This window comes from Nyctibius grandis, chromosome 19 (genome assembly GCF_013368605.1).
Source record: "Nyctibius grandis isolate bNycGra1 chromosome 19, bNycGra1.pri, whole genome shotgun sequence".
Taxonomy (NCBI): Eukaryota; Metazoa; Chordata; class Aves; order Nyctibiiformes; family Nyctibiidae; genus Nyctibius; species Nyctibius grandis.
This window is the reverse complement of record NC_090676.1, coordinates 8528808-8589755: the sequence shown is the minus strand read 5'-3', so window position 1 is coordinate 8589755 and position 60948 is coordinate 8528808. Positions and strand designations below refer to the sequence as shown.

General features: G+C 43.4%; 1 protein-coding gene across 3 annotated transcripts; it reads left to right on the top strand.

The window, feature by feature from the left end:
- Positions 1-3186: 3186 nt before the first annotated feature.
- Positions 3187-8452, top strand: CEBPB (CCAAT enhancer binding protein beta). Of its 3 annotated transcripts, none has more exons than XM_068416329.1 (3): positions 3187-4510; positions 5511-5600; positions 7520-8452. In XM_068416329.1, the coding sequence occupies exon 1, from the start codon at positions 3439-3441 to the stop codon at positions 4423-4425; it is 987 nt and encodes a 328-aa protein (XP_068272430.1). In that variant the 5' UTR covers positions 3187-3438; the 3' UTR covers positions 4426-4510; positions 5511-5600; positions 7520-8452. The 3 variants fall into 3 exon arrangements, with proteins under 3 accessions (XP_068272430.1, XP_068272429.1, XP_068272428.1); XM_068416328.1 differs by having other exon boundaries at positions 7003-8452; XM_068416327.1 differs by having other exon boundaries at positions 5511-8452.
- The last annotated feature ends 52496 nt before the right edge of the window (positions 8453-60948 follow it).

Here is a 60948-nt window from a genome sequence, read left to right as displayed (position 1 = left end):
AACTAATAGCATCTCCCCAAAGCTGGTGTCCTTCCAGGGACAGCTGCTGTAGACCTGGAGCACATGAACTGGAGAGCTTGCAAGAAATCCTGGAAAAGATGACAATTTCCAGGAAGAAAATGCCTCTGTAATGCTTTATTGTAGGTTTGAGCCTGGAGCTGGAAAGTTGTGGCTTCTACAGTACAAAAGGGAAATTGGAGAGCAGAATTTAATTCATGACAGAAATGAAGAGTGAGGATGAGATTCCTGCCTCCACCTTTTCACTGTTCTGGGATCCTTCTGTTACCCTCCCAGTATCTATATTGTTCCACACGTGAATGTAGAGGAATCTGGATTCTATTGCATCAGAAATTTTTTTTCTGCTCAAAAATGTTGATGTTCTTACTAAGCAATTTGTAAGTTATGCTGTCTCCTTCCTCAGCTGACTAGTTCTGGAAAAAAGAAATGAAATCGCTAGAAAGAAGGTGCTTTTTAGAGAAGTGCTGCCTTTCTTCTGAAAATTGCTGTTGTGAGACACACTGCAGAAGGGCTGCTGCCGTTGGGTGTTTCACAGAGCGAGACCAGTGCCTGGATCTCTTCCCCACGAGTGCCTGCATCTCTTTTCCTATCTAAAGCATCTCTCTGAGGAGGTTTTCCAGGACAATTATTAGCAGCCTCTGCACATCTGTCCAGGCCAAGCCATGGCACTCGCAGGGACAGAGCTCGGTGTGCCCAGACCTCCACCCAACCCTCTGTGGTGCGAGCCTTGCTCTGCACCTGTTCCCATTTCAAAAACCCCATTTCTGGCCCTGCATTTGTTATGACAAGTGCAGAAACCATTTAAAAGAGACTAGAGTTAGCTCCAAACCTGCTTGCCGAATGCTAGGGTAAAGTGGTTAGTCCCGCCAACAAGGTTCCCATGAGAAGCTGAGAACGGACGTTGGCTCCATGAGAGTGGATGTTGGGATTTGAGGTGAGCTGGAGGAAGTTTAAAGAGATCCAGGTACAGCAGGGAGGTGAGGGGGGAGAAGGGAAGGAGGGGACAAGCTGGGCATCCAACCTCAATTACCACCCCAGCTGACGTGTGATCTTGGTGACTACGGGATTAGTCAGCACTGGCCTGGAAAGGAGCTGTGGGCCACACCATCCCTGATATAATCTGTTTCACATGACAGTTGCACAGACGTTTTATTTGGTTAGGGAAGATCAGCCGGGGCAGGAGCACAACTTTCTGCTGCAGAGCAGCAGAGAATAGGGCAGAAATTTGAAGAAAGCAAATTTAGATCTCCAAAAATATCTTGAAAAATCACCCAGGAAATTTACCAACCAGTTCTAGTGTTCAATTTTAGCCAACGGCCCTGGCAAGCTGGAGACCTGTCAGGGTAATGCCAAGAAAGACCAACCATGCATTTCAGCAGGCCACCACGGCAGGAAACCTTCTGCTTGTGGGTCCCTGAGACGTTTTGGAGGTAGGAAGCACACGAGACCGATTTTCAGAGTTCAGTTGCAAGGGCCAGTTAGGGCAGCCACTGGATGTAACTGCCAGATCAGAATGCAGGATAAAGACGCAGAATGAGGGAGTAAACAGCCAGAAGAACAAGCCCTGGCTCACTGCAACTTGCCAGTATTTGCACCCAATACAGATGTTTGTATTTATGAAGGTATGGGCTCCAACTACAACCTCCAGACCCAGCTCTCTGGCCAGGCCCAGCTCCAATTTAATCTCTGGTGCATTCACCAAAGATTAACTTGGTAGATAAAGATGGAACTAGAAATATTTGAAGCCTGAAAACCTGTTAGGGTACTTTTGTTAGGGAAAGAAAAAAATCCTTTTAAAAGTTGAGAAGAGAAAGCAAATGAAAAAAAAAATAAAAGAAAGAAAAAATCCGATGATCCACTGGCTGATTCTTGAATTCTTCCTCTTTTCAAAGTCCTGAGGTTTGAACATTATGAACAGTTGACTGTTTGAATCGTATAATGCAATACCTGTTCCTCTGGCTTAACGTTACAATATTTCCCACACCGCAGGATTGCTTCACATTATTCTAAGAGGCAGTGTCATTTTCCCTGCAGTGCTAGGTCTTCTTTACTGAGGCGAAGGACACTCCTACTTCCTTTAATTATATGTTTTGTTTTAAATTAATGTCCTTTATTCTGGGGATGAATCACCAGCTTGTAGACAGGTAAATGTGGGAGTAAGAGAGTGAAAATATAAGTTTGATTCCCAAGGTGGGTGTCTTTAATTAAAACGGACATCAAGATTCAGTCTTCCTTCCCAAACTCACCCCGTGATTCTAAAAACATTTGGATTCCACGTTTCTACGCACGTACCTCACTTTCCTTCCAAACCATGTTACGTACGGTCCCCTTTGGCTTCAGCGCACTGATTGCCTATCGCTTGTGTACCCTGACAGTTGCACCATAGCACGTAAAGTAAATACACCAAGACAAACTTTAAGGCCACCATCCCTGCATGAAGAGCTGCGGAGGGGAGCTCTGGGCTTGCTCGACTCTCTGGCTGCCCGCAGCCATGAGAAGGAAGCCCGGAGCAGCGCCGTGCCCTGCTCCAGCTCCCCTCGGGTCTCTGCTCACTGCTGTAAAGCGGCTCTGTGCACGTCCGTATGGACAGTCCTGCCTGCCAGTGGGGTTTACTTAAGCAAGCACTGGACGCAGAATAACGGGATCTGTCTTCTATTTGCAGCTTTTCCCCTGCCTTGGCAAAAGGACTTGGAAAAATCCCTCCTGCCTCGATTTCCCCACGGGTGAAACGGGGCCCAGGCGGGATCTGCGCCCACCTGCACTGTCAGCCCCGAGCACCAAACCCCACGCAGGTGCGAATGACGGAGCCCACGCTGGCACGGGGGCAGCAGCAGCGCCCCGGCACACGCGTGTCCCCGCAGCCCCCCGGGGGCGGAGCGGTGCCCGCTGCCATCCCTGCCGGACCCCCCCGGCCAGCCCCGACCCTCCCTCACCTGCGGGGCCCCGCAGCCCGCTCCCCTGCCCGGCAAAGCCCCGGTTTTCTGGCGGCCGGCCCGGCGGGGCACCGCACCGGCACACCCGCCGCGGGTGCCTCCTCCGGGGCCGGGGCCAGCAGCTCCCGAGCGTGCAGAGTGGCAGGCGGCCAGGCGGTGACGCGGCTGTTGCTATGGGATCCACCGCCCCTATAAATAACTGAGGAAAGGAACTTTCCTAAGTCAGAGACTTTAGGACACGGGACCCAGAACCAGATGGTCCGGAGGAGAGGCGCCAGCTCCCGCCGCAGCACCCGGAGCGGTGAAGCCCCGCCGCCCCGCAGGAACTGATCCAGCCCGGCTTGGGCAGCGCAGCCGGGGGCCGTGCCCAGCGCCAGAGACTGAGGCAGGGTCCGGAGCCCCCCCACCCCGACGGCGGCAGCTCGATCCTCTGCCGGGGGGGCCCCCCCTGCGTCGTCTTCTCCTCCCCGCATCCCCCTTTGCTTTCATGCAACGCCTGGTGGCCTGGGACGCAGCATGCCTCCCCATCCAGCCGCCCGCCTTTAAATCCATGGAAGTGGCTAATTTCTATTACGAGGCGGACTGTCTGGCTGCTCTCAACAAGCTGCACCCGCGGGCGGCCGGGGGCCGCTCCATGACCGAGCTCACCGTCGGGGACCACGAGAGAGCCATCGACTTCAGCCCCTACCTGGACCCCTTAGCATCCCAGCCGCCGGCGCAGCCGCCGCCTCCCGCAGCAGCACCAGGGGGCAACTTTGAGCCTCCCTGCAGCAGCGGCGGCGGCCAAGATTTCCTTTCCGATCTCTTCGCCGAGGACTATAAAGGCAGCGGCGGGAGCAAGAAGCCCGACTACACCTACATCAGCCTCGCCCGGCACAGCCACCCCTGCGCCAGCCAGAGCCACAAGCCGGGGGGGCTGCCGGGCTGCTTCCCGCCCCAGATCGTGGAAACCAAAGTGGAGCCGGTCTTCGAGACCCTGGACTCTTGCAAAGGGCCCCGTAAGGAAGAAGGGGGAGCCGGGCCGGGACCGGGGGGCATGTCCTCACCCTACGGCAGCACCGTGCGCTCCTACCTGGGCTACCAGTCGGTGCCGAGCGGCAGCAGCGGGAACCTGTCCACCTCGTCCTCCTCCAGCCCCCCCGGCACCCCCAACCCCTCCGAGTCCTCCAAGTCCGCCGCCGCTGGCGGGGGCTACTCCGCCCCCCCGGCGGGCAAGAACAAGCCCAAGAAGTGCGTGGACAAGCACAGCGACGAGTACAAGCTCCGCCGGGAGAGGAACAACATCGCGGTGCGCAAGAGCCGCGACAAAGCGAAAATGCGCAACCTGGAGACGCAGCACAAAGTCTTGGAACTGACGGCCGAGAACGAGCGGCTGCAGAAGAAGGTGGAGCAGCTCTCCCGGGAGCTGAGCACCCTCAGGAACTTGTTCAAACAGCTGCCCGAGCCCCTGCTCGCCTCCTCGCCTCGCTGCTGACCCCCGGCCGGGCGGCGGGGCGAGCGGAGCCGGCCCTGCTCCGCGCTGCCCTCGGGCCGGGGCGAGGGGAGAGCCCGGGGCGCGGGTTGGTTTTGTTTTGGTTTTAAGTTTTTATTTTTGGTTTGTTTTTTTTGTTTTTGTTTTTTTTTTTGGTCTTTATTTACATGGCGGATGGCCCCGCCGCGGCGCGGGGACCTCAGCGGGGGCCGGGGGCTGTCAGCGGGGCGGCGCGGGGGCCCGCGCGGGGGGGTCGGGGGGGGCCGGCGGCCCCGGCCCCGGGCGGGCTCTGCAGGCTGCTGGGCGCTGGGGTTATTTAAAAGAGCGAGAGGAGAGCAAGGGCAAAGTGATGCAATCCTTTAAGCATGGCTGGGAATGCTGTGTACATGATGCAATCTCGTGTAACTGTCAGTCATGAATTGAGTAATCTGTTAAAGATGTTCCTACAGGTTTTTTTATTATAAAGAATAATCTATTTCTATAAGAAAATACATATGTATATTTTGGGATCTATGCATTCTTGCTACATTTGAAGCATTAATGAACAATTTTAATAAACTTTATGACTAGGTTAAAAAAAGTAGCTTGTTTTATTTTGAAGGCACATTTAAAGGTAGATTAAACACAGGGTTGAAATTCTGTCTGAATCTGGCTCAATGCTCTGATCAGGGATCAGGATTTTTATTGGGCTTTTGACTTTCTCTGTGACTCAGAGAAAGGAAAAAAAAATCACAAAAATAAAAACCCCAAGAGAAACCCAGCAAAGAGCAGAGCTGGAAGCTTTAGCCAGTTCTTGTTGCCTCATTTTATTTCCTCTAATCACTTGCTTTAGCTGCTGCTTGGGTGTTGTTTGGGGAGGAGGTGTTTGTGTTGGGGTTTTTTTTGCACTTCTTGCTGTTCTGAACGTGTAGAGCGAGATGTGCTATCCAAACCATGACCAATCTTTGGCAAAGTAACACCAATTATGAAGTGGGAGGGAGGAAGAAAAAGGAAGGGAGGAAGCTTGAAATGAGTTTTTGTTTGTTTGGTTTTGTCTTTACAGAGTTTCTATTCTCTAAGTTATGATTCAGCATTTCTTATGTTTGTAGTTTACAGGAATAAACATGAGAAAGTAGCATTTCTGTTGGATGTCGGTAATTTCGGTCATTGCTCAGGAAGCTCTCATGAAACCCGGCCAGGTGAGAGGCATATTAACAACAACTTTTATCTTTTCTCTTGAGACATTTTTCTAACAACTGTAGACAGAGTTTCTCTGATGAGAGGGGTTTGTTTCTGTGTGCATGTGTGTTTGCTGGGGGCAAGCGACAGAGAAGGGGGGGGTGGCAGAGGAGGAGGAAGTTTGCAGCAGACCATCATTTTATGTCAAAGAGAACTAAGGCTCTGCCTGCCCATGGCACAAGCCGGCCTTGCAGGGCTCGCAGGCTGTGTTCCTTCCCCGCTGGCTGCTGCTGTGTCGAGGGCTGTAAGAAGTTAACAGTCTCAGGCTGGTTACGGGGAGGGAGTTGGGCAAATGATCGGGTCTTACTCAGCATTTTCCATTTTCCTGTTCAGCCAAATTTAAGCATTAAGTTTTTAGATCCAGATTCCCAGTGCCCCAGAAAATAAATTCCTTAATCGTCTATGCTGTGTTTGACAGCTGAACACAGAAGGGGTTTTCACTGTAATGACAGTGGACTTGAATTTGCCGCTATACATTCCAATACAAACAGATCGCAGAAGGACAGATCTTCAATTTGTTGCTTATTTCTGGTGTTTCTTTAAGCAAAGCATGTTTTCTCCTGGAAGAACTGTTTACTTTTTTTTGACACTTGCGATCATAGCCTCCCGCGGCTGAATCTCCCAGAGCTCTCACTGAAATTCCCTGCTCCGGCAGTGCCTCTGTAGCTCCTGCTAGGAGCTGTGCCATAGTAAGCAGTGAAGTGTTAGTCCTGATACAGATTTCTCCCGTTCGCTTTTTATTTTGTACAGTGCAGTTAAGTTGTTTTTATGAGACCCTAAGAATAGATTTTCTTGGGTGAGCTAGCTCCTGCACCAGCATGACTCAAGTTCTTGCACGCAAGATAGACGTTAGATCTTGTCTTGACTGTCCCTCGTGACGATGATTACTCCAGCCTCCTGTGGCTGTTTATTCTACTATTCTTCTAGTTACGAAACTTATCCACATCGTTAGATCCTATTTTCTTGTTCTGCTGTAGGCCATGTAATGTTACCCAAACTTTCAAGCAGTGCTCCCAGTCAGAACTGGGTGCTGCTGAGGGTGGAATTGCTGGAGGACTGAAGATGTCCTCAGATACATTTCTTTGTTTCTTTCTTTCTAAATGACAAAGCTTCCAACAGAAGTTCAGTTTGTGGGGGCTGGAAGGCAGGGTAGATTGAAAGATAAGATGTACTAAAGGTATTTATATTTGTTTAAATAATAGTCCAGTTTTGGAGATAGAGCTCTATCGGGCATGAATGAGCTAATCCCCCGTCCTTAAACTTTGCCTGCCACAGTTCAGGAGAGCCAGGGCGGTGTTGCTGCAATTTAAAGAATGATGTTTAAATTACTGCTGTATTCCAGTGTATCTATCTCTTAATTAGGATTACAGATTTCTCATTCAGGAGGAAACATGCAGCAATGAGTTTTTGTCAGAAAGATGCAATTACAGACAGGAAAATCGAGGACATGGATGTACCAATTTTACACTAGTCTCAGAAGGAATCCGTGAAAGAGTTGAAAAAAGAATTCCTGAATGCTTCATTCTTAGTCTTGTACTACCTACATAACTTACATTTTAGGAGCTTTGTAACGCTATTAAATGCATGGAGGTCATGAAATACCCTGCTTTATAAACAAGCGTATGAAAAAGCCCCTGTAATTAAAACATGTCCTAGAAAAAAATAGTCTGGAAAAAGTAGTTTGGAAATGAATCTGAGAAAACTCCAAGCACTAAAGTAGACAAAAGATTCCAAATACCTTTTCTAATCACAGTGGGGGAATTGGAAAATCCCTGTCCAAACAGTGGCTCAGCTCCAAATATTGATACAGTTTCTCATTACAAACAAGATTCTGTTGACTGAAAGCAGTACTTGGTACGTCTCGGTTGTCTTCCGACAGGGTCTCTTGAGCTTCTCCTAAAGTGACTCGGTACAGCTTGCGGGAAGACTCTGCAGTCTGTACGCAGGCAAACCATGCAGAGTTCAGGCACGAACTCCAGCAGTCTGTTTTGAATTTCATGGAAGTTTATGAACAGCATTTTGTTTCGGCTTTTTTTTTTTTTTCCCTTTCAAATTATTTATGACATTGACTGATTCACACGGGTCTTTCTCATTACTACTAAAATAACAGAGTTTCTGCCTATGTAGAAATGTCTGTAAGATCAAATCCCTAGCACTGACATCCTCTTTCCAAAGCATCTAGCACTGTTTTATCATTTGCTAGGTGTTTGAATTCAGTTTTGCTTAGTTCTGCAGAAAGAATCCTATATATTATTTTAAAACAAAATAGTTAAAAATACAATTATAATTTTGTTAGTAGTTCTTCTACATATTAATAGAAATTAGTACTCTCTGCTTGTGTGCCCAAAGCTTGTACGGCCCCGTGCAGCTCTGACATTGCGTGGTGTTGCTTTCACACTTTTCCCACTGCCTTCCGTTACTGACTCTTGGAAGATGCAGGAAAATTTACACTTGTTTCTATACTAATTGTTTCTCATCTATCAAATAAAATCACCTAAATTCCACACAGGGACCAAAGGGTTATTGGGCAGGAGACTTGATCACATTTGATAACAATATGGTTTTTTCCTCATCGAAATTCTGCAATAGCCTTCAGATATCAAAATGACAACTTGAAAAAAGCTTTGTGCAGAATGTTTGCTTTTACAATTTCATTGCTAGAACAACTGTCATTGTTGTGGATGTGTATGAAAATATGAAGTTACTCTCATACTAGGTAGTTTTCAAGCAATGTTTCATTAGCTGTGACCAGAATAAAAGTCAATGCAACTCAGTATCTGCTTTAATAAAGAGAAAAATATATGAGGCCAAATTACACATTTTCTTTTGTTATCTGTAGTGATACTGCTTAAGATACAATAAGAATTGTCTTGCATGTTCCTGACATTCATACTGACACAGAAGTGATCTAAAGCACCACCAAACTGGAACGGCAGAGTTCTGCATTCAGTTTGTACTGGATATTGATGATTGTACGGTGCACGGGGGGTAACGACGAATTTGGTTCTAACTCTTTTTGCTACTGATTGCTAATGCAAAAAAAATTTTATTACTACTCTCCTGAGTGTTAGCCCTTTTTGTGTTTAAGTCTACACAAATGCTTAACAGTGAGAATTTTAGGGCAAACCTCATACACTAATGTGAAGTGTGAAGAAAAATTTATATCTATGCATGTATTTTCAAAGGGTCCTAATATATTAATCAGAAAATCCAAACAAAATTAGGACTATAGTTAACTACTCCCAAGGAAACAATTCAGTTCAAATTCTGGATATTTTTTTAATCAATCAATAAAGTAAAAGTAAAACCATGTGGCCAAAACTGTACATGAAATACATGAGGGAACTAGTTCTCTTTTGAGAGATTCTCGCTGAACAGACAAGTGAAATCATGAAAAGAATGGAGTTCTATTTAACTCTTTGGTGGAACCCAAAACATACTCTGAGAGTTTAATCTTTGCAACATAAAGCTAAACCTTGGTAGAACCTCTACGCTTGGATAATATCCTGAGGTTTTCTGAGGTTCCTGATTCTTTCACATGAACTGAGACTGTTTTGCCCCAGCCTGGGCAGATGAGCGGCACAGTCTATGGTGAGTATATAAACACCTAAAAAGATTAGATACAGCCTTGGATTGACGTCAGGATCGTGAAATTTATGGTGCGGTGGTAGCCTGATGCAGAACTACGTGAAATTTCAAGAGAGTTTCCTTTGAGATGATCCTGGAAGGGGCAGTGCTGTCGCCTGGAGCACCACCCCTGGGGTTCGATGCCAGCACCCCAGTCCTCAAGCCACAGTAAAGCAGAGCTCTCAAGTTCGGCCCAGCTGTAATTCGGATTTGCTCAATTTGATCTATTGGAGACTGTTGGAAACCAAAATGCCTTTCTTGATCATCTTCCCACCTGCTAAATTGTTTGAATGTTTTGTTTTGAATAAAAGGCTTTCCTCCCCTCCTAGAAATGGTGGTGGTTAGATCTGCCTGGATGTGAAAAACTATAGGGCTGGAACTCAAAACAAGGATAAATGGGTTAATAGCTGCTGGAGCTAATTGATTTGCATTTACAATAGGGACATACTTAGTTCCAAACTTTCCAACTGGTTGCCACAATTTCACAGAGCAGCACCAATTTTAACCCTCATTTATTTTTAAATTTTCATGAATTTATACATTTACTATTAAAATTATTTGTATAATAAATAATAATAAATTCCAATAATATTTTCTAGCTAATTAAAAGCTAAGGAAGACTTTGATCTACATCCTGTTTTCTCCTTGCCCTAGCCTATCTGCTCTTGCCTCTGGGATTCCTGTATCACACATTACATAGCCGTCAAAGCACTTTCTCAGAGTTCAGGGTATTTAAATCAGAGGTTTTCGTTAGGTCTCATAATCTCATACAATTTGCAGAATAAATCTTCTAAGAACTCACACTACCGAAGTGCTGGCTCGGTCAGCAGACCCGGTTTTGATGGGCTCCAATGCAGACACCTCCGTACGTCATGCATCAGAGTAAAGAACTGGATTTTCGGTAGAGGCTACAAGATGCTATGGTCCCTGTCCCCATGCAAACCAAGAGCAACAGCTTGTTTGTTTTCTATAAATACCTTGGGTTTGCTGGTATATTGCAACAGCAGTTCATTAAGCCTGCGGTAAGTAGCTCATTGATGTTGTCTAGAAATTACAGTAATAGGAATCACAGTCTCCTTCCAACAATGCAAAAATCCCTCTAACGCCTCATCTGCTGTGTCCCCCTCCTCCGTTAGCTCACCTGGGGTCTGGGTCCACAGAAGTTTTGCGATATATTTTCTATAAGCGAGTGGAGGAGCTTTGGTTTTAGAAATGAATGTCATGGTTACACGATGGGAAAATATTTCTGTGCAACATGATGAAACAATTACTTGGCTGAAGTAATTCAGGAAGGGAATCACAAGAAGAAGAGAAAGTGCCTGGAGCCGGTTTGAGAAGCAGGAGGAGAGCAGTGGTGGCTCGCTAGCAGAAACATTGTTTTGCTGATTTCTCGAGCCTCTGCCATCTAGACAATAACTCGGAGGTGGGTGTTTCTGACAGTGATTTGCCACACTTCTCTGCGCCTAGGTGTCTTACTTGAAACAGTGAAATACAGATTCTGTCTCTATTGGTTTTTGAAATACAAGAGGCCAGAAAGTGAACCTAGAAGGTAATTTATTAAGATACTTAAGCGTATCTAACATTTAAACGTACAAGGAGCAGAACAAAATCTGTGGGATAACTTGGCACAACGAGATGTGTAGAATTACAAAAAAAGGAGTAATTATCAAGGAGTTTGGTTGCTTAAAGGAATGCAAGTTGGACCACAGCCACTTACGCTTAACTTCAGCACACAAGCCAGCCTTTGTGCCAGCTCCGTGAAGAAAGGTCACGTCCGAGCAGGGCTATCCTGCTGTTGGGTTACTGATGACCACTCAGGAGCAGATAATATTTGTGTGCTTAAGAGTAGTGCTGGTTGCTGGGTTGAGTCCTCAAATCTGAAGGAGTTGAAGAGAAGGCAGAAGGTCTTTATGGATGACTTCAGCTATTGGGTGCACAATATCCTTAACCACTTTCAAAACAAATGACATAGCTGCAGAGTTAATGAGTGCAGAACGCTGACAGAAATTAAGATGCAAGGGATAAATACTGAGCTTTGAAACAAAAAGAGACAGTTCCTGGTCCTGGCTCTTTCACCAGTTTATCATATATCTTTAGATTATCAGGTAGCCCCTAAATGTAGCAGAAGCTGTATGCACATATGTGCATCTCTAGTTGTAAGTGCAGTTGCCATAGCTGCAGGTGTATTCGCCTATTATATATTTAGATCTTGAGCTTACATATATGCTTCATTTTATACATGTAGCTGTAGTGATTTCAGTGGAACTATTATTACTCCATGAGTAATGATAAATGCATAGATTCGTATTTACATGGATCTGTATATACATGGGTCTGTATATAGAGATGTATATACATGTCTGTATGTACATGGATCTGAGATCACAGTGACTCTGGGAAAACTTTTGTGCCTCGCTCAGTTTTACAGCACATGCCCTAGCAAATTTTGAGCACTTTCATTTCATGTGTTTTCAAATTCAAGAGAGCTACCTGTGCACGTGGGCTGATTTGGCTGTCCCTTCCTGTACAAAAGGAGACGACAGTGGCTTCAGCATTTTTGTATTTCCCAGGGAAAAAAAAAACCACAACAAAACATCTGACAAGTGGGATACTGCCTATGCTCTAACAGATATTGTTGGGTCCCAATTCAACAAAGTACGTGAGTGTATGTTCTACCTGAGCAGAAGCAAAACAGTGATAAATACAAGCTTTAAAGTTTTGGATGTGCCAAGTGCTCTGCTGAAACACATCCTCCCAGAGCCTCAGCTGCCGCTGCCTGGCCTCTGGATTACTGCTGTGATGCAGCTGTGGCACGGGCATAAGTCCTGGGAAAGAAAACATGATAGAAAATCTGGATGTCCTGAAAGATGGTGAATGAGATGCACTCAAACAGGCCAAAAGGAATCCCGATTTCCTCCTCCTGTACTGAAGGAGCCCACCCAGGGCTGTACGCTGGCCAGGTCTGGCAAGCCAGCGTTTAGAGCATGGTGTTAGTACCTGGCTGCTGATCAAAGGATTCTTAAGCAATAACCCACACCACATCAGCAAGAGCTGCTGCCAAGAACCATGGACTTCGACGGGCTGGAAGACAACTGATAAAGCAGATGCTGAGAAAAGCAATGATGCCTGCATTGGGCAATCTGAGGGCTACTAATGGCTACTGGAAAATGTTATTTTTATTTTAGTTCTGCAATTGCATAAGCCTGCTTCGCAAAAGGCTCACAGTGACATGGCATTTGTACAGAGCTTGCTTTTTCTTTTTTTTTTTGCAAAGCTTTTTATTTAGATGAACAGATGCTCCCACTTCACAGGGGAAAACCACTACTCCTTGGTAGCTCTTCCTCTGTCAATAACAAATACGGGTCAATTGCACCTTTCTCCAGAATTAGCTCCTCTAAATTTTGGCTTGTGGAGGATGAGGCACTCGGAATAGGTGGGAATGATGCACTCAAACCTGTTGTAATACAGTCCTGTGCCTGGTTGTAGGGGGATACAGTTCACGAGCAAGGCTGACAGACTGGAAAGGGTTTGGCAAAAAGGATAAGGCGGCAGATCTCCATGTGGTGAAGAGGCCTGAAAAGGAGGAAGTGATACCGAACAGCACACGGTTCTGGGAAGGCTACTGCAAGCTGTGGCAGTGATGGGAACCCTTTCCAACAGACAGGCTAGGGGCAATGAACTGTTTTCCCATTGACCTCATGGCAACATGAAGTGAAAATTCCACTCTAGTGTTTTCTGCCAAGTCCTTAAAGGCAAAACGTTAGCAAATGGCTCCTGCTTTTGCATTAATTCGCTAGCAGGTGCTCTTCTGCACGAGCCCTGCAAGAGCTTTATTACCAGAGGTACGCTAACTATTAAACAGCCGTAAGCTTAACCTGGTATTTACTGTAGGACTGAGCCTTTTTATTGCGCAGAGGGAGGGAGGGAACTCCCTTCTCAGCCCTCCAGGTGGTCCCTTCAGGGCAGGGTTGAGGCACACTGGTGAGAAGGGGTGGGGTTGGGTGGGAGAGGCTTTCATTGCTGCCCTACCTGTTCTGGGCATAAATTGAAATGATCAGTCTCTAAATACTGCCAATTAGGCATGCTTTACTGGCATTAAAGTCAGTTTACTATGACAGGTAAAACGAAAATGTTTCTCTTAAAAAAAAAGAGCCAAAATCCTGCTTTAACACTTTTAACTCCCAGGGCAGGGGTAGCAGGGGGCAGCAGAGCACTCTGCAGGGTACCTGACCTAAGCCCAGACAGGCAGGAGCAGGGCAGCATTCTGCAACACAGAACAGCTCAGCGACAAACACCTCCTAACGTGTCTGTGTACCCCCTTCCAGCAGCGACTGTCTGTTGGGAGCCCGGGGAGCAAGGCTGGAGGATGCACTCTGCAGTCCCCTGCAGCACCCTCTCCTGTGCAATAACTCCACTTTAGCATTCAAGGTAGAATTAGATGTGGAAAAAAAAAATTGTGGTAACCCTTTCCTAGGCTCCACCTGCCAACACAGCTCCACCTACTCAGGAGAGCAAAATGAGATGCTTTTTACAAGACTATGAAACTGCTAATCAAGGTAGTACCTGTGCTCTCAAGTTAGTACCTTCCTAATCTTCTGATCAACAGATTCCTGTAATGAAGAGGCAATATGGACCCCTCGGGTCTATATTACTTCTTGGTTTCTGCAGACTGAGGCAGACATCATTCTATTTTTCGCACACTGCTCCCACTCTGAGGGTTATCCTGGTTATTATAAAGGCCAGAAATGATGGGGTTGGTTTTCTTCCTCAAAGAAAAGTTATCTTCGCAGCACGTGTTTCTGCCTGTGAAAATACTGGCATGCTGTGCTGCCACGCAAAAGCACAAGCTGCCTTCACCCTCATCTGCATTCAAAGAAGAAGAGGGTGAGGACCACCTCCTGACAGCCCCGTGTTCCTTCCTTATGAGCCATTCTCTCCACTGAAACATTTCATCTCTGCTGGTCCAAAATAAGCATTTCTGGTATCAGCATTTCAGACCTTTGTGACCCTCATTTGCTTCAAAACAGGCTTTATTCTGAGAAGGATTTGTCACTGGCACCTGGGTCTGTGGAAGGATTTTTAGGAAGAGGACAAATAGGAAAATTAATTATCCATGTCAAAAACATTTCATACTGCGTAAAGCTCGCCTGTGAGGAGCACTGCCTTTTACTGTCTTATGTCCTGGGAACTCTGACCGACTTGGCCTCCTGCAGCCACAGCTTGTCAAGATCCACGGTTGTTTGTAATCAAATCGCTCTTGTGTACAAATCTAGGGCAGAAAAGCCCATTTATTATAAGCTGCTTTACAAATGCAGTACTAGGTTCTTCCCCCCACTACCTACCACCTTTTCTTGAGGGGAGAAGGGAGGTGAATGTGACCTCCAAATAAACACCTCTCTCAGCTAATTTGTGCTCCCTTCCAGCCTCCCCTCAAGGATTAAACATTAGCTGGGGATCTCAGGAGGCTTTGGCCACACTACACAGCCGAGTAAGCCCGTAGGACCTGCACAATGCGGGAGGGCGCTGCACTGGTCCTGTGCTAAGTGTTAAGCCCAGGTGGTCGCTCTTCAGCCTCTGCTGCAGAGACTCTGCCCTGCGCTAATTAGGTAGGAGTGATGACCTAGTGATTCTGGAGTAAGGAAAGCAAAGTCCTGTATCTGGCATTGCTGCAAACATGTTTCAGGATCGCAGGCAAGTTCCTTCACCTTTCTTTGCCTCAGTTCTTTTATCTGCAGAAAGATACTTCCTGGATTTGGGAGAATAGAGGAGGGTGTCTCAGGTGTTAGTTGTTTAAAGAACGGCGTAATATGAGATAAGAGACCTTGACAATACCATATATTATTTCAAGTTTATAATAAAAGCTAAAAATATTAATTCAGCAGGGAAAGTTTTGTGGTGAAAATGACTGGAAGCACAGTTGTCCCTCGCTCCAAACACTTCCCAGGCAGTTACATGACCACATAGAGTTTGGCTCATTATATATGTAAAATAGGCAGAAGCCATTAGAAAGTAATTTTTTTCACCCAGTGAGTAGCGAAGCCTATCCCTCATGATGAAATCCTCTGCAGGGGCCATATTTTTATCATGCCTCATACTTCTCAAGGTATTTGAAATCACCCTCAAAGTCTTCTCTTTTCTCCCCCGGAATCTGAGCCCTATGTTCACAGAATCTCACTGAGTCCTCAGCATTTTCCTTTCAAATTCTCTTCCCTTTGACAGTATGTAATTCCTGACGTTGGTGGGTATCGTCGCTGTTTCATTAAGTAAGTAATAACACGCTGTTCAGGGACAACATGTCATGATAATAAACTGTCCATGGATTTAGGCCTGACTCATCAATCAACATGGAAAAGGACTGAATGGAGTTCATAAAAGCACCTTTAAGAGGTTGATGGAAATGTTTAAAGAAAAAAGAAATTAGCAGTGTTTTGTATTGTTAAGTATTTTGCAGAGCAGAAAATTAATTAGCACTGGAGAGAACACACTCTTCTGGAACGCCCATGTGTGGCCCATTATATCCCGTTTTGCCCTCTGAGTCATCCCTTCGCAGCCACCGATTCCGTGCGAACAGGAGCGGTCACAGTGGGATCAAGTTTAGTGACTTACTCGTGTGAGTAAGCAGCCATAAAGGGAAAATTCCCCTCGAGCAGTGGCCAGGGTACCACTGGCAAAAGCTGGTGAAATAACTTTTCTGTGCAAAAAAAAATAACATTTTTGCATATTATTATTATTACTTTTTTACTTTTCACTTTAGGATTTTTATTATTTTAGATGAAATGCTAAAAATGTGTCTCCAGTAAGCTGCATAAATCAGAAGTCTGTATGTATCCCAGACTGATGATCTGAGCCTTCTGGCACTTGGGGCCTTCCTGCACAGGAGAAATTGCCCCCGTGAAGAGAACGCACATTTCCAAGATCTAAGCGAAACTGAAATAACAAAATAGCTCCTGGTGTGCTTAAGCCCTGAAACTGCACAAGCAAGTTACCAAGGCCAAATCCAGCTCTCTCCAAGTGTAGGTGAAAGGTCATCCATGAATTAGGAAGCAAACTATTGAGTTACCAGCATTGCAGCAACAGAATAAACTCTCACCAACTGATTGACTAAGGCAGTGGGATATCACCCCTAGCTACTGGCAACCCTCCTCTCATCGTTAACCTTCATTAAGGTGGTCATCTCCAAACCAAACAAATGCACGGTTCAGTTACTAATATAAAAGACATCAATTAGATTTATATAAGAGTATTGCAAAATATTAAATAATAAAAGCTGCTACCAAACAAGAGCAGGAAGATTCATCGCCCTACGTTTGCTTCTCCAACAGACAAAGCCCGGCTGTTTTTGCGAAATTACACCTCGACTGGTGACACTTGCTCTGTGCATTTGATGGGGGAAGGGGGTACTGCTGGCATACCCTGCCTGTCTAAATCGGACAGCAAGGCTAAGGTTGGCATTTAACTGCATGAATCACCAACTACTGAAATTTAAAAGCTTGCATATGCAAATCACTAATTAAACATATTAGCATAGTCAGTTACCCAAACTGTAATCTTAATCGTATCTCCAAGTTAGGCATGCAATCACACACCCATTTTGCAGATTTGCATTTGTGAGCATGGTTTCCCGAGAGCTCAGTCCAGAAACTACTCTAATAACCAATTTTTCCTCATGTAGTTCCAGGAAGGAAACCAAAGAGTGAAAGTACGCCGAGTGGCTTCCTCTCCTGAAAAGTACTGGGGAATTGTACAAAATCAGGAACGGATGTGGAGAGCTGCATGACAACTGGGAGGGCTAGATGGTGAGCTATGCATGCTCTCCTTTAATCTAATGCCCATCTTTGTGACTCCTTTGACCCAAACAACATGGATTTCCCTCTATTAGCAAATATTCAGACACAGGAAAAGACTATGTGCCAGATTTTTACTTTATTTACATTGAATTACCCGAGATTAGAATCTGAAACTAGAAACTTTCTTTATCCAGTTACAAATAGCTATATTATGCAGTTTTAAGGGGTTAAGAAAAGGAGGAAATCATAACCACAGAAGTCATAAAGGCAACTTATCCCAAGCCAAATAGTTTTGTTTCTAACGCAGGGCTTTAATTATAACATGTCATATAATGATGACATAGTGCTATAATAGGCAAATATAATGCATTAATCTGATATTATATTTTGGCTTTAACAATAGGTGCAGCGAACCAGCCTTAGTGGATAACTCATTCAGAACCTATCTGCACACTCCACCTAGATACTTATCTGCCTCTTTAATTAAGTAGAGGGAAACTTCTTGAGGCCATACCCATAAAGCCAGTCTCTGATGATAGCAGAGTTACTGGAAGCCTTTGGTAATCGTTTACACCCACGTATTGTGGTTAGCTTCCAACTTTGGCTCTTTCCTTCTCGCTTTGGAACCACCTATTTATCCCCTAGTGTAAATCCCCTAGTGTTTTTGTACCAAAAGGGCTACAATAGACCTCCAGGGGCTGGTTTGAGCAACACATCAGAGTATTGTCATTGGCCTCCTCAGGACTGAACCAGGCTTCTTAATTGCAGCAGTGAAAAAAACAGTTTTGGCAAATTTTCACTTAACAGTATACTTCTTGAAACAGTAGCGACAGACTGCACCAGTGAACACAGTACAGCCAGTGCCAGCTTTCCATAATGCAAGTTCCCCAGGTTGTCCTCAGCATGCGCTCATGACAATCAGAGACACTACACCAACCGACTTCAGTGGAAGCAGGATCGGGCCTCGTGGGATAAAATCACCATTCCTGATGCCGTGGGCCCTATGTAATTTTGTGTACATTGACAAACACCCTTTTAAGCTTCTTCAAGCACAAAGAGTTTGCAGGATTTACATGCTAAGCTAAAAATAAAATTTTAACTAATATATTAGCCTCGAGAAGGTGGTTCCCTGGGTTGCAGTGCTTGCTCTCTACTAGGATTTTTTGAGAGAAATATCCTGCTCTGAGGCAGTCATACACAGAAATCATAAAGAGCAAGCATGTAAACAGCATCTGAAGAAAGCACAGGGACAGCAATCGTGAAGCCATGTGAGATAACTTTCTGAGGTGACAATAGCGTACAACAAGTACTATAGTCCCTGTAGCAGAATAAAGGCAGGGGACATGAGGTCCCTATACTTCAGTACTAGCTAAGCAAGCCACACAGGGTGAGCACAACCAAAATGGCTCCAACAGCTTACCGCCTCCTCTTCCTTTCTCTCTCCTTCTGCGGCTCACTTCCATACTCTCCTCCGGTCTTTTCCAGTACGAAAGGCTCTGTTAATGACCTTTGAACAGATCATGTTGAGAATGTCACTGCAGAGCTTCTTAATCTTATGGTGGCGCCTAGATAATATGGTGATGGGTACTGAAATGCTGAAAAACAGACAGACAGATAGCTAGATAAGATTAGATATATAAGTAATTTAGCCAGTCATCATACAGAGCAGCTGACATAAGTTCATTTGTAAAGCCAACTGCTAAAATTGCTTTAGAAGTCCTTACATTTTAATTCTGTTGAAAGACAGACCTTTGATCTGAATTGTTTTGGTGGCATGTACATTATTTGACTGGAACCTCACCTGACCAGGTAATACCAGACCGGTCATTCCTGGCATACTGTTGTCATAGGAGAACAGTGTACAAGCAAACCCATACCTACCGATAGCTCAAGGGCAGACAGATAACTGAGCATCATGGAACAGATATAGACTGAAAGCATGAGCACCACTTTATGCTGATATGCAGAATGAATCATGGCTAATAAAAGGCTCAAACAACCATATATATGACTAAACGTAACCCCAAAACACTTTTAAATTAAGCACGATCAGCAAATAAAAGGAGAAAAATTAATAGATAAGTGTTATTGCTCTCTTTTTCATTAATATTTATTAATTTACACTGGGGGGAGATGGAGGAGGAAGAGAAATAAAACAGACCTGTCAGATTCGCTATTGTTTATAGACAGTTTTATATTCCAGCTCTCAGGTACTAGCACAACAGTGGGATGTTTGTACTGCATTCATTGCAGGGAAAATTATTTACATTCATATGTTATGTTTTTTTAATTCGTCATTAAAAAAATTTCAAAGACACTTCCTAGGGCAGTTTATTTTTGAAGTGGGTTAGTTGTTTCCCTTCTAAATCTGCGGCCACAGTAGTATTCCCAACTATGGAAGGGGTAAAGAAAGTTAATATAAAAGTGTAGAGTTCACTACTCCATGTGTTTCTCCGAGTGGCATTCACCCCAGCACAGACACTTTGCACCACTAAGTCCCACTGAAGCAAAAACTGCGAAGTGCACAGATGAACCACAGATACATGGTTGCATGTCTAATTAGTGATGGCTGAAGCTCTCAGAAGATTCTGTGGTTGAATTAGAATAAGCATTCAAAAAGTTCAAATGTTAATCCAAGCCTCTTTAGTTTATAATGGTGGAAGTCACTCTCTAGAGCTGGCTTACTCATTCCGTTTTTAATATATCCTGACTGAAGCTGGGTTTGAACTGCTGCACAAACAGCAGCTGTCACGAAAAGCAGCTCCCTCCTTCATGCCCACTCAAAATCAGTAATTGCAGGTGGGCAGAAAAATCGACCGACTGAACAGCAGCCTCCAGACAGCGCTTGCCACAGTCTTGTGTCCTTCTGTGACACTTCACTTTTGTATATACTCGGCTCTAAGGCTTGAAGGCTTGGATTAATCTTACTGACCTGTTAGAATCCCCATTTCCTTAACATTTGGGAAGCTCAACCTCTTTTTGAAGGTACCTGCCCCTTGCCAGCGACTACAGTGAAGGAGCTGGACTCCTAATTTGAGCATCTCATTTATTTGCCTGCACTTTGGAAGGATCAAGGTCCAGCTGTCTTGTGAAATGCCTGATGTTACGGTATCTCCCTGACTGGTAACCTGTCCCCCATAGCTAGTCCGTTATGGGATATTTCAAGTCAGCTTTCCTGCACATTGCTGTATTATAATGGACTGTAACACAGGGGACTTGATTTTCTAAGCGGGAGTGTTCACATACAATATACCTAGAGCCCGATTCCCCACTGTCTTAAGACTGTGCAGTCAAACCCATGGACTCAGAGCAAGTCCATGGGGTGTGTAAAATGCTGTCTAGCACATCTGGAAGTGCCAGGCTCTCAGTCTGCGTAACTTAAAAGCAATGGAAGATGAGGCCAGTAGTTACAACAATCATATTTATATGTCTAATGTCTGCATGAGCAAATATTGGGCTTATTATGCATGTATTTGACATCTGCAAAGAATTGTCCCACTTGTGCATAAATGGAGTAGGTGAGTATTTCCCTTGTCCGCCACATGCCAACTATGTGCAAATCAAGCACAAAAGCACACCATCAGCTGAGACAATCATTTAAAAAAAGGTATCTAAAAGTATTATGTAGTAAAGTGCTAAAGAACATAGTTTTAATTTTCAAAATTGCCAAGCAGCAAGCATCTCTTGGGGTTTTTTTTTAGAATCAGACCACTCACACGTTTCCATTTAGGTCTTGGAACATGATTTTATATACCTGTTTTTTAACGAACATTGGCCAAATTGCTAGCTGCTGGCTGGAGCCTTTATCAGGAAATCTGTAATTGAACATTCCAGGCCAAGATGCACAGAAAACAAAACTAGGCAGAAACTTGTATAGTATGGTGGTAGTTACGCTGGAAGCAGTAAAAACAATTAAAAACCCGAGCTTCATTAAAATGCCCAGTTCAGGAAAAGGGACAGAAATGTACTTTTGTGTTTGCAGTGATAACAGCAGTCCTTCTTACAGCATTGTGCACGTGCAAAGCTTTGCATGAATAACTGTAGCTAATGAATGATAGTACCTGTAAATAAAATCTTAATTGCAAAACAAAGGAATAACAAAGAAAAGTTAATACTTTTTTTTTTTTTCATTCAAACCTTAGAAAAGTTTAGGTTGGAGTTTTGGGTGAAGCTTTGGTTGCTGCCTTTTCCCCTTTTATCTGAACCAGCTCACTCAGATCTAATCTTCATCATCTAAACCACATGATTAACACACAAAATAACTTTGGAGCAAGCCAGGTCCAAGCAGGAAGCTGCAAGTACTATCATGTCTTCATGGTATTAGCCAGCAAAATAACTGTGGTTTCTTCAGGTTTTTGTTGTGTTTTTTTTTTTTTTATTCTCTACATTTATGTTTTCCTTGAAAGGGGCTTGTGTTTTTGTTTCTTCTTTGTGTTGGAAACTTTCAGATTTACAATCTCACTCCCGGAGGGAATGCTTATTCTCCTAGACAATCCCCACAAGGCTGGGGCAGGCCTGGACCCTTATGCAAAATGGCTAAGGACGACTCTCACTCTGCTCCGGTTTGTCAGTCAAAACCAAACGGTCCAGCCAGGTGGCACCTCTCCCACCCGGTCAAGTTTAAAAGAAAGTAGCTATGACTGTATCATGTGAGGGGACTGGTCCTGCCTGTGTGTATTAGGCTTGTTCAGAATATTTCATCTGAATTGGCTGTCCTGAGAAAACAGACGCTCCTTTACTTCTTTCAGGATCCCAATGGGTTTTAGGTGGGAACTCTGTACTAAGCTGCTCAGATCACAGCAGTTCTGGGCATGTTTAGACATAAAGTTGCTGGTACTGGAAGAACTGTTATCCTGGGCAGGGAGGAACCTACTGAGTTGTAGTGCTTAAGTCCTCTTTTGCATCTGGCCCTAACTTGCAAGAGAGGAAGAGCCAAATCCTCAAAGGCAGCTTCCATTTTATGGCTCTAAATTATGCAAAAAAATTATGGACTCAATAATTTTGCACCTGCATTTGTATCGGAGGTGAGGGAGAGCCTCAACCAGGCAGGGAGAGGCTCTGATTCTCCGCCCTTTCTCTGCTCTGTGAATTCAGAAGGGAAGAGAGGCCTCATGCCAGCAGAAATCATAGTCCCCATGTGTGTCATACACTCCTATGCAAAGCTCCGCGGTTGGTACACTGGGTGCTTGTTGGGCAATGGCATGGAGAAGGCTGGTCTCCTTGGAACATTTTCTGTTCATTGTACTGTTCCTTCCTGGCATTTCACAAACCACCACAAAGACGACGACAAAAAGGGGGAAAAAAACCTTCTTAAAATTAATGTGTGCCTCTTCCCTCACTATCCCAACAGCCTTGGCAAGCTCACAGGAGCCAGGCAGAGCTGGTCTCTGCTGGATGTTACTCTTTGCACAATTTAACGATAATTTTGGGGAGTTTGCATGATCGAATGGTGAAAACACAAGAGAGAAGTCAGGACTCTTAGCCTTCATTCCTGGTTCTGCCACCAAGATCCTGTTTGTATTGGGATGACATATATAAACTCTTTTAGTTGTCCCGTTGGCATGAACCTTGTTTTATGTATTTGCTGCTTCTGTTATTTCTAGGGCTATCTGAGGCTCAAATCAAAACAATAGCAAAATGTCCCAATTTATCTGCAAAACAAATTATAAACCTAAGAACTATGACCTCTCTGCTCTGATTCAAAGCCTATTAAAGACAATGCAAAGACATCTGTTGACTCCAGTATAGTTTAGATTACAGTGCAGGCTCTTGATCAGATGGAAAAGAGAAGGAAGGCCACTAGAACTCAAGGAAGGCATGGGAGAACTACGGTATGTGTTAACGGGAAGTAAAACACCCTCAAGGGATGCTGGAAGCAAGACTTCTGCCAAGGCTTGGCTAGAATACACAAGTTTAGGGACCCAGCTTTTGCAGCTTCTTGGCTCATCCTAGGAAGAAAACAGCTTCCTGTCTTAACCTCTTAATGTGAGTTCTATATTTGTAATTTGCAGTACTTTTCATACCTGAAAGAACAACTCAGTTCTGCTTTTATGGCAAAATTCCCAATGATTTCATTGCGAGCACAGCACAGCTCACATCCTCTTATTCTCTGCTGTTGGGTCTTTTTCACGTCTTTCCATGCTGTGAGGCTTGACTGGTCCTCTCCTCACTCATGCTCGGTTTTGGTCTGTTTCTTTGACACAGGTAACAGTTGTTAACTCCATCTAAAGACCATATTTGTTTCTGTAGCAACCAAAACAGAAAAAGAGGAGATTGATTCAAACACTGTCTTCTGCATCCATTCAAGACAACTCCTACTTATAGTGACAATGTGTTTTCTCCTTGCTTTTCATCATAAGCCTTACAGTCAAGTTCAGCTGTTCTCAGATGGGGCTTATGGAGGAGAACAGGGCAGCTGGACACTCCTAGCTGCCATACTTGCTGAAGTAGTCTGCTAAATGTAGCATGTGATCATCCTAAATCACAAATTAAAAAAGGAAGAAAAGAATGAACCAAAAATGTATTACTGTTTTTGAAAGTGAAATCTCATGATTTCACTGCGTAGCACTGCTATTTCAGTATTGTGGTTTTCAAAACAGTACTAACTTGGTGGTCCTTCTTTAAGTACCTACTTCCCTGGGGTTGGTACCTACAACTGCCCCCCTGCCTTTCAAAATCCTCTTCTACATTAACAAAGTGGTTCCAAACAAATGGTGGGCTACACGTAAAACCTGGAAAGTTTATCTAAGAACAGATTTTTCCTAAGTTATTTCAAAGTGTTTATCAAAATAAAAACTGCAAAGATGCATAACAATGATCCACTAATAACCATGTCATCTCTAGTTCATCTGCTATCGTGGTGCAAAATGAGGGAGTCTGAAGCATATGAACACTGATTATATAAGGAGATGCTTTGGGTTGTGATCAGAGGTGGCTCTTCCTTCTAAAAATATACTAAACTTGATTCACTAGAAGCAGTGACAAAAAAGATGTTTTGGTTCATAACGAAATGCTTCGATTCAGATATTGAATTTTGCTTTAAGGGTTTCTAAAAATATAATTAAGTACTAAACTAAAATGGAAACTCTGAATCCCAAAGCTAAAACATTTCACTTAGAAAATGCTAAAATTGTATAATTTGATTTGTTTGGAATTTCAGGGTGATACAACTAAAACAGTCAGTTGAAACTGGTTCTAGTTCACAAAGCATTTCAATTTTCCTAGATTTGAACATTTTGGCTAAGATTATCCAATGATAAATAATGGGAGGATGTTACTGTGAAGAAATAACGTGCTGTCAGAATCAGGATTTCAGTATTACCGAACACAGGTCTATAACAGCAGTCTACTGCACTATTTTATCAATGATATTTACAGATGTCTCAGCTGAAAGGCAGAGTGGGTACCATAAGGAGTAAGTCATGGAGGAGTAAGGCCTGTCCTCAAAATGAATCCTAGGCAGGTAATTTATTGTTTATCCACATGACATTTAGGCAGCATATTTAATACAGTTGCAGCTCATACTTCAAGTTCAAACATAACATCAATCCAACAATTTTTGGCAAATAAAAGGCAGCAATGGAGTGTCAAGAATTCAAGGAGACTCCGATCTAATTTAAATGGTGTTGCTCTCAAAAGCTGGCAGCAAGGAGTGCATCTTTTTAAAATGTTTCTATTAGAAGCTGATGTTTATGATCGCTCTCAGCTTGGCAAGAAAAACACTCTTCTAAACATTTACATTTCACATTCTTTAGGACAGTTGAAAAATGTTGGCTCACAGTTCTCCACAGTGCAGAGAGCTTGTGAGGAATGTTATAGTAGAACGTTAATAGCCACGTACTTTTCTTGTTCTTTGATTTACTGTGTGGTAGTTTTTATACTAGTTGTGTTCTTAATGTTGTCTGTCCATGTTTCACTCAAACAACATGAGCCTAGGTTTATTTTTCTAGCTAATAAAAACAAAGTCAATTCATTTATTAATAATACTTTGTACTAACGTTATAGTCACCATTTGGAGACTTTCCCATTTGAATATATTCACTGTATACTGTTGCAAAACTCCCCAGCAGAGTCAGAAAATGAGCATTTTTCAAGAGATGCAGCCTGCGAAGGAGGGGCTGCTGCTGTTCTGTTTGTCCAAACAATGCGGCCGTGTTCTGGTTTGCCTAAGACTCTGATGGCAACATACAGACATCAGCAACAAAAATAATAATATAACGTAGAACCCCTGGTCAGTCCCTCTGGCTCCAAGGTAACTACTTCCATGAATAACTGCCACGTCCGAGTAAGACATTTGTGTTCTGGCTGCTGTGTGTCACACGTCGCAGGCCCCAGCACACAGCCCTGGTGAGCTCTCACAAATAGTGCCATTAAAGCCAGCTGGACTGACTACCTGTACCTGCCTACTCACTCCCTCGCACACAGATTTCCCAATCTGACCCAGCCTAATAGCATCAGGAAAAAAAAAAAAGATTAGCATTGGCTTTATTCTTCACCGACAGCTCTGTTTTCAAAGCAATGTTTTGATAGTACAATTATATTGTAGATTAGAGGTGCATAAATGTATTCCATGTGTTCCCCCTTCCACAAATCACTTAAGGATATGTATGAATCTTACTGACACAGGTAAACGGGTCGCTGAATTAGGACTGATGCATGGGATACGATGAAGTCCTAAACATTGCCAGCTCCCAGGAAGGTCACTGAAAGTTGATGGTACGTAGGGACTAGAGGATTGAATAAATACAAGAATGTAATCACACGAATAATTTTCTGTATGCAAATCACCTCACTGCAGTGTTGCAATCAGTGGGAGTCCCCAGTCTGGACTGCTCCTGTGGGTAAGCTCACTCATGGTCTGAGGATTTGCAGAATCAGGCTTGGTGGTATGTGCTGGATGCCTGTGCACTATCATTTTAATTCAGTTTGCTAAGGTGTGTACAATCTCTGTTAGGGTACAGGTAAGCCACAATCACAGTGGCATCGAGGCACCTGCATCAGGTCTGGGCCATTTTGCTGTCAGTTGAACACTCAAGGCTGATGGAAGTGGCTGGTTTTATGGCACTTGGATAAAGAATAAAATTTGCTGTATGCCTTGCTGGTAGTAGTAGTAGAGAACTCAAGGCAAGGGCATTTTACAAATTGTGAATACAAATTGTAGGTGTGAAGTCTTAATTGCTGTTCATAATTAGGCAATGATACCAACGAACTGTACACATATAATACCCTTCATCAGAGGAATTCAGGTAACTTAGAAAGTTTATTAAAGTCTCATCAAAACACAATGTTGTGACAGTATTATATGGAGACCCCCTGAGGCAGCTGTGAACTACCTTGTCTGGGCAATTGCAAAAAGCCTGGGCCTTATGGCTGCTGGCACCGTGAGGTCAGGAGCGCACTCTGGTCTGGCAGCTCCCTGTGCTCTGAGTTAGACGAAGGTTTATGTTGTTCAGGGAGGTGCTTTTATTCGGTAGGAAAAAAGCTGGGTCTTGCTGGCTTGCATCAAACTTGTTTGGGAATATTTGCAAACTCATGGAAACAAAAGACAGTGTCTCCCGACAAAACTTTAAATTAGTGTAATTCTGTGCAAGAACACTCTCATTCCAGAATAAAAATGACCACACAAAGCCTGACTCAAAACTAACTCCCTGACAGCCTTTAGAAACTGAAAGTCACATTTTGAAGTTGAAGGCATTTACAAAAAAGCCCATGTTTTTTTTTAGCTGCTCGTTTCCAGTGCGTACATCCCCCAGAGCAAGCACCCAAAATACAAATAAAGTCAGGGGAATCTCAAGTTACCAGTGACGTTGCCTCATTTCAAGACAAGCACCCAAAATCAAGTAAGGTCAACTGAACCTCGAGGTGCTCAACGATTCATTTCAAGGCAGACATTAACGATGAAGTATCTTTGAAGGGTTTTGAAAATTTTAGCCTGAGTGACTGGGACGGAGGACAAAGCTGAGGAATTCCTGTTCTCATAGACAAGTCCTCTCAGAGCAACTTGTTATCAATCAATAATCTATATTCATATAGATTAGCATATACAGGTCTCTACAGGAAATGGGTAACATCACAAATTGTAACTTAATAGAATCTGTGTATAACCAGTGTCTTGAATAACACTAGTAACTCTGTATAAAGACATAAAGGGAGCAGGTCAGAGTGGGTGGGAAGCAGTAGCCAGCAGGCTGGCTAGGAGGAAGGGAGAAATAATAAGGCACCTAGTTCCCAGGAAGGGCCAGCAGCTGTATTTACAGAGGTCACACATCTTCTCCTCAATTAGGTTTAAACCCAGAGGAACCACTGGTAAAATATCCATTGCTGATGGCTTTGGTAAAAGCCAATTAGAGACGCATTTATATTATAAAACCTATTTCTAGGGAATAAAAGTGTGGAGAACTTCAAAGAGTTGCCCAAAGAAGGATGGAGCATGGTGTATGTTCAGGACTGGGACTAATGTGGGTGGACATTCTTTGAGATTCCAGGGAGGATAGCCTAAAACACTGGCCTCTAGTTGTAAAATCTGAGCCAGAATTGAAATAATTTTTACTTGTTTACTTTACATTTTACTTGTTTACTTCCTCCCAGTCTAGTATCTAAATGTTCAATTTTAATTGTTTCTAAATAAACACTTCCTTTACTATGAGGTTTGTCTGATGTTGGGGGCAAGGTAACTGAAAACAAAACTATGGTGTTACAAATCCATGGAGATCATAGATTGAGTCAAAGAAGCACATGTGGGTACCCCGAGAATGCGCACCTCAGCACAGCTTCATGGGATTCTGCAAGTGGGAGTATTTTCTGCCAGGTTGCAAAGAACCAGTGCAGGAGCTGGGACTGCCAAATGCCAAGTTGCAAAGGCGGTCCCTTTAGTAGGCACAAACAGAACCCTTTTTGAGGCACAGAGAGGCTCCCCATAGCTTCTCTAAGCCACGGTGCTGTACAACGAGTAGACCAAAGTCATACCACGGGTTAGTGACAAAGCTGAAAAGAATCCAGATTGCCAGCTCCCTGTCCTAAATACCACATGTAGTCCTGCCTTCTCCTCTAGGATAAAAGCATAAGGAAAAATATTCTAAAAGCTTTCAAGAAGCAGTGCGGATTTTGCTGTTAAAAGAAGGAAACATTATCAAAGGATCAGAAAATTCCACAAAGCAACACAACAGTTACTGTTGCAAAACTCTGGGGGATCTCTTCTGTGGTACAGAGTTATTCAGCAGCTCAGATTCATAGCAGTATTTCTTCGTCCTCTACAGTCATAAATTCTTTTTCCTGTTTTGGATAAGTTCAGTAAGCTCAGCTCTGTTGGCTTCAGTGAGAGCCAGACCTTGCCTAAAATGTAATATTTTTATTGTCCTTTCCATAGAACATTTATGCTGTGTTTATCAGGTTCATTTCTTTTTTCATTAGAAGTTAATCGCAATGCCATTAGCACTGCTTTAATGTCATGAGAATCACACTCTGTAGGGTGCATCCTATGACTGCCTCAAAAATCTCTCCCTGTGGATATTTTGTCTCTCTGAAATAATCCGGTTCCAACTATTCATCTTTGCCAAGAAGAACAATGTTACCAATTATTCCTACAGTGGAAAATAAATCAGAACAATCATTTGTTTTCTTGCAGTTGGTTCTACATATCCTTCATCAGAAGAAATTTAGCTATGAATTAGAACAATTTCCTTTTACCTTCCCAGCCTCTTCAGTTTGTGCAGGATTCATGGTATGCCTATGCATCAGATGAGTTATATTACCTGGGAGGTAGGAATTGTTCCAAGTTCATACCTGCTCAAGATGTAATTCAGTTTTATGAAGGAGACTGGCATAATGCCTATCTACAAAAAATCTCCAGCATTATTACGCAGAGCAGAGAAGAGTTGACAGTGACCCAGTAAAAGAAATCAAGAATTTGAAAGTGGTCTTGCAGAGAGAAAAGATCTGTCATTAGTGAAAAGAAATGAGGTGAAATTACTGAAAGAGCATTTCTGGTCATGCAATCAAGGAAATGTAGAACAAAACTCCAGGGCACAGAGGGATCTGTGAGCACTACCTTGGGGAGAAGGTACTACAGATACTTCTTCAGATAAGGGTATATCAAAATTCAGCGCTTGAGCTCAGAAACCCAAACATTCATATTAAAAATACAATCAGTTCATGTTCCTGGTTTGGGACATGAGTAGCTTTAGGACTTGGCTTTCATATTCTGCTTAGACATGCAATTCATAAGAATAATTCAGATGTGCCGCTACCTTGAAGGTATCCCATATCACAGCAGATATACTCTCAGGTTATACGGTTACCCTTCTGTGCATGCCGTTGTGAAAATCTGGTCCTAAAGATTTTTTGCATTTATTTTTGCTTTGCACAGGAATCGCAGAGGTGTTGTCCGAGGTGCTGAGTCCTCCTCAGGTCATTGTGAAGCTGAAGGAAGCTGCAGGTGCTCCATGCCACTGAAAGTCACGTCATTGGCTTAACCATCAACAAAGTCTTATTACCAAGACTTGCAGCTGGTATCCAATGAAATCTGAGATAGCAGTTAGAGTCCTAAGCAACTCGTAATACCAGTTTTTCTAGAAAATTAATAAATGCAAATGTTAACTGTTCTAAATTCGGTTAATAAACAAGTCACCTGGAAAGACTTGTGGTTTTCATTAATATAGAGAATATAAATAGAAAAGGAAATGGAAGGCCTGATACTTGGTGTCAAATAAACCCCATAATTTGGCCAAGCTTTTGCAGGGCTTTCTGGGTATGCAGTGAGATAATTAGCAAAATGTCATTGTAGTCTTTCAATCACTATAAAATACATTTAAATGCTTTCTAAGTGTGCAGCCCATTAGTGAATAATGAAGCAACTGCAGCTGATAGGCTGGATCCTGCACTAAACACAGCAGAGCAAAGAAGATGCTAAACTGCATGGCGGGCGTGAGAGGCTGAGAAGCTCCACGGAAGCAATTCTGTTCTCAGCTGGTGAAGAGAGTGGCAAGGGATGAACATTGCCAAGTGCCTCATTAACACAGAGGCAGCGAGTCTTGATACATGTGCAGTGTCCATTCACACCCCATGATTTTGAGGCTGTGAGCAGAGGAACGTGAGATTCATCCCCATTCAGTGTAAGAAACTGTGTGTTGCACTGAGTCTTGGTATTGTTTCCATTCTTGCCTTATCCCCAATACAATAGCTTGCTGTCCTGTAACAGGCAGACCAAACCTCAAGCAAAAGTTTTGTGTGACTGCTCAGTGCGGAAAAAACTATGCTCCTCCTGAAGTCCTGGCTCTAGGAGACAAATGTGGATTCCCCTGGAAATCTGCCCAGATCTAAATGTGAGTATGGAAATGGGTGTTATTGCCTGCACTCTGTGTTTGTGTTCAAACTCTCCCTTGCCTGTAGTCTCCAGATTTTTCCTAGTGAAACTAGTGTGAGATTATAAATTTAAAGGATCTATCAAATAATAAGGTATCATCTTGATAATGAATTATGGATTGAAAACAAGTCTCATAGGCTGAGAAAGTTTTAAAAATTATGCACTTGCCTCCAAAGGAAAAGGAAAAAGAAAAAGGACATATAAGGAGAATAAAACTACTGTACCACAGGTATAATGTCTCAGCAAAACTAACTCATGGGGTAGATTGCATTCTGAATCTGGACCATGAATAAGATCTTCCCAGCTTCTGCAGTGGCCTAGACATGTGTCACCTTCAACATTCCTCACCAGTCTCTCAAGAAGCAGCTGTAATGTGCAACCACAATTCCCAGCCGTGAAGCCATCACGTGCTACCTGCCAAGCCTGGCAGAGTCCAAGCGATGACACTGCTTCACACTGCTGTGTGGACTGCAGTAAGAATTAATCGAGTGGCCCTGCTCAAAGCATCCTGCGTCTTCCTGGAGTTATGCATCGGAAAGGACTCTCTGAGTCACCCTCCTAGTTTGCATATCCCTTTGCATCTTGGCATTAACAATCAAGAGCCATTGGAGCCAGCTAGAAAAGCCTCGTGTTTGTGCTCTCCCATGCAAATACCTCTTCTCCCTATATATTAGTTACTGTGTGTGGGTTTTCTCTCTCACTCTCTCTTGCCATATGTGTGGGAGTTGATGGCATCAACTTTATGAAATCTCAACACATGCCAAGAACAGCTGGAGAAGTTGAAACAAGTTCTGGGTGAGGTGAGTTTCATGGGCAGGGACTGAAATTAGCAAAGGCACCGTGGCTGCTTGCCATCCTGGGAGTCTCACATGGAGCATGTGGGCTCTGCTTGCTTCAAGAGCAGATTCCCCACAGAAAAAAGGATTTGATTTGATTTAGATAATGATGATGGCAGAGATAGACAGCTGAATTAGAAGAGTCTGTTCACCAGGAGAGACCATCTCTGCACCTCTTCCATGACTGGTTGATTATGTAAATACAAAAATTTCATCATGAGTCTGAGGTAATTAGTATCTTTAGCCAGCATGTAGCACTCTTCATCTTCAAAATGCTTTACTAACATTAATAATTAATCACCACAACACTCTGGGAAGGTTATCACCTTAATCAATGGGTAAACTGAGGCACAAAGATTTAAAGTACCACAACGTGCCCATGGCAGTACTCTTGTGTCCCAGCCTGGTGCTCAGTGTGTTACAGTGCGTGGCCGAGCTACCTGATATGCTTTATGATAAGAAGGAACAAACCAAGAAGGCATTCCAGGATGAATGAAATAAAACTTCCTCCAGACTGCACACAGAGCAGAACCTGTTAACCACTGGCTGCTCCCAACAGGTCTCTGTGTTCCCCAAGTCAGGACGTCTGTCCTCCCCTTGTAACATCTACACATTTCTGTTGATCCTTCTGCACACTCCCTTCAGCATTCCAGCAGTATTCCTGGCGTGACAGATAGCTGGCCTCAGCCTTAGCTATCACTCAGGTATTTACATCTTCTTTTCTGGGTAGTTTTAGAATATAAAGAACCAATGATATGTCAGATGAGTTTTAGTGTTATAAATTGCTTAATAACTAGCATTTGCTTTTGAAGCACTTTATACATCTGCCTCAGAAGAACCTCCACTTTTTGCCTCAATCTCTTGTACAGGAACATTTGAGTCTTGTTCGAAGTTTGGTCTTAAGTTGTTAATTTTCTATAATCAAGTCTTGTTTAGGCTAGTAAACTCAGCTTTTAACTTGTCAGTTTTTGCCATTAGTTCCACCTGGACATCTCCACTGGGTCACACATTATTGCCTGGGTATGTCATTCCCAGACAAACCTGGGGAGGATTGTGAAAGAAGTGACCTCCCTGCCCAATTCAGAAAATGAAACTTCAGCACAGCCTACTAAATACAGAAATATGCACGGTACGTCTGAAAGAAAAGTTTTCTTTTCTTGAGGCTTCACAAGAGGGACCTGTCAAATGTGGCAGGCTGTCATTAAAAACAATTAACCTAATCAAAAATCCCTTTTCTCTTATTTCTGCCTAGTCAGGTGAATATCAAATACTAGATTTTCCGGGGGGGGGGAGGGGGGGGGGGAGAGGAAATCAGCGTCTATGTTTTCATTCAAACGTGGATGAAGGAGCAAGTACAGATTTGCCTTTGTGTACCTAAAGTATGCATGTAATTAGTGTGACTGCGCAGGGAGTCATGAGACTTGTATACATGACTGGCCACCTGCGTGTCATTTGGGCGGTTGTCTTAATAGTGACAATGCTTGTGCATGCAACCCTAGCATTTAAACGTATGGAAACACACGTTTTTCTGGCAAAGTGGACTTGTGAGAGCTGCTGGTCTCCTAACCTCATGCTCCCCAAAAGTTCTGGTACCTGTCAGGGCAATACTACTCATTGAGCATGTAGATTTTTAGAGTAAACTGGTTGCTTGTGATGTCTTTACTCCTAGCATCACCACCATGAGTACAAGTACAATTCTCTCCTCATCACACCCAAACCTCTTTTGTGTTTTCCAGAAGTGGAGGAGGCAAAGAAGAGCCCTAGTTCCTTTGAGGTGGGAGCTCACCCCAAGGGGAAGAAGAGGAAAGCTGACCTCCAGTGCATTTACTGATTGTATTTATTTTTAAAGGCACTTAGCCATAAGTCTCAGCCTATGGCTCTGCTTCCTGCAGGCACACCCTGCTTGTGGCTGTGAAGGTACTCACTAAGCACTAGTAACACCCAGCATTTATATAGGGCTTTTCATCTTCAAAGCACTTCCCGAACATCGTTTAATTAATGAATCCTCACAGCCCTCTGTGAGGTATGCACAGTTATTACCCCCACATTTTACAAGTGAGGAAAACCGAGGCAGCGATTAGCTGAGGCAACACTGTGGGAATTGGGATTAGAGCTCAGGAGAGCTCAGGAGTGCCTGGACCCCCGTCCCATGCCATGATTGCCAGGCTGCCTCATTGGGGAATGCATGTGGTGCCTCAGTTCAGCACAGTATCTTGAACATGACCAGTGCTGACCCTTTGGTGTATCAGCAACAACTTTTCCTGCAGGTCCACATAGGCTTTCTGTGAGGAGATCTGGGAAAAAATTTCTTTTTCATCTTTCACTATCAGTTCCAGATCCTGCTGTCACCCAGACAGGAGATCCAAAGAAAGAACTGACGCTTCAGAGGAGGACAGCTTCTACTACCTATGGCACTACCTAACACATTCAGTTTTAGTGCCTTCGCAGTGTTTTTAAAATGACATAGAAGGGGGACTTTCACCCAGAGGCCTCAGAGTGCTATATGGACAAAGGACAGTGTTGCAATCCCAAATCACAGTATGGCTCTGCGCAGACTGTCAGACCCACTCAGGCTTGGCCTCGGCTTAAGATCTGATGATTCACGACCCTCAGCCCACATCCATGAAAGTTCAGTGAGTTTCACTCACATCCTCCTCAGTAACTGTGGGTTCCTCCCTCGAGAAGCCCCAGGGCATCCGAGTTCCCCGCTGACATGTGGAGGACAGGAGCAGACTTCCTCGTGGTAATGGTACCGGTAGGGTGAGAGAGGGCACCAATGACGGGGGTTAAACCTGGACGGTTCAATCTCGTCAAACTTGAACATCCGAGAGAACCTGCAGGGCTCGGTTCCTTTCCAGCCCTCCAGGGCTCTCACAGCCCTAATTATTATTGTTGTTGTTGTTATTATAACAAAACATTCATATACTCCCATAAAATGCAAACTAGATAATACACGTTCCTTGCCTGAAGAGCTCAGGCTTTAAACAGGCTGGACATTCTGAACTGGATCCCTCAGGAGAGACAGGGAAGGCGCAGCCCTTTTGGAGCAATTTCCCCTCTCAATTCCTTTCAAGTGTGGCTGGACACTGTGAAGGGATATGGGACGCGGCAATAGGCAGCTGACCAGGCAGCACCAGAGATACAGCACGCTCCTCCAGCTGTGCCTCAGCTCATGTTCTGCTCTGCACAGCAGCTGTGGGAGAAAGATTTGTGGCTGGCAGTCACGCTCGCAAGGCAGGGGACTGGGGGGAATGCGATTTCATTATGGGTGCGCTTCTCAAATCAGCTGCAGCTCAAAGCTGGTACCTACCACTCGGAAAGCAATGTCCAGCCCGCTGTTCCTGGTGGTGTGACAGCTCCCAGCTCCTGCCGAGTTCTCACAGGCGCTATCAGGGAATTGCTGTCCATCAGCTGATCAGCAGTGCTGCCTCTGCCCAAGCCAGACGGTGCGGCAGCACCTGCAGAAATGCGGCAGGAGCTGCTCCGTCCTGCTCCTGTACAAGACAACCATCCCACAGGCGTTGTGTCAAATGCACCGTTCAACTACACCGAGGTGGTGGAATTGTAATGCTCAAAAGAGAACACGAGCATGGTAGTGCACAGTGTGCTGACACCTTGCACAGCTGACTGCCGGGAAGCACTGGGGAATCTGTGGTTTGCAAGTGCTCGTCTGAGACTGATGCCTTCTCTCACCTGTGAGGTCCCTTCTGTTCCCTCCTGACAGTGTTTCCCAGTCTAATCTGAAATGCCATGAGGTACTGAGCCAAGGGAGAAGTGAAAAATGTTGCAATTCCTAAGCTGCACTTTGACATGAAATAGTAATACTTGTAATTAATAATAAACTCTAATGAAAAAAGAAAATCCCTGCTTATTCCAATATAGACATTTTAGGTAGGACTAGGGCGTCAGGCAGGCTTATTCAGCCTCTGGCCAGACCCACCCACAAGGCCTAGCATCAACACACCCTGTGTACACCTGGCATAATTTTGAACAATTGCTCCAAAACAAAACAAAGACAAGGAGCACTTGAGGTCCCTTGTGTGTCTAAGCACAAGAGAGGGATCCCTGGCCAGTTTTTACCAGCTGAAGGCTCTGAGCCAGAAACTATCCCTGCATCTATATCCATAACTCATAAACCAAAACAAAACAAAGAACCAACAAAATTCCTTTACAATGAAGGAGACATTTCTCTGAAGTGCTGCTGTTTTCATTCCCTCCAGTGCTCTGTGTTCCAATGTTCTCTGACCATTTGGTCACAAAGACATTGAGCAGACACTGCTGAAGTTTTTGAATGCTTCGTCTGACCTATCTTAGACCTGGCACAAACCCAAGAAAACACTAAGAATAGGGGCACACCTAATATATAATTAAGGGATATAATATTAATGTTCTGATTATTAGTGAGCTCCAAAGCAATTCTCTGCAAGGCAGTGGGGAAACCTCACTGGACACCCAGCGTAAAGGTTCACATCACCCACCGCCCACCCCTAAACCATTGCTGCTACTTCTTCCCATTCCTTCTCTCTGGGCTCCTAGTCTAGCCCCAAGCCAGGCTCTACTCCATCCCTTGGGGATTTTGTTCATACACACAGGTATGTCGATGACTCAAGTCTTAATTTTCCCCCAACTGATCGGCCTCTTTATGGCCAGTCGCTCCCAGCCTGCCATCCCCTCCCAGATGGCTCACTGGCTACACCAGCTCACCTCCCTGCCGTTTTCCCATGCCCTCCTTTCTCTACCCCTGCCAACATGCTCTGCCCATTTCTTGGCTGTCACCAAAAGAGCCCTTTTTCTTAACCACCGCTTTGTAGCACAGCCCAAAGAGCTATTTAGTGCTAATCATGACAACATTTCTGTGCAGCAGACATCTGTTTACAGCCCTGACGCACACTGTGTTGCATTTCAACGGAACAGCAAAGCATTTCTTTTTTTCCCATCTGCAGAAGGTGATCCAGACAAAATGGCTAATTTCTAAGTTAGCTCCTCGTGGTTTATGCTTCCTGCCATAGCAATAGTTGTCAATCAAGCAGAGCTTAATCTTAACTCAGGCGTTAACTTGAACACAATTAATTCTTGGCAGGAGACATAAAATGCTGAGCCCCAGCTCTCCTGATGGTGATAAGGCTGACTGTCAGGACAGGCTCTGCATTCACTCCTTGACTTTAGCAAGAGTTAGATCAAGCCCATACAGACTAATAAAACAAATTACATTGTTGGCATTAGCAAGTGCAACTCTGAAAGAGTCAATTGATTTCTGTCTCACTGTGCCAACCAGGACCTTGCCTCAACTTACAGATGTTCCTATTAGTTTTCAGGATAACAATTCAAATTACAACTGAGAATAAAAAGCACAAATTTGAGGCATATGGCCTAACCCAAAGGGAAGGTGTTTGACAGGCTGCAATGTTAACACCACCCCTGTGGCCAGACACATGCCAGACGGTCACAGATGTGACCTGCTGCCATCTGGGTCAGCGTGATCTCTCCCTGCCTTCCTCTGCCTTGTTTCTGTTGCCTCACTGCACTTTCTGCATGGCATTTTCAATCTTGTTTTATCTCATTCCACTTACGGAGCTGACTTGTGTGGCTCAAATGAAACCTTGTTAACTTTTCTGGGGTTCATAGTGATTCAGGTTATGAGATGAGGTGGCCTGGGACAGACTGTCACCAGTTCAAGTCCAATCCAGGTTATCTTCATCTGGAGGTTGAGGAACCAGCTGGGCCATCTGTCTTGCACCACTTGCACCACTGACACTCAACTGTCCCACTCCCCTTCCCTCATTTTTCTGGCTATCTATTTTTCTGTTGTTACCCTTATCAAGAGAAGAACTTAACCAACCTGGCATACCAGCCTGATGTACTTAGCAGATTGCAGTGTGACTCAGTACAGAACTCTTCCCGTGTTTTCACATATAAACACAGCCAGTGGACAAGAAGACAGTGAAAAGAGTACGCGATGCATCATGGAGATTGCAAAACCCTGAGGAGTCAACAGATTAGAAGGTCCCTCACCAAACAGGTCCCCATTCCCCACTGAAATGACCTATTCCTTTTTTGATTTGAACAGTCTTATGTTTGCAAAATATCTGAGATTCATTAGGTTACGCACAGGAATATCCATATTATTAAGACTCCTGCAAAAGCGTATTCTATTAGCGATATTCTGGCAGCCATCCCGAAGGCTCTATAGGAGTTATCCATTCACAAAGCCATGTATTTCAAGACCGGTGTAACTTACACCACTAATTAAGCTGGGGCAATTATTTTTAAAGTGATCCATAGGCAGAAACACATTCATATTAACCACCCAATGAAAAGCACTATACACAGATATCTCTGACCCAGGGAACGAAATGGCAAGCACTACCCAGGTGCTAAAACTATGATACTTAAGATTGATTGTTGTATTTCACCAGAATTATAACTTTTGGTAGAATCCTTGGTCAAAAACTCATCTCTTCCCACGGAAAACCGGGAAGAATTTTGTTCTGCCCTACGTTGAACAGAATATTTACCTAAAATTTCATTTGATTTGTCCTGCAAACATGCCTCAAGTCTGCACTGGTTTATAGCACCTTTCTGGATATCCTGGGAGCTGAGCTGGTTGGTGCATTGTATACCATGTTGTGTAAGGTGTTGCCTACTTATAGTTTGCATATTATTACAAATATGTTTTTCAACTGACTGAAAAAAAAACCTTGATAGACTCTTACTGATAAAAAAAGCAGAATGTACATGGAGAAAAATGTCTTGTTATGATTTTACTGCAAATACTTGATGACATTTATTCTAAAAAGCTCTGTTTTGCTAAGATTCATATGGACAAAAAGCTCACATACAGTTTCTGAATTAATTTTGGCGAGGTCCAAATGCAGTATATGCTTGCAATGAAACTGTCAAGTGCTTGGCTTATAGTAAATAATATTCTGCAAGTAGCAGTATGGCTGTTTCAGATAGTTACTTCACTTCTGCTGATACAACTGAAGTAAAAATTAACTTATGAAGAAGCTGTTAGGATTAGTCATTTTTTTTCTTTGGCAAAGCTATGCAGGATTGGCCTCAAAAATTAACTTGTTTGTATAATTCCAAATATATGCAAATAACTAATTTATCTTATTCAAGAAAAGAATTCAGTTATGAACACTTACGTGATCATAAAGATGTTTGGGAGACAGTTAATCCTCAAAAACAGTTTCTATACTAGACAGTTAATCCTCAAAAAGTCTCTATAGCTAACACATCGTATATTATTTCAATGTATGAGCCAGATATATGCAATACATCACATTAATATCTCCTCTGAATAAAGAAACACCAAAGGAAATCTTATACTCATTTCATTAAAAAATATCCTCCATGCCTCTCATAAAAATCGCTCTCTGAGAGTTACTTCCATAGTTCCTCCATGCTGAAGTATTATCACAAAATACCTTCCTATACTCAAACACGGGTTAATGCTTGATTGAACACATTGAACCCGTCCTCCTTTGTCTGCAATGCTTCTCAAGGGAATCCTAGCTCTGTTCCCTCTTCTGCGTGAGCCCACGACCCCAAGTCAGGCATGCAAAGGACTGCCCAGAGTTTAAAGATGAAGAATTTAGTTAGGGGTGGTTGCAGCCCAGGTCTCAGTGGAATGGGTTGAGTCCTATCCCATACCACAAGACGATGGGGGCAAGCTCCACATTGTACTGCGTGACAGGCACCGGCCTCAGGCACAGCACTGCAGACAGGGAGAATCACATGCTTCTTGCCCTGCACAGTGCCACGGGCTTTCTCCAGCTCCCTGTATCTGGTATGTGGGACCACAGAACTGGAGAGACCCTGAAGTGCTGGGTTTTGTGGTCCAGTCCAAGAGAGTGGAAAAAACTCCCCGGGAACTAAGAATCCTCACAATTCTCACTATGTTCCATTCTCTTCCACTTTGATGTTGCTGTCTCTTACATGAATGTTTTTGAGTATTGCATGTATATTAAAAACAAATAAACATGAAACAGGACACTGCTGCACACAGTTTTCTGTGTTAAAAGGGAATGAGAACAAAACCCTACAACACATTACTTATGCAACTAACTCTCCAATAGCTAGGGTACATCCATTAGTTCAACTAGAAACTAGGAGAGATAGGCACGTTATATTTTCTGTTTTGCAAGCATTATCTCCAGCAAACCAGCCACCAGGAAGACAAATACAGTCTAACAGACTAAAGTTTTCATAGGTCTATTACCCTTCCACAGACAGAGTAATGTTTAAATGCAGTATTCCAATATTATAGGATATATGTCCAAGCACATATTCTAAACTAGCATCTATAATGGGTTCTGTCAAGGGCTTGACATGGTCAGTGGTAATTGTCCCCCTGAACTGAGCTCAAGGTGAAAGTGCTGGGACAACTGTACTTGAACTTCCATCTTTTGAGAAACAAGCCCCCGTGTATTAAGTATCACAGATCTTTCACTGCCTCCTTAAGAAGTGAATTGTGGGGTAGCACGAGGAACTAGAGTGCTGAGATCTCATGTACTGTATTTGCACCTGGGAATCACTAGGTGTATGTTCATAAATAGCTAATGCGGCAGAGCAGCCCAACGTGGTCTCATTTTTACTACTGAATTGCTCTGAGATCTTGTTCATCTTCCAGTATCTCATTTGGTCCTTCTGTAGCTTGGGGAATAACACTTATCTGCTCCACTGAGGCACTGAGGTCTGTAACAATAACTATGAACTGTTTGATAAGAGATGCTACTGAAAGACAAAGGTGTATTATTGCAAAATTTTGTGGGTTGGCAACTTAGCTAGTGGCACTGTATTGCATCCAGAGCCCGTTTGGCTCCTCACAATGAAATGAGAGTGGGGGGAGAGGAAATCAGGTCAGAGTTTTTGGCAGACCTATTCAAGGTAAGCATAATCCAGCTGATTCATGATGTGCTGCAATCCTTGCTGGCAAAGACTCCGAAGTCAAGTAGCCTCCAGTCCTATTGCAACTCAGCCTCTGTGTGTGGGTGTTGCTGCTGCACATTACGGAAGGGTGTCACTGGTGGATAAACTTAAGGGGGTGAGGGCTGGATAAAGGACGCAAAGGACTTCACACAAGTGTGCAATATCAGCCTAGTGTTCCCTGCTGAGCAGCCCACTCTAAAAATGTTGTTGGTACCTCCTACAAGATAAGGAGGAAACCTCTGAGAAGACCCTTCTGATGACTAACACAATCTGTGTTTCATGAATCATTGGCATTGGGATGTCCTTGTGGCATAATCAGAGCTTTGGTTATTATACTCATTGATGATAAAACAAGTAAATCTTAATGAGTTGTGGGAAAGGAGACAATAGGGCCCTCTGCCAGGTCTCATTTACCTTGACAACACGCCTACAGCCCAAGTACAAAGATCACTATTGTTTATCCTCGGTATTTGCGAAGGGGCCAGACAGTTCTCATTTCACTCAATCTGATGGTACTCTCTTTATCTCTGCCCTAGCATTTCTAAGGTACCTATCACTGTGGTATCTAAGCATCTCAGCTTTAGTCCAAGGTTAAATTTATGGTAAATAAACCACCTGGACAGCCTTTGAAGGTGAGAAACTGATATATAGTTAAATAGTGGTAAATCATTCCATTTACATAGTGCCTCTTCTTTGACTAAAAGGACAAGCAAAGACTTTGTTGTTCATATTGTAAACAAATCCTCTGTGTATGATTCAGACCCTAAGTAACTGGGTCTGTTACCTCACTAATACAGCTAAGCCAATCTACCATGCCAGTAACACATGCCCAGCATGAACTCGCCTCCTGTCCCAGCTGGACTCTACTCACACTAGGGACTCTTGTTTGCCTATCTGTCTTGGTCAGGGTTACAACTCATCACACACCTGACCAGAAGAGCTACAGCAGTAGGATTATATAGAAAAAAACAGATATGAGAAAAATGGACCTATTCCACCCAGCGATCTGTCCCCTGTGGGTACTCACAGTCAGAGCTGCTGACCTCATTGCACCTCCTGCCCTTCTCTGCTGGCTGTTCTTGCAAAGCCAAAAAAACAGTTGCGAATGGGCCAGGAAAGGTTTCACCTGGTGCATGCTGTACCTACAGCTTTGTCATTTACAGCTGCTTGGGAATCTTCAACAAAAAGGATTTTTGAACAGAAGAAAGAGATCTCTGTCAAGCTATGTTTTTGTACATATTTTTAGGGAAGTGTTTGTTAAGAAAGGCTGCCCAGATCCCAGCTGGATTAGGAAGAGCAGCCCCTGAATAGTCAGCATTCCAGCAGCCAGGCACTTGCTAGGGGTAGAGGAGAACTGAGACCAGCACCTAGCACTTCCTCATCCCAAATGGCTGCCACAATCACCAGGCTACTACTTGCACTGGCATGGGTGTCTTCTCTGGGTTTTGTGCAGAGAGCATTTAAAGACATGAGTTTCAACTCAGTGTGAACACAGCAACATTCTCGAATTTCTGAGAAGTTTGTCAGGATGGCAAAACACTTCCCATTCAGATCTGGAGATAAGTGCAGATTTCAAGCAAGAAACAAAAGACAGACCCTGACATTTAGATCTCAGAGTGAACTCCTTGGGACAGCAACAAGAGAAAAATATCTTTCTACTTGTGCTGTAACTAAATCAGATCAGTTGCTGATTTATAATGCTGAGCTGGGAAAGCATTAAAAATAGTGCCTTTTTTTCCCCTTGGATACTGCCAGCCACAGGGAATTGCAGCTAAGTTAGGGATTGTCTATGGTTTGCCTCTTTTAAACAACTTTTTCTGTTCTCACATGATCTCGTCCTGGTGGCTTCTTTTGCTGCTGTCAGCTGGAGTGCTGCTCCGTGACTCACCGTGCAGAGACAAACCTTTCCCTCAGGACAGAGGCAGTGTCACCTCCACAACACACCTGTGTCTGTTGGATTCACACTCTCACTCTCCAGTTCAGATGTCCCCCCTGCAGTGACTTGATACAAGTTTTTAACATGGTGTTCCTGCTGTTCTGATGTCTAGAGGCAAATGATGAGCAGGCAAGAATGACAAAGGCATATACAGCTAAGACGGAGGCAATAATCACAGAGAAGAGGTCTCAGTAGGGCATATAGGATTGTGCTTTGGTAGGGAGGGTTGCATAATCAACCAGATGCTCTTCCATCACATGGGAACTGAACGGTCTAACATGGGAGGGGGGTTATAGCCCTGCAATTTCCTTCCTCTTTCCCTTAAGAAGTCCATCACTAGGCCGGACTGCTTAAGGTCATTTCACAAATGGGAGGACATTCTTCCCACCGTATCCTTGTGCAAAGAATCAGCTCAATTATGGTCTTTTCACATATTGAAAACAATTATTTACTGATAGAAGACACTCAAGAAGTAAGAGCTTAACAACAGGTCTGAGTAAAAGGAACAAGGCTAACATGGCGAAAAATGCATATTGCCTCTGCTTGCTCCCTTCTCATAGAAGCAATACCCTGAATTCTCTTTTCACTTGCATTGAAGTAAATTAAGCAGCTCAGATAAGATTACACGGCTACAAAGCTTTCATAAATGACAGGAGAATAACATCCATTGTGTAAGCCAGAAAAATAATTTTAGTGCTCTCCCATGGAGCAAAATGACTTTCTGGCCCCCCTCTAGCTCCTTTCAGTCACAGGCAGCAAATGAACACACACAGTTTAACCCACAGCAAGTTTCAACCCTCTAAAAGCTTCCTTACTCACTCATTGCTTACACAGGATTCCCTCTGGAATCAGTCACCAAAAGTCAGTGAGTTCTACCTTAGCAAGAGATGAGTAATTAATAATAATGATGCTTCCCCACATCATCTCCTTCAATACGCTGAAGGGATAGAAGCAATTTCCGCAGGAATTCCCCCCCAGGTTACTGATTCGCTACAGATCTTCAGTTTGACTTGCAGGGTGAAGGAAAGCTGCAGCTTCGTCCATAACCCAGTCTGCTTTCTACCAGCTTGTGCCAGATACACTTAATAAATCGTTTTATGGACACTCATGCTGTCACACAGTATTTTTTACCTTCCGGAAGACAAGTAGCACAAATTTAAATATTTTGAGGACCTCGTTCAGCTTTCCAAGAAGCTGCCAAGCCTTTGGAAAAACGCAGCCGTTAGCATCGCAGAAAGAGCTGCAGGGCACTGGCCGTTTTGACATTCAATTACAAAAGTCTCAGAATGAGAGGGGGGCTGCTTTGATTGCTCTAATTTCAAGTGTTGAACACTGGAAATCTGGATCTGGCCTGTTTTGAAATTTGGGCTATCACTACTTATCTACATCTGTCAGCTGGGCAAGAGCCACAGAGCATTAGCAACAACAAGGCTTTTCTGGTCAAAGTAAAAAAATGTCCTGACTAAGCCAGAGTAAAAGACCAGCAAAGAACATGAGGACTCTGAAAAACACCAGGAGGTAGTGAAACCATGCAGACAGCTTAAATAACACCCCCAGAGCATATAGCAAAGATCAGAACAGATCTAGGTCATTTCGGCTAATGGAAGACAGAGTCTTCAGCAGGATCAAATCGTATCAGAAGTAATCAGATCATTTAGAGTGCGATGCTGTTTGCTCCATAGGGACAGATGAGCATATCATGAAGTTGAAAACTCATCACTGCTTTCCAGGGAAAAGGTCAATGTCTGAACAGGCAACAGAGATGGAATTCAGTTCTCACTTCTGAAGCAAGCTAAGATAGGGGCATATCCTACAGAAAGGCTAGCTGCTTGTGTCCACAGAGCGAGACTTCACTCCTGAAGTCTTCTCATGCCAAATAAATTTACCAGACTATGCAAAAACCCCGAGTAGAGCACTTGCCGATTTGTGCATGCAGCTGTAGATACACAGTGTGTAATTGCATTTGCCATCAGGGTAATTGTGCATGCAAAATTATGCAGTAAGTATTTTGTACACTTGGTCATGCTTTTAACTTTCCTTTGTTTTTTTTCAAGAATCAGGCACTGTTTGAACAAATAGGTAAAATAGTTAAAATTATTAAACATTATTTTGCCTTGCTTTAATTATAAAGTTACAAGTGAACCACAATAATGACACTTAAATGACACAAAAGAGAGACACACCACATCACTGCTATGTCATTAGGATCTGTTTGTACAGTTTCTTAGTTTGCCTGCAGAAAGATGAATTCCTTAGACTGAGGCTAATTCGTTACACGTTGTCCGGAATCTAAAGCCGATTAAACACTGATCATAGTTACTATGCAGTCCTTGGCAATTAACTTGATATTTTTGAGGATTCATGTAATTTTATAGTTGGGGAAACCAAGGAAGAAACCCTTCCAACAGAGAAATCACAGCCATTTCACAAAAAATCCAAAACCATATAGATCTATACTCAGATACAAAGGGGCACTGTATACTTAAAGAAAATATAGCACAATTCAGACAGATTCAGCAAACAAAATGAAGTTCAATGATTAATTTCTCAAATAGAATAATTCCCAGCTCCAATAAGACATTTCAAGACTGGACAGGGATACCATTGCATGGCAAACCTGCACTCTCAACATACATTCCATAATCCAGCGCTACGAGCATAACTACGAAGCAGGCCAGGCTAAATAGCACAAATTGTGTAAACTGTTACCTGCACCGGCCCTAGATGATACCACTGCTAAAAGCAGACATCGTCAGGAAACAATATACCATGGCACTACATCTGTGAACAGAAGATACCTCTGAGTACCCACAACAAGGCAGTGTCATCATACAAGAGCAACCAACGCCATGAAATGCAACACTGCTGAGCACAGCACCTATTAGATGTGGCCAGGACATAATGACTGAATACTGCAGTACACAGCGTAGCGCAGATAATAATCAGAGTATTATTTCATAAACACACATATATCTATATACACATACATCTGTATACACACACAGAGTATTGTCTGAAGGGAAGAACAGTTTTGCTAGGCACAGAGAAGTGTTTTTCTTTGAAAATTAGATGTTGTAATATAAGATTCTTAGAGACGTTAAAACAACCAGATACTTAAAAGGTGAAATGTCAACAACAAGAGGAGGAAATAAATATAAGCGTCCCAGTTAGGCAATCAGTTCTGTCACTAAGATGGGCTAGGTGAATTACACGCCTGTTTAAAATCATAACTTCAAATGTCCTTACCAACCCCCTTCAGAGCCCAATCACTGTAACTGCTATGCCCAAGGAGTCTGGGATCTTTCCATATACGCATCCTGTTTGTCACAGACGAGATTTAAGAGGCACTCTCGCCAAATGTCTGCTTGTCCAATGCTAGGGAGCTCCCAGCTGCTTTCAGCTCTTGGATTGCTACTGGACCTCTATGTTTAAACCAATATAACTTAATAAACTGATCATAAGCGATGCAGAAATGATACAGGCTTATCTTAACATCTGAGGTATAACTGTATCCAAAGGACATGATGCATTTAGAGCAGATTAAAGAATCCCGGTGTGGATGGAATCAAAACTGACACCTTTCACTTTTGCAAAGAGTTGGATGTAAATGCAGGTAAGGTTTCAACAATGCAAGTGAGGCAAAACCTCACTGTTGCATTAGAGAACTGTAGTTATCCTGCTCCAATCAGTAGCTCAGATTTGCACAAGCTTTTCACTTGGCATTATTATTTTGCCACTGGTCTGTAGGAAATGAAACAGCATTCCCTGTTATGGAAAAGCCCCATCCACAGATGGGCAAGCGCCTATATACATGCAGGAAGCACATATACACAAAAGCAGCTTCCTGCATACTCACATCTATAACACGCAACTTCCACCAAACACTGCCTTACAAAGTCACAGATAAGTGTACAGATACACCCATATTTATTCAGAGCGTATGCACACAAACATATGCATCACACGTGTTTATGCACACGCCTGCATAAACACACTTGCATGCAAGCTTAGACATGCAGCGTTCTCAGAAATGCACATGGGTGCTCACACACATGTGCTTACATGGATACGAGTAAACACCCATGACTTGCTCAAGGCAGCACCATGAGCCTACGGCAGAGCCAAAAAATAAAGATTACAAGGCCAGGAGTTGTCCCCGCAGCTGAAATGACAAGGCCTGTCCTTCAGCCCTTCCCTTCAGAGAGTTTGGATATCTGTGTGTAGGCAGTCACGCTCAGTTAGACACATACATGAGCTTGATCTTGAGCCCAGTCAAACACACACTCTCACTTATCCCATTATGCACTTTTCAGCGGTAAAATGTGCATGCCCTGCCGCCACCCCTCCCTTCTCCTAATCCTTTATTTGCACATAGCTCTTCGTATCAATCTGTTTCATTTTCCAAATAATGCATATTCACTTTTGTTTACAGCCGGGACACTGGGCTTCTTTGAGTCAGTCTCTATAACTGTCTTGGCAAAGCCAGTCTTGTCTTGTTTGTTTGTTTTTGCAGTGACTGAGTGTGTAAGGAATATGGAGGGTGTAGGCGGCTCTACATGTCCCTTCACCTCTTGTGGGTTTTGGCACATTCCTTTCATAAATACTCTCTTTCAAATGCAGGGGACAGGATGCTTTGTTTATATAACCACTGCTTTTTGCTGAGGCTCAAACCATCCCAACACATCTCTCTCCAGAAGGCTCTTTTGAGGAGGTCCATGTTTCTAAGTTACCTGTGACATGGACTCTGGGTAACAGCACACCTTGGAGAGTGTCTGGAAAGGACCTAACCTCAGTCAGAGCTAACTTCAGAAAGATTTACTTTAAGCTGGAATGTGACAGTTTAGCACCTAATTTTCTCCAACTTTCTCTTCACCTCAGCTGTCCCCAAATCTCCAGTGGCTGCTTTAGGAAATGGAAGCTTCCCAGGACCAGCTCTGACTCTGCTGATTCTCATGACCAGTAGACAGTTTCTGTGAAACCATGCTGCTCTGACTGATGGGAGTCTATCCAAGCTGTAAGGAACAAGAAGTCAGCGTAAGCAAGGATATGTTACAAACAGCCTGCTGAGTTAGCTAAAAAGGCTTTATCTATACAAAGAAGTTGAAATGCTTCAGCTAACCCCAGCAATAATATCCCGTTTCTTCTATAATTTTCCTCCTCCAAGACATGGATATAATCCTACCCCTTACTCTGAAAGAGCAGTTTCCAATACCATTAGTTGTATGAGTTATTTCAGTATAACCATTTCACTTTGCATTTTCACACCCATACAACTATGTCTACACGAAGACTCATACATAAACCCATAAACATCACTGAATTAGAGCAGGCGCTCTGCAAAGACCAGACCTAAATTAACTTGCCATGGTAAGTTACACTGATAAAGGCACCTTTACACAAGTGTAAAGAGTTATCTTTGCTTTAGCTGTATAATTATTAACCTAAAAGTGATACAAACAATCAATTTTTTAATTCCTTTCCTCCCTCTTTATGTCTTCTAGGTGTTGCTTTAGCTGAAGCAGTGGGCTGAACGAGTAGAAACAACAGCAGTAAATGACAAGAGCAAGGTGCCACCCCGGTGTGTCACCCACAGCGGACGGTTCTCTTACATGCTCTTGTTACAGACCTACATGCTATAAAAAGCATATATTGGTATTGTTGTGCACACATGATCGTAACACAGCATTTGCTGGCATGCAGTAATTTATCATGAATGTTTCATAACGCTGAGTGGGAAGAAAAAACATTAAATAGTTCTAGGGATTTTTCTAGTACCACATTGCTAGGAAGATCTGCTTCCCATGGCTAAATTATAGACACAGAACAACCACTAACTTAACCACTTGAAGGGAAGTGAGCACACAGCTAGCCAGGCCTAGGAGATGACACCAGTAACACAGGTTGAACGTTGCCTGTCAAACACAGCAACAGACAAGAAGACAATTTTCAAACATTTCAGTGATTGCAAAACCTAAGTCTATCCAGCATAGACTAAGGACATTTCTGCAAACAGGCTGTGGAGGTTTTGATTAAAAAAATAAAAGAGAGAGAAATGGGAACACACTTATGCAATTAAAGAAACAGTAATACAAAACAATTAAAGAAACAGTAATACAAAACAAAGGGCCAAAATTCTAGAAAGACGCATATATTTAAAGCTAAAAGTTAACCTTTTCATTCAATAAACATTGCTCTAACATCTGTTCTGGGATTATATACATCACACACACTCCTAGAATGCCTATACTTTTGGTCCTGCAGAGCTTACAGAACTTCTCAAAGCATTTGCCATCAGAAACAAGGAGACCAAAAAAAGTCAGCATGATTTGGTTGAGTTCATTCAGACACCAATGATCAAGGAGGCCAGAATACCTAAATCCCCTGTGTCAGCCCCATTCACTACATACGGAGCAGCAGTGCATTTGCAGGCTAATTCATCTTTATTTATTTGCTGCATCTTCTAAGATACACACATTTTATTTTTATTCCCCAACTCAGCAACAAGTTGGAATTCCATTCATGATCTAATAGAACCAAGTTTTCAACACCTTGGCTTGCACCTGCTATACCCAAGATTCCCAGATGGGCTGCTATCCGAATAATATGAGGACCGCTTAAAGTCCATCATCAGATAAGTTCAGTTCATAGACTTCATCTAAAAATAAAAAGCACCAATTCTCTGTATAGACAATTCTTCACGGAGAACAACAGACAAACTAAATAAGAACGGATTTCCACTGTGTATTCATACTGCGACAGATGCTGGCAGAGTTGAAAGCAACAGCACCACGTGCATCTTCTGATCTCTGCACCAGACCAATCTTTAGTGTTTAACATCTCTCCTTCTAAAACAGATATCAATGGCATATTTTACTGAAATAACTACTTGCTTATAAATAGCATACTAAGAAGTGCCTCAGCCAGGAAAAAAAATAATCAGTCTTTCCATGTAGAGGAGAGACAGGTGGGTTAAAGTCCTTCAGTGTGTGATGGCTGCTTTCGCAATAACAGATTTTCCTAGTGAAGCCTGCTAAACTCCTAGATCAGTTAAGGAAATTTTTTCTATTATTACTTTTCTCAAATAAAAACTTCCCAGGTCTTCATACACTTAAGACCTATTCCCACTTCCTTTATTCACACCTCAAGTGTAGAAGGACTATGTACATGACCCAACTGAGTCGCATTTGGCCCTAGCCTCTTTTGTTACCAGGATGTCCCCTACCAGTTCCAAGAAAAGGGTCTCAGAACCAGGAATTAGTGAATCCCATAATCTATGAAAGAAAGTGCTAAGAAACTGACTCTAAACTCTCATTCTCAACCTTCCCACTTAGATTGCTCCTCACTCTCCTTGTAAATGGATTGTTCACATGCACCCATGTCCACTTCCATTAATGCATTTAATTTGCAAGCCTCACACATATTCCAGCTGACCATACCTGTATAGCCTTTAAATAATACGCTTAGTGCAATAACACAATCAGATTAAAACCAATAACTGGATTGCAGAGGTTTTAGGCAACCCTGGGGGCAGTGGGAAGGGATGACGAGATTGTTGTGCCAAATGTTTCAACTGGTCAGAGCTGCCTTGGCATGTATTCTGTTATTGCACCTCTTTCTGGAGGGCAGAAGAGGGAGATTATCTGCTGTTTGAGTTTTCCTTTTTGCCAGGGCTGCATCTGACATAAGGACCTTGTTTCAACTATTGTAGCTGGCATTCAGCCTCTGGTGAGCACAACCTCAACTGAAAAGACACACCAGAGGTAGTCTGAATCTTTTCTAATCAAAATAGTTCTATAGCGTCTCCCAGGTGCCACAAGCAGTCTACTGTAATTACAAACATTAACAATTACCAATTTGTAGTAACTGTAAACTTATATATACTTTTTTTTTTTCATAAGAGCTTTTAGCTAAGTCTTATATCCCCACGCAACTGTAATAGCTGAACACTTCAGGAATTCACTTTTGCACTCTGAAAAAGTCCGTTTTACAATAAGTGAAACCACTTTCTTCCATATGTGCAACATACAGGTACATGGTTTAAGACTAAACCCTATGTCCATCTTTCTTTCTGTGCTCATAATAGTCTCTTGTCACATCTCCAATACAGTCACAAACATTCCAATGAGGACAAAACAGAGAAGCTACAACCACAAGAAAAAGGCTGATTTGCACAGTGAGATATTTTGATTACTAAGCAGCTTTAAAAATCTGCTTTAACTTTGGATTCTTTGAGTCCCAACTGGTTATTTGTACTGTTGTCCCCTGCCTGTATTCTTTGACCTTCTGACATACAGTTACTGCAGTCTGTTGCATGTGTCCCCAAGCAGAAAGCAGATTGGATAGAGATTAGATAACATCGTGGTGTATGGGCTGGGTACTTCTTTTTTTCTTACCAGTTTCCTGTTGATAGAATCACACTGATAAGGAGTTTAGTTGGTAGTTGAAGTATGAAACTGCAAAAGGCTGCCTTTTAAAAGACGTGTTCCAACTGGGATGGAGATGCGGTCAAAAGATTGGTGCGTAGCTGTGCTCTGGTGCTCAGACCCACTGACCAGAGTATTACACAGAAGCAATGAGGAGTTAAGGGGGATCAGTGTGGGTGCACGGCACAAAGTTAAGCACTTTCAAACCTGTTTACGAATATGGTTAGAGAAACACCACAGAAACAGAGGAAGCTATCTGAGATATTACTTCACTCTGGCTACATCTTACCACTTTATTTCTGAAAGTTATTGCACCACAGTGCTTTAAAGGAAGATGAGTTAGCAGAACAGTGGGCATTTGTCTCATCTGCTTCAGCACAAAGTCATCCAGGTTGCCTCCAACTATCACAAACAGCTTAAAGTAAGGCAGCTGACTTTGCCCAAAGTGCTGTGCAGCAATGCCACAATCACTCCTGCCAGCTGAGCTCCAGATGCACAAGCTTTGTCAGCCACGTGGGAACAAACAGCTTGCGGGCAGTGATGTTTTATATTGCCACAGTTCTACCTGCTACGACCATGCACAGATCCGAGACCTCCAAGACTCATAATGCTAACATGAGACCCTAGTGAGAGCTGGGTTGGAATAAACCTCAGAACAAACCAGCTGATCACCTACACTTCAGTTTGGAGGCTTTTTATTTTAAATATCTGGACCTCCTAGCTTGAAGAGCTACTGGCTCTACAGAACCTGAAGGCCTATCTTTATCTTTCACTACCTGCAAGAAAAATGAAGAACTAGCCAATGCCTTTGCCGTTAGCGGTTTGTTGGCATCACGGCGTTCTTCAGTTGTAACGATGGAGGCTGTGGTTTCACATCCAGTGGCAGAGGCAACCCACGCCCTCCACCCTCACCCTGCTGCTGGCACAGCTGTGTGTGCAGCTGCGCAGTCGACCAGAACAGCTGAAAAATGCCTTTCAGTTTACCCCATAACCATGGAAAAAGGTGTGCTGATTCAAAACAGGGGCAGGGCAAGAACTGGGACAACTGGCTGTGGGGAGAAAAGTGGTCACTGAAAAAAACTGACATGAATTCACAGCCTGAGAAACCGAGGTTGTCCTGGAAGATCTTGACAGGAAAGCTCAGCAAAGAAAGGGTCAGTCTACACACGCAGCTCCTTCTAAGGCAGAAGGGAGTCGCAGATATGAATTGGGGGCTGTGCAAGCAGTAGTACAATGTAAAGTAGATTTTCTTTGATTAGCCATGGCCTCTAATCTCTCCTGTGCCCCCCTGCAGCGAATTCCAGAGTTCAACAGTCCCCACTGGACTTTCCTGTTAAAGCTCAAATCATTAAAAGTATTTGTTTAGTAAAGGCTAAAGCACTCGGGTCCCAGTGCCTGAGAGCTCTGTGAGGTTAAATGTTGTCAACCTTTTGAATGCCAGCCATATTGCACAGGGTCTCAGCAATTCACTGGTAGAGCTATATGTCAATTTTATCTCTAGGCTTCACCCTTCATTTCAGCTCATTTCAGTAGCTAATGAAACTGCCTGGACAAAATGAGCTAGCGTGGTCCCAAACACAGTTCTGAGCATGTGGCAAAGCCTCTGCCAGAGCTTGCACGCTCAGTGGAGATGTCACAAGCTGGCCTTCTCGGACACCCAAAAAGGGATCTTCAGCTGACTGAAAGCTGGTGAGTTTCATGGCAATGTAGTGTGCAATTCTGTTGTCCAAATCAGGTGTAGCAAAGCTAGAAAAAAATCCTGACCTACCAGGCTCTCCATCAGATAACTTCCTCAAATTTAAAATTTCATGTCTGAAATCATGGATTTACACTGCCCTAGGACCAGGTTTCCTTGTCCTAGCATTTTTTACTGATGATGATGTTTTTGACATGAACCAGCAAACATGGTTTGAATATTGCGAGTCTGATGCACATCAGCTTTGACTCAACACTGTTGCTTAGGGCAGAAGGTGTTCAAAGATGGGAAGGATCAGTTCCCAGAGTGATCCAGGATTCAAATCATCTATAACTTCCAAAAGGATAAATATTTCTCACAGAACACTGCTGGTTACACCCTAAAGAATATTCCTCAACTGGCCTCATTTAAAGTTCAACAGTTAATTCAGTGAAATCGCCATGAATTAGTGGACAAATTCATATTCCTGGAAAAAAAATTGTTACTTTGAATTGAAGCTGAACTGGAACATGATACGGGGCAGCTGGAGAGTCTGCATACCTGCCCTCCAGGAGAAATTGTTGCCTGACCCTCAGAGGAGACAACAAGTGGGAACCAGCAACCAAGCCTCCAGAGCTCAGAGCCCTCGGGGAGTGCTGGTCCCATGCAGCCTGCCTGGAGAGCTGCGGAGGGGTCAGTGTTAAAGACTGCTAAAGAGCCCGAGCCTGGCAGGCTGCTCAGGAGCCAGAGATCTTGAAGATCCCAGCAGGTTATGGGAGATCCGTTAGTCTGGAAGACCTAGCTTGAAACAGTCCCGTGATGGGTTGCATAGAGCTATAGCAGTCACCCCTATTAGACCTCCAGAAGAGGACAGGTGACAGCCCAGAGATCTGAAGAGCTACAGAGATGGGTTCCTGGCTTTCAGCTCTCCGTCTGTCTGCCAGCAGGCTCCCTAGGAGCTGGGCGGGTGAGCTGGAAGGAACTCAAGCAGGTTTTCAAACCTGCCTGGCAGGCAGTGAAAATCCTACCTGGTTTCTGTCAATTTTGCAGAAAATGTCATACTCCTCCAAGCTGAGATCAGCAGGAAATACTTTTCCTTTCCTGTGAATATTTTTGAGATTTCAAAAACTTTCCTGTTATCTACTTGGAAAAAATGTTGATGACTTTCACAAACTGAAAATTGAGGGGAAAAAAAAGGGATAGGTCAACTAAAAACTTTGTTTCAAAAACATTTTCTTAATTATTTTTTTCCAAGACAAAACATTCACTGACACCAATTCTGCACCTCTGAATACTTCCATTTTAAAAATCTGACATATTCAGATTAATAAGATGTCCTGTTAAATAACAATTGTACTCTTATTTTGAATGAATGTCTGCATCATTTAGCTATTACTGAGCACACAGAAAGTTGTAAGAACTGGGGGTTTAGTTCTTAAGCCTATTTGTATCAGTGTTTATGTACAACATCTATGATATTTCCAGCTAAACAACCTTGAAAGCCTAGACCTCACAGAAGTATCAGACCCTGCAGAACATTTCACTGGCACTTAGACCTAACTTGCCTATAACAAGCAATCTCTTACTAAGAATTTCACACTGGCTACTACCTTGAAAAACAGCTAAGAATAATCCACTGAGGTCTCTTTCACCCCAGTGAAGTAGGAAGGCTTTGTTAGTCACAACCAGTTTCCTCCTTCTGTCACTTTGCCAGGTACCTGAAGAGAGGCTGCTCAATTCAAAATCCACACTGCAATGCAGATTAACCTTCCAGTCTCCAGCACGCCAAATCCTCCTGCCTGGCTCCCTTATATATCCCAGATAAGGCAGGGGTCTGGTATTGGAAAGTGCGTACTATGAAACATGCCTCACTGAAGTTTGCAGCGATTTGGCACTCCTGAAAAATCAGGTCAGAAACAGAAATTTTTATTAGATTTAAAGACAAATCCAGGTGGTTACATTTAGACAGTCAGACTCCAGAGAATGTGGTATTAAAGGAAGGCAGCGTGGCCTCACGGGGAAACATGATCAAATTCCACTTGTATTTGATGAGGGAAATTACCAAAGAAATAGCATGCTTTTGACCAAGACCAACTTTTCCACTTCCTCTCCAGCTCATCCCTGTGAAAGACACGAGTACAACTCCAAAAAATATCATTATGTCTTTGACCTTTACAAACAAAACAGAAAAACAAACCAGAGTCAGAGGCCACTCTTAAACAATGCTTAGGTTTGAGCCAGTCATTGCTTTCTGTTTGAAAAGGGAGAGTAATCTCCGCAAATGCCCAAACTAGTTATGTGTGTAGATACGGAGGAGCAGGTGGAGCACTGCCACCAAAACCATCACCCAGTCCAGGTATCAAAAAGCAGCTTGTGTCCATTACTTGTGATGGTCACCTGCACTAAACAATTAAGCAGTTAATTGTTTTTCTAAAGGACAAAAATGAGGGTGATGATGTGATACCCAAAGAGGTGTTATTTGTTCTTCCTGGTCTCATAATTCTTCTGGTTTCTATCTGGTAACAATTTGGTATGAGGACCATCTCAGAAAGAGAGCACCTTGTTGTTTCATTTGGGAGCTGAAAAGGAATGCCTTTGCTGGTGTGTGGACAGAACTGACTCTTCTATTGTATACGTTAGGGTGGGGTTTTTTTCTTTAAGCACTTAGGGAAAGAGAGGAGGAATTATCTTCCAGAGGGCAATTCAAAAGAAATCTATTTCTCTCCATATGGGGAACCTAACCTTTAGTTCCCAAACTGGGCATATGAATTTGGGCAGTTTCATATGACCACCTCTCCTCTAGTCATCCTCTGCTGATTTTTGTACAGTTTCTATTTATAGTTTCCTGGATGTCATGGACGTCTTGTTTGACCTTCTGCATAACAGGAGGCCATGGAATTTCACCCAGTTTTCACTGTAATAAACTCATCTTGACAACAGCATGGTGGCTGCTGCATAACATTAAAGAGAAACACGTTTAGAAATGCACAGCTAAGGTCCCACGTGCCTGAGAAGGAATGGGCTGGATAGAAGAACGCCCACAGGTAGTACTTAAGATGATCAAGGTAGACACAGCTTAAAGAGCCACTACGCAGTCCTGTCCAAGACCCACTGCAGTCCTTGGAAGTGGATACTGCAATGCGCTCATAGTAATCCTAACATGGGTCGTCGTGGGGAAGCATGAAAAGATTCTCTCAAATGAGTAGGAATATGCATATAGCACTGGGAGAGGCACACCGAACCCACTATCCAGACCTGGATAACTGTCTGTACAAACAAAAAACAAGGAAGCCTTCCAGAACAAGCAGGGCCCCGGGCATCCAGAACACCTGGTGGTTTGGCATACCATTAGAGAGCTTAGATAAACAGTTCTAAAAGTATTCTGGGGCCAGGGAGAGGATTCCCAGAATCTCATGTGGCATTTAGAATGGATCTTGTGCCGTACATTTGTGTCTAGTGACATAAAAGGTCCCACTTTCAGAGGGGGAGATGGGCACACTCTTCATAGCGAGTACAGCAGGCTGTCAACCCAACGGCTGGTCTGTTTTACCTCCAGTGGAAAGAGGTCTTGGCTGGAACCCAGCTAAATAGCAGAGAGGTTAAATACAGAAAGATAACCATTTTAAGCCAAAAACCCCCAAAACATCCAAAACCCAAAATGAATCTAAACAAGCCAAAGTAATTTGTAACCTATTTTATGGTGCTTTTATGATTACTGTTACTGTTTAATATTTATAGTGTAGTAGCGGTGACAAACAGATCTGAAAACTCACTGTGCAAACTAGCTACTGTGCAAATATGGATCCAGTCAGGATGTCTTCGGAGTCGTATTTGCTAGTACATACATGAATTGCAAAAAAACCCAGCTCAAAATTACCTGCTGAAACTTTCTTTCAAGATGCCTATTAATGTCAGTGGACTTTCTGGGACTTGTGGCGCAATCAGGTATTGGAGAGTGGCTGGATTTTGAAGTGGTCAGCTTTTCAAAGGGGACAAAGTGCTCATCCACCATCAAACAAAATAAATAAGGCAAAAGCTAAGGCCAGCCTTAGACCATCCATGCCATCGGCCAGCTCATGGGGCTGAGCTGATTTCACCACAGTGGATCTTTGCCAGGCTAAAACAAAGAAACCACAGAACTCATGGGCAGCCGCTGCAAGGAGGCGGGGGCCGTTCAAGAGCTGTGGAGTATATACCCCGCTCCCTGGATCGCAGGCTACGTGCTCCCAGAATGCCCGGGTGTTTGAACTGCATGGCGTAAATGAAAGCACAGGGAAATGAGTTACAAGAAATCAGCACGCCGTGAACAAAACTAACAAGAAACAAAAAGGCTAGAGCAGCTGATAAATGCCTCAAGTGCAAGGGGCTGATTCATACAAACAAAACCAAATCTAAGGATTTTGAAAGAGAAGGAAAAAGGAGGAAAAGGAAGACAGAGCTAAGTTCTAGTTAATATTCTTGCTGTATTTAAACTAGACATTGTATACTGGAGAGGGCTGAAGAAAGAGCTGAGAAGAACTTTCTTGCCCAACTTAAAAAACTTTTACCTCTTCCTAAGATCTCACAATAATATTCCAGACAGGAATGTATTTCCTTTATCATAAATATTATCTAATGATTCTCACGTGGGACTGAACTCTCTTTTGTATTCCCAGAAGCAAGTGATACTGGACAAATAACTGAGCTGAACTGTGCCTCAGTTTCTCTTCCCACAAAATGGGGGAATATCACCTTTTATAAAGCACTTACAGCTCTTTGGAAGAAGTCCAGGTTAACTGTGTAAGTTTAAAACACAGTTATTTATATTAAATAATTCATTAAGCCAGCCTGTGTGTTGCTATTTTCTCCCCACCCCGAGCTCATAGAGGAACATTCTGAAAAATCCGCATCTTGAACAATCAATAACGAAGTTACATGTAAAGTCTGTGTTTCATAAAAGATCATTCAGCCTCCTGCTAGTGGGGGATGGAAAGCAGTTTGTCAGGGAAGAACATATTGGGGGATGAATTTTCCCTCCCCTGTACAAAGTTCAGTTTTCCCTGAATTTTGTAGCTGAGGAAGAGGCCTGTCATGAACCATGTCCCTTTGGGGCTGCATAGAAGATACTCATGCAAACCTAGATGGTGAGCACAGATGAATAAAACCTCTTCATACATGTTTTACTAACAGAGGGACCTGTCCACTGTCTTAGCATGTGGAACGAATTTAGAAACCATATTAACATACTCATCAAAAAGAAGGTGAGCAGCAAAGCCACTGGTTTTTGCATTGTCCCTCCTCCTCCCAGCAGGTATGTGGACAAACACACATTTTATACAGTTAGTCTGTACTGGTGAAACTCTGGGGAAAATACAGACCATGCGCTGGGTTCTGAAGGTCAACATATTAGGATCGCAATGTAGCCAAGAAGAAAGAATAGGCAGGGGTTTCTTACACTAGTTGGTATCTGGCCTCTTCTTTTTACAGCACGGAAAAAACTGGACTCAAAGGGAAAGCCCAGTCATTTACACAGAGCGCCTCCCAAATACGGATCCTCACAGCAATAACAAAAGTGAAACACTCTCCCCTCCTCAGGAGATGGCTTCACGTCTCTGAGCAGAGATGAGAAATTCTCCTTACTGAACAGAAATCTTGTCCTAATGGGAGCATGTCACACTTCAATGGGACACAGTCACACTTCAATGTCATGACAATGGGGGGATACATCACCTTCACACCTCCTGTTTTGCCGGATGTATCTAGCAATGCCTGCTGCCCTTTTCCATGTGCAGATCTCATTTGGAATGGGGATGCAACTGATGCTGTTACCTTCTCATTCTGATCCTGTGCACTTGTTAAAGCCAACCCCAGCACATTGGGATGGAGACCTAACCTCCACCAGTGCTGTTTAGAATATATCAAAGTGCTCCTCTCTGGGCAGTATTCATTTCTTGACCAAGACTACTGACTTCTTCACATGCTAAAAAAATTATACAGAAACAGTGGGTCAGGAATTCTGTTCCCTCTGTGTTCTGGGTTAACCAGCAGTGCCCACACCTATGTGCCCAGGGTAGATGATTGTCATCCATGACATGCCCTTGCTATAAGGCTTTGGTGGTCTGCTTTACTAAGGAGAACTGAACTTTAATTCCACTGTTGCAGTCTGCCTCCCCTGGTCTACTGGATCTGAACCAGAAAACACTTTCACCAAAAATGACCTTGGAAAAAGCATTCTTCCTTTATCCGGTCAAGAGAAAAGCTAGTAAACCAATAAAATTTTTGGAATGAACCACCACTAGGACACTTCCCAGAGGCCAAATGTGCACAGATGTTACACATCTGCACAACCCAGTCAGACAGCCCTTCCAGCAATATCTATTTGTTGATAAAGTACTACAGTTACAAAACCAGCTTAAATGATGGAGTTTGTTCTCTTTGATCAGGTTTCACTGCTTTGTTCTAGCTGGTTGTTCAGAAGTCTTTCACATCTATGGACATTTCTGTGGGGATTATTTTCTACTGCACCAAGACTATTTTCTAACTGACAGGACACCTTCTTTCCTTTCTACTGTGCGTTATTTCCAAAGCAAGCAGTGATCTGAGTGAACAAACAAGCAATATTTTTCTGGAAGGAGACCAAAGAACTGATGGCTAGACACTTCAAGGTTTCTACAAGCAGAACTGAAACTAGCATTATCACTGGACATAAGATCAGAGCGGCAGTGATTCACAGCTCCATGCTCTAACTTAGGCCTCCCTGTCTCAGATGAACACATTAATTGTCATTCTGCAACAGAATCTCATGAAGCGATGTGCTCCTCCACCTATGCACCCAGCAAGCATTCAAACAGTGCCACAGAAGCGTGGCCTGCGGGATGTGAGGCTGAGGATGGAGGATGGCAAGGCCAAGCCTGGCAATTTGCTGGAACGGGGCTTCATTTCATTCTTTGCAGAAAGGCACATGCTAATCACAGAGTGTAGTATTGTACTTTAAAGATTAACATGATTCTCATCATAGGCAGATATGATCTTCCACATGATGGACTTTTCCAGCTTCCTACAGATTGATTCTAATTGGAAAAGGTAAGATTTTATATCCTCTGAAAAATCCATTTGTTACCATTAACCCTGATAACCCTGGCCCACCTTAGGACACGCAGCCATGCCAGCATGCTTTTCAAACTCACTGAGTTGTTGTTACGGGGAGATCCAAGCTTAATTACTCATGGAGGAAGTATAACATTTTTGTGCCCAAACTTTGGAAGCGATGTTTTGTACATGTGTAGGAGTTCTGAGAGGAATTCACTGGGATAGAATACCTTAGGCACTTCAGAAAGTTCTGTTCTGTTTTACTCTAGTCCAAAAAAATTAGTCACATAAATTTGTTAAGTTCAGAGGCTGGGGTTGAGACCTGACGAACTGTTTGAATGACAGTCTGAAAAACGTCAGTGTTCAAAGGGTAGAAACTACCTGAAAAACAAGTTAAAAAAGGCAGTATCAAGGGTTTCATTCCATGGTAGAGCAGAGTTATGTGTTGGCAAGTGGCCCATATGGGTCTTAGGCTGGGTTTCCGATAAAGCAGCGAGGAGGAGAATGGGGGAGGCTTGTACTGGAGTTCCAGAGGAAGAACAACTGGCTGGAAAGAAGCAGATGCACAGATAAATTGGACCAGCAAGCCCTCACTCTGCTAAGATGCCTGAAGCCCAGGTTGCCTGAAAGGGGGAAACTATGGCCCCACTTCAGAACAAACAAAGAAGTGAAAAGGCCTTGGGCTGGGCCGTGCCTCGTGAAAATCACAACAATGTATTTTTAAGCTAAACAAAAAAAAACCAAAAAGAAAGAAAAAGGAACAAGGAGAAGTCAGTCCACCCACTCAGCCAATCCTTTCACACAAAACACTAACAGCATGGAGATGGGGGCAAAACATATTTATTTTTAGTGCTGCTGTTTGCTTACCAACTGCAGCTCTCACAAATACGGGGTCGCTGAGGTAAGAGACAGGTTGCATTCTTTCAGCAAAGACCCCATCCATGTGGAACTTGCTTCCCTTCTGGGTCCTGACATGAGCACAAATTTCAGAGATTTGGGAAGACTGACTGAAATTCTCTCCTTTCTCCAAAGGACCTAACCTCAGAGTCCAGCAGATCTGATAGAAATTCCCATTTAAACAGAAGTGAGCAGAACTGCAGTTCTGGACTTACTGGGGCCTTTAACACAAAACGGATGGCAGAGAGCTAAGGGAAGAACGGAGGGATGAAATCCAGACGGACAATGAAGCCCTACTGACACTTAGGGATGCTGAATGAAAAATCTCCCCTCAATTATCTTTTAGCGTTTAAGTTAGAGAGTCTGGAGAGGGACCCACTGCAGAACTGAGATGAGATGGTCTTCAGTTCCAAGAATATCTGGCATCCTTTGGAGGGAGGAGGAGGTTCCTCGGACAGATGTCACCAAGAAGCTTTTGCCTGAATCCCAGAATGATAATAATGCCATGGGGGATGCTGAAGGAAACAACCTAAACTGTAACAGGTCTGCATTAGGAGCAGATAACACTCAAACCAGTGTTGGCACATCTCTTTGCTCTTAGGTGCATGAATGAATGGGAAAGACATAAAAGGAGGGAGGCCAGAGCTGTCCTAACAATTAGTGCTGTGCCCAAAGGAGCGGATGTGAGCATGAGGAAAAGATTATGCAACAGACCCTTACCAACACTGGAGTGTGAACAAACAGGGTGCCCTCCTCACTCTGAAC

What these genes read in the sequence shown, in the direction of transcription:
- CEBPB (XM_068416329.1), top strand. Translation starts at nt 3,439, where the DNA reads ATGCAACGCCTGGTGGCCTGGGACGCAGCATGCCTCCCCATCCAGCCG.